Source organism: Lemur catta, chromosome 1 (assembly GCF_020740605.2).
Source record: "Lemur catta isolate mLemCat1 chromosome 1, mLemCat1.pri, whole genome shotgun sequence".
Classification (NCBI taxonomy): Eukaryota; Metazoa; Chordata; class Mammalia; order Primates; family Lemuridae; genus Lemur; species Lemur catta.
The window spans coordinates 190,033,848-190,105,936 of record NC_059128.1 but is presented as its reverse complement, the minus strand read 5'-3'; the positions used below and the strand labels follow the sequence as shown (position 1 = coordinate 190,105,936).

At 37.4% G+C, this 72,089-nt stretch overlaps 1 protein-coding gene across 2 annotated transcripts; it reads right to left on the bottom strand.

Moving 5' to 3' along the window:
- Nucleotides 1-37,397: 37,397 nt before the first annotated feature.
- On the bottom strand, nt 37,398-65,467 carry NMD3 (NMD3 ribosome export adaptor). Of its 2 annotated transcripts, none has more exons than XM_045539582.1 (16): nt 65,425-65,467; nt 64,785-64,829; nt 62,136-62,270; nt 60,088-60,184; nt 54,644-54,724; nt 53,543-53,671; nt 53,221-53,311; nt 48,544-48,622; nt 47,774-47,870; nt 45,718-45,835; nt 44,559-44,704; nt 42,226-42,338; nt 41,041-41,113; nt 39,715-39,821; nt 38,407-38,477; nt 37,398-37,946 (listed from the first exon to the last, which is right to left on the bottom strand). In XM_045539582.1, exons 2-16 carry the CDS (start codon nt 64,826-64,828, stop codon nt 37,816-37,818), a joined length of 1,512 nt encoding a protein of 503 aa, XP_045395538.1. In that variant the 5' UTR covers nt 64,829; nt 65,425-65,467; the 3' UTR covers nt 37,398-37,815. The 2 variants fall into 2 exon arrangements, with proteins under 2 accessions (XP_045395538.1, XP_045395539.1); XM_045539583.1 differs by lacking the exon at nt 65,425-65,467 and adding an exon at nt 65,242-65,370.
- Nucleotides 65,468-72,089: the final 6,622 nt, after the last annotated feature.

Sequence of the window (72,089 nt, the reverse complement as noted above, 5' to 3'; positions counted from 1 at the left end):
CTCCCAACACCGCCACAGTGAGGCCCAAATTTCAACATGAGTTTTGGTCAGGAAAAACTCAAATCATAGCATCGCTTCTGCCATATTCTTCATCAAGGAAGTCATGAAGGCCCACCCAGCATTAAGGAAAGTGACATAGACTACCCATCTTGATGGGAATAATATCAAAAAATTTGCAGACTTGTTTTAAAACCACCATATGGGGGAAGAGAGGCACCTACCCCTTCCAGCTCAAGGAGTTTGGTAGAAAGAGATGAGAGGTAGGGAAACCAGGTGTCAGATATGTATGTGCTATGGATCACCACCACACCTCTCCAGCCCATAATATCAGAGAGGCTGGTATCAGGCAGGACAAGGGTTAAGAGGAAAGCTCAGAGTAGAGGAGCTGTTGCCACTTCCGGTTTTACTCTGAGAAGATATCATCACTTAGAGCAGCAACAATGAATGGACACAGCAAAGTAAAAATAGGCAACACAGCACAGGTATGTAGTGACAGGGCCTGGTTCTCCTGTCCTCCTTGGCTCTTGGGTGTCATGGAAGAGACCTAGATGTTTCTGCCTGCCTCATGAAGGAGGTAAAAAGAAGATGATGCTTCTGCAAAGAGGCCACACAGCATTGGTGAGGTGACCCTGAAGAATCTTAACCTGAGAGTTCCAGGAGCTTAGGGAGAAGAAACAGTGGCACCAGAGAAGGGGGTGAGTCTCCAGGTAGGAGCTCCAGGCCAACTGAGCCCAGAGAATGGACTAAGAGTGCTCCAGAGGCAGGGCAGCAAAGCACTCCCTGGCTGGACTGCCAAGGAGCATGGCCATGGAGACAGGAGGGGCCAAGAGCAGTACAACTGGGCCTTTCTCTTCTCTGCCACCTGGAGGTCACTCGAGCCTCCCAATACCATCTTGGAGAGGAACAGGTGAAGAGAAGTAAAATCTGAAAGTGCTCTAAGGAAAAGAAGACCAAGCAGGGAAACTTGACCATGCCTAAGATCAGGTCATCTAAAGAACAACAGGTTGGGGAGAGTATGGGTGGGGTGAAGAATCATTTATTTAAAAAAAAAATAGGTATTGAGATCAGGAAAAACAGGAGTAGACCCATTCTGATAGAACATCAAATGAAGGCCTCACTCAGGAGTTGACATTTAAGGTGAGATCTGAAAAGTATGAAGAGACAGCGGACAACACTCAGGTCAATTGACCAATTTGTCCCTGTGAGTCACATTCTTTATTTGGTTCTTCAGTTGAACAGTTTATCCCTGGGTGTCAAATTCCTCAATTGTGATCAACCCCTGTGGGTCAAATTCAAATTTAATCATTTTAGTGGTTTTATTTTTGTGAAATTTTTCATTTCATTTTACCTCTCCAAATGGATAGATGTTTATTTCAAGATACACTGCTATCATTGTTAACACTTCTAACCTACTCCTATTTATGGGTCTGTGTATAATAACCTTCAACCTCTTCTTGGTTTCCAATATGCTCAGGTTAACTAATAATAATTCCAACTTCTGTTTTAGTCACATCTTAGAGTGTGTACCCAAAACATCAAATCCTATTAGAAAAAAATATAAAGCAAAGTACAAGACCATGAGAGGAGTTCATCATGATATGCTGGGCTCATATTTGGCTGCATTTATGTGGTGCAACCAATTTGTAAATAATACTTCCAATTCCCTTTTACTGCATATATCAGAACAATTTCCTATTAATGAATATCATGTTTTGACTTTGGTTTTAATACAAATATCCAGGGACAAATTCTTCAATTGAATACATCTGAGAGACAAATCGTTTCTTTGATCCGAATATTCCAGACAAAGGAAGCCATGGATGCAGACGGTGGAATCACCTGAAAGAGATAATTAATTGGCAGGTTTAAAGTCCTGGGTTCCTTCTTTCAGTCTCAACTCTTATGAGAAAAATCAGGTCAGTTAAAAACAAAAAAAACAAACAAACAAATTTCTTTCTGCATATCTAAGTTATAGCATGAAAATAGAAACTACTCCTTCGACTACCTCCCTCCCCACCCCCCAGCCATGAAGGCTCCCTTTGGTCCCTCGGACTTGCCATGCCATTTCCTCCCCTAGCCCTTTCCACTGCAGTTCCCTCCGTCTGGAATGTTCTCCCCTGGCTCTTCACATCTTTTAGATCTCACCTTAAATGTCAACCCCTAAGTGAGGCTTTCATGTACTGCCTGTCAAAACAAGTTGCTCCTCTTTTTTTCTGATTTCTGTTCAGCACCTATGTGTTTCTTCATGATCCCTAATCCCTCACCCTACCTGTGCTCTCTCTAACCTGCTCCTGTCAGGACTTTCTCGTCTCAGGAAATGGTCCTACATACTTACTCAAACCAAAAGCCTCAGCCTTCCAATCACTCTCTCATCTGCCCTCACCTCCACAGCCAGTCCACCCAGAATGTCTCCAAAGAGTTCTGTCTCCAGAATGTGTTCTAAATCCATTCGCTTCTCTCTCGCCCTGCCACCACCCTACTCTAGGCCATATCCTTCCTGCCTGGACTGGCTGTAGTGGCCCCATAACTAGCCTCTCTCTCTACACACCTTTCCACATTACATTCAACAAAACATTTAAAAAATATAAATCAGATCCCTCAACTCCTCTTTTTAAACCTGCGATGGCCTCAGAAGTCTTCACCTGGGCCCACAAGGCCTGCCAACCCCATACCTGTCTGCCCTCCTTCCTCCCTACACATTGGGCTGTGTTCTACTCTGAACCCACCAGTCACCTTCCTGCCTCGGAGCTTAGCTCTTCTTCTACCTGTGACAATATCCCCAATATCTTAATATCCTTTTCATCATTCAGGCCTGAGCCTAAATGTCACCTCCTTGAAAAAGTCCTCCCTGAATCACCCTCTCTCCCAACCAGAGAGTTCCCCTCAACAGTCTTTTCTTTAGGGCACTTGCCACTGTGATAAAATTGCCAGTTAATCTTAAAGTTTACTGTGTATTCTCTAGTCCCTACTCCACATACGCACAGTGTAAGCCCCCGGGAGCAGGTCCCAATATCCCCAGCACTCAGAGCAATATCTGGCTCACAGGTGCTCAGAAAGTATAGGACAAACGAATAAGCAAATAAATGAATGAACGACTTGGAAACCACTTACTCTCTGAAGAAGGTGCATTTTCTTCTGATCTCTGTTTCCTCACCTGTGAAATGAAGCTGTTGAATAAAGTAATCTCCAGAGCTCCTTTTAGCCTACACATCTGGGATTCTCGCTGTAATTGAATGTGCACTCTAATAGTTGGCTCAGTGGGGCATCTTTTCTCCACAGATTGTCTAAAGGGCTATTTCAATCTTCTCCTAGAGTATGAATTAGTGTCTTCAAAGATAGCGTCAAACTTCATTAATTAATAATACAGTTAATACTTGCCAATTAAGCAAGGCAGACCCAAGTAAAATATAAATCCCTCATTATAACAAATGTTAGAATAAATTGCCTGTGGTCAGGGTTTATTTATATCTGGCACTTAGCTTTCTTTGGATTTGGTTCCTCCGGGCTAGAGCCCAATAAGTAAATGCAAGAAAATACAGAATTAAAACTCTATTAACCACAAACAGTTTGTTGCATTCTTACCTGGGGCAATATTCTTTATTGTCAGCAGTACTTGGTTTTCAATTTCAATTTATTTTTCAAGTTCTTCCTGACAAAAAATTAAAAGGGTAGAAGAAATACCCTTATTTTGGCAGAGTTCCCAGCTATAGGACTTTAGTTTACTACCTCCCGGCAAATGGCAGTAGGACCCAGGACTTAAAGTAAAACTCTCCCATTACAAAGATATTTCCCTTTGAAGAACTATGAAGTGACTCTAAAATCTCTTTGAGCTTCAAAATAAGCACATTGCAAGCCAGTCTCCATGGTCCATTTTTAACCATACAGGCATTCCACAGAGATATTGGGGGTTTGGTTCCAAGCAACTGCAATAATGTGAATATCACAATAAAACAAGTCATGAAAATTTTTGGTTTCCAAGTGCATATAAAAGTTATGTTTATACTATATGGTAGTCTATTAAGTGTGTAATAGCACTATGTCTAAAAAATATCCCAAAGTATATACCTTAATTAAAGGATACTTTATTGCTAAAAAATGCTAACAATCACCTGAGCCTTCAGCCAGCCTGTAGTCATTTTTTTGCTGTTGAAGATCTTGCCTCTATGTTTACGACTGGTTGCTGGTCAGGGTGTTAGTTGCTGAAAGTTGAGGTGGCTGTGGCAATTTCTTAAAATATGACAACAGTGAAATTTGTCACATCAACTGATGCTTTCTTTCATGGAAGATTTCCCTGTAGCATGTGATGCTGTTTGACAGCATTTTACTCACAGGAGAGGCTCTTTCACAATTGGAGTCAATTCTCTTCAAACCTGCTGCTGCTCTATCAACTAAGTTTATGCACTATTCTAAATTCTTTGTTGTCACTTCAACAATGTTGACAGCATCTTCACAAAGAGTAGATTCCATCTCAAGAAACCACTTTCTTTGCTCATCTATAAGAAGCAACTCCTCATCTGCTAAAGTTTGAACATGAGATTGCAGCAATTCAGTCACATCTTCAGTCTCCACTTCTAATTCTAGTTCTCTTGCTATTTCCACCACATCTACAGTTACTTTGTTCATTGAAGCTTTGAACTCCTTGAAGTTAGAGTTGGAATCAGCTTCTTCCAAACTCCTGTTAATGCTGTTTTGACCTCCTTCCATGAGTCATGAATGTTCTTAATGGAATCTAGAATGGTGAATCCTTTCTAGAAGGTTTTCAATTGATTTTGCCCAGATCCATCAGAGGAATCACTATACTGCGGAAGCTATATAGCCTTTTCTAATTCTCAACATTCCAAGTATAGGCATACCTTATTTTATTGTGCCTTTTTTTTTTTTTTTTTTTACAAATTTCTGAAATAACAAAACTTAGAAGTCCAAATTACTCCTTGATGCATGGGCTGCTGGATGGATGTTGTGGTAGCAGACATGAAAACAACATTCATCACCTCGTACATCTCCATCAGAGCTCTTAGGTATCTAGGTGCATTGTTAAATAAGCAGTAATCTTTTGAAAGGAATATTTTTTTTGAGCAGATCTAAAAATTCAGTAAACCATGTTATATACAGAGTAGATTTAGCATAATTCTTAAGGACCCTAGGATTTTCAGAATGGTCAATGAGCATTGGCTTCAACTTAAGGACATCAGCTGCATTAGCTCCTAACAAGAGAGTCGGCCTGGCCCTTGCAGCTTTGCAGCCAGGCATTGACTTCTCCTCTTTAACAATGAAAGTTATAGATGGCATCTTCTTTCGATATAAGGTTGTTTTATCCACATTGGAAATCTGCTGTTTAGTGTAACTACCTTCATCAATTATCTTAGATAAATCATCTGAATAACTTGTTGCAGCTTCTACGTCAGCACTTGCTGCTTCACCTGGTACTTTTATGTTATGGAGAGGGCTTCTTTCTTTAAACCTCATGAACCTATCTCTACTAGCTTCCAACTTTTCTTACAATGTTTCTTCTGCACTTTCCTCCCCTCTCTCAGGAAAGAGAGTTAGAATCTCGCTTTGGATTAGCTTTAGCTTAAGGGAAGGTTGTGGCTGGTTTGATCTTGTATCTAGACCACTAAAACTTTCTCCATATCAACAAAAAACTCTTTCACTTTCTTATCATGCGTGTGTTCCCTGGAGTAGCTCTTTTAATTTTGTTCAGGAACTTTTTGTGCATTCACAACTTGGCTAAATGATTGGCACAGGTCTAACTTTTGGCTTATCTCAGCTTTCAACATGCCTCCCTCACTAAGCTTCACCATTTGTAGCTTTTGATTTAAAGTGAGAGACATGTGACTCTTTTTTTCACTTGAACACTTAGAGCCATTGTAGGGTTATTAATTGGCCCATTTTCAATATTGTTTTGTCTCAGGGAATAGGGACATCTGAAGTGAGAGAGAAAGATGAGAGAACAGCAGGTTGGTGGAACAGAACACACAAACATATTATTTAAGTTCACCTTCTTATATTGGCACTGTTTATGGCATCCCAAAAGAATTATAATAGTAACATGAAAGATCACTGATCACACGTCACCACAGTAGATATAATAACAATGAAAAAGTTTGAAATACCACAAGAATTAACAAAATGTGACATAGAGACATGAGGTGAGCACATACTGTTAGAAAAATTGTGCCAATAGACTTGCTTGATTCAGGATTGCCATAAACCTTCAACTACTAAAAAAAAAAAATTATAGTATCTGTGAAGGACAATAAAGTGAAGAACAATAAAACAAGGTAAGTCTGTACCTACATCTGTATAATTTTCTATGCATCAAACAATTTATATAATTCTAAAAAGTAAAGAAAAAGACATGTAAACAAATCTTGTAGCATTTAACAGATGAAATAATAATGAAAAAGTTTAAAATATTTTGAGAATTACCAAAATTTGACACAGAGACACAAACAGAGCACATGCTGTTGGAATAGTGGCACCGATATACTTGCTTAATGCAGGTTGGCCATAAACTTTCAATTTTTAAACAATGCCGTATCTGCAAGGTGAAGTAAAAAGACAGGCAGTAAAACAAGATATGTCTGTTACCGAAAGTTCAGCACTTGTCCCCAAGACTGCATCAGAAGAATGAGGACAAGTGGTTTAAGGAGAAGAAAAGAGGAGTTTATTAATTTGCCAGCAAATGAGGAAGTTGGCAGACTCCCAACTCAAAGTACCAATGCCCTCCTGAGCAAAAGTACAGAGCTCTTAAAGGTTCTGATTAATCCCACAGTCCCATCTTTAGCTAAAACATCTTTCGCTTGTGACCTCCACCTGGATTCATCCCATCTTCGCTTAAAAGGATCTCATGACCTCAGTCCAGATTAATCCCATCTTCTGTGGTACAAAGAACAAAGGACACTCCCCTGCTCCTCCCCACCGCTGGCCTGAGGCAGGGATGCAGGTCCCAGTTCTCCAAAAGGAGTGGGGGATGCTTTAGAGAGACATAAAACATTTCTGCTGTTTTTGCAAGCCATTTCTTCTGTTACATGTCTATACATAAGCACATCTAGCTTCAGAGGCTAAAGCCATGAAAGAATAAGCTTTGGGATAAAGTAGAAGTTTGATTAAGAAAATACTAACCAAGGCTGGGCGCGGTGGCTCATGCCTGTAATCCCAGCACTCTGGGAGGCCGAGGTGGGTGGATCGCTCGAGGTTAGGAGTTCGAGACCAGCCTGAGCGAGACCCTGTCTCTACTAAAAATAGAAATAAATTATCTAGACAACTAAAAATATATATAGAAAAAATTAGCCGGGCATGGTGGTGCATGCCTGTAGTCCCAGCTACTCGGGAGGCTGAGGCAGTAGGATCGCTGTAGGCAGTAGGCAGTAGTTTGAGGTTGCTGTGAGCTAGGCTGATGCCACGGCACTCAATCTAGCCCCAGCAACAAATTGAGACTGTGTCTCAAAAAAAAAAAAAGAAAAGAAAAGAAAATACTAACCAAAAAAATCTAATATGTCCACTGAAAACTTCCTTATTTTGTATCTTCAGACTCAAATCTATCTTTTAAGGGTCACTTCAGAAGTCACCTCCTCCAAGAAATTTTTTCCCAGCCACCCAGACCACTTTAAAATCTTCTTCCTTTAAATTCCTGCCTCACTTTGCTTGGAATTACTCAATTTTTTCAACTCAATGATTATAGATGGTTGTGCATATGTGCTCACTTCCCAGTAGACAATGTGCCACTTACTAAACTATCTTCCCCACTGCCCTTATGCACCTAGAGGGCAAGGACTTCCTCTTACTCACCTAGAATGTTCAGCAAAGCCTAATATAACACTTTTGTTTTTATGTTCAAAATCATTATTGCCTTCATTCAAATTATTAATAAAATACAGATATTTCTAAGTATTTTCATGAGCACTTTTATTCACCAATTAGTTCTTTTTAACTTTTTTATTTTGAAATAATTATAAATTCACAGGAAGTTGCAAAATAGTACGTAGAGTCATTGTACCCTTCCTCCCTGCTTCCCCCAGTGGTGACATTTTATATACAATATCAAAACAAGAAACTGACATTGGTATAATACTGTTAGGTAGACTACAGACCTTGTTCAATTTTCACTGGTTTTTACACATGTTCACTTATTTGTGTGTGTGTGTATGTGCAGTTTTATGCAATGTTATCCCATGTATGTATTTATGTGGTCATTACCACAGTCAAGATTTAGAACTGTCCCATCCCCACAAAGAAATCCCCTTATATTCTCCCTTTATATTCACACCCATTCCCCATGCCTGTCCCTGTCCCCTCACAGCCACTAATCTGCTCTCCATCTCTGTTGTTTTGTCATTTTGACAGTGTTATTGAAATGGAATTGTACAGAATGTAACCTTTTGAGATTGGCTTTTTTCACTCAGCATAATGCCCTTGGGATCCATCCAGGTTGTTGCATGTATCAATAGTTCCTTCCTTTTTACTGCTGAGTAGTATTCCATTGTATAGATGTATCAGAATTTGGCTGTTTCTAGTTTGGGACTATTGTAAATAAAGCTGCCATAAACATTTGTCTATAGATGTTTATGTGAACATAACTTTTCATTTCTCTAGGATAAATGCCCACCCAAGAGTGCAACTGCTGGGTCATTATGGTAAGTGCATGTTTCATTTTATAAGAAACTACCAAACTAGCTTTCCAGAGTGGCTGTGCCATTAGACATTCACACCAATATATGAAAAATCCAGTTTCTCTGCATTCTCTCTGGCATTTGATATCATCACTATTTTATCTCATCTGATAGGTGAGTAGTAGTATCTTGTCATGGTTTTAATATGCATTTTCCTAATGGCTAATGATGTTGAACTCTTTTTTATGTGCTTATTTGCCATCTATAATCTCCTGTTTGGTGAAATATCTGTTTTAGTCTTTTGCCCATTTTCTAATTGGACTGTTGGGTTTTTTTTTACTGTTGAGTTTGGGAGTTCTTTATACAGTCTACTTCTTTTTTTTTTTTTTTGAGACAGGGTCTCTCTCTGTTACCCAAGCTAGAGTGCAGTGGTGTCATCACAGCTCACTGGGCTCCAGTGATCCTGCTACTTTAGCCTCCTGGGTAGCTGGTGTTACCAGAAGTTTGGCACTTGTCGCTGAGGCCACATAAGAAGAACAAGGACAAATGGTTTGAGGAAAAGTAAAAGGAAGTTTATTAGTTTGCCAGCAAAGGAGGAGGATGGAGACAACTGTCTGAAAAATGCCATCATCCTCAAAATAAGAAGAAATACAGAGCTTTTAAAGGGTGGGTTCTCAGCTTCAGGCAATTATTGTTCAACTGCAGTTAATGATTCTAATTGTCCCACTGAAGACAATCCCATGACCTCCACCCAGGACCTCCCTCTGCCAGGTCTAAAGTGTTGAGCCATCTCCTGTAGCATCAAGAACAAAATATATTACCCTGCTCCTCCCAACCACTGGCCTGAGGCAGGAATACAGGTTTTAGTTCTCAAAAAGGAGTAGAGGATGTTTTAAAGAGACAGAAAATAGTTTTGCCATTCTTTTCAGGCCATTCCCTCTTTTACATATTCCCCATTCTCAGTTTTACGCTTCCATATCTATGGGAGGAGGGCGACTACTCTGTTACACTGGACACATCCCACCACACCTGGCTATTTTTTATTTTATTTTTTATTTTTCATAGAGACAGAGTCTCTCTATGTTGCCCAGGCTGGTCTCAAACTGCTGGCCTCAAGCAAACCTCCCAGCTCAGCCTCCCAAAAGGCTGGGATGACAGGCATAAGCCACCATACCCAGCCCTGTGTGTATTCTACATAAAAGACTTTTGTCAAATATGCAGTTTGCAAATGTTTTCTATGTACCTTGTCTTTTCATACTCTTAAAAGGTTCTTTTTCAGCACAGAAGTTTTAAATTTTGATGCATATCCCTTTATCCACTCTTCCTTTTATGGATACTACTTTTGGCGTCATGTCTAAGAACTGTTCACCTAGCCCTATGTCTAGAAGATTTTCTCCTATGTTTTCTTTTAGGAGTTTTTGTAGTTTTACATTTTATGTTTAAATTCATGATCCATTTTGGATTAATTTTAGTATGAGGTATCAGGATTAGGTCATGGTTTATTTTTTTGCCTATGGATGCCCAATTATTCCAGCACCATTTGATAAAAAAACAACAACTACCTTTTCTCCACTGAATTGCTTTGCTTCTTTGTCAAAAATCAGTTGGGCAGTATATACTGACAAGAATTGAAAACAGGTACTCAAACAAGCACATGCACACATATGTCCATAGCAGCACTATTCACAATAGTAGCCAAAAAAGTAGAAACAGCCCAACTGTCCATCAGTTGAATAGATAAACAAATTGTGGTATATACATATAATGCAATATTATTAAGTCATAAAAAGGAATGAAGTACTAATACGTGCTACAAGGTAGATGAACCTCAAAATCATTATGCTTAGAAGCCAGACAAAAAAGGTGACATATTATATGATTCCATTTATAAGAAATATCTAGAATAGGTAAATCCATAGTGATGAAATGAAGATTAATGGTTACCAAGGACAGGAGAGAGGGGGAATGGGAACAACTGCTTCATAGGTTAAGAATTTCCTTTGGGGTGATGAAACTGTTTGGAACTAGATAGACATGGCAGTTTACAACTTTGTGAATGCACTGAATGCCAGGATAATATAAACATGAATTAAAGAAAGCAAATTACAAAAAGTCTTTATACAATATGATTTCAGTTTTTAAAGGTTATATGAGAAGAACAGGGAATACACGAAAATGTTGAGTGGTTAATATTTGATTAAAAAAAAAATCTCAAAGCAATCAATACTTACCTGTCTTGTGCTCTGCTCTGTTCCCTCAGGGCCAATCTGAGAAACTGGGATAATGTGTTGAGGGACACTCCCAGTGAATGACTGCCTCTCCCTTGGAAGATGATTCTCTTGCAACAAAGCCTTCCTGACACCAGTGCCCAAAGTCCAAAGCACAGGGAAAAGCAAGGAGCACAGACATTTTCAGGGTAGGCAGGTAAGCTTTTCAGTTTCTCAGATCACACCAAGCAAGAACAGGGACTTTGGTTAGTGTTCACTTTGGTGCAAGGTCTTGTGCCAGTGCTTTACATAGGTGATCTCACTTAATCCCCCAACAGTCCCATGAGCTAGCCATCATTATTTCTCATTTTACAGATGGAGAAACTGAGACACAGAGAGGTTAAGTAATTTGCCCATTTTAATGCAAGACAGAAAAAATAGATAAATCCATCCTGTATGGCTCCCCATTTCAGAGACATCTGTTACAATGTGCTTGGTGCAGAGTTAGGCAACATACACTCAAACAGGAAAATTCTGAGTGGGGCCTGTAGGAGCCATCTGATGCTGGGCGTGGCACTTACTGGCTTTGCAACTTTGGGTAAGTCATACTCCACTTGAGCTTTCACTTTCTCAGGGTAAAAGGGAAATAATATCTGAGCTGCTGGCTTCCCAGGGTGGCTATAAGATCAAAGATAAAACACATCAAAGTCTTATGAAAACTGCCAAGTGGTAAAAGGTATTATTAGTCATAATATTAGCACGGAACTCTCAGAGTGTTAAGATCGGACACCAAATTGCTGAGAAGCTCTCCACGAGCCACTCAGTGTGCTTCCACAGACATCTGCTCCAGCCGTGGCCTGACACTAGTGATGTGCCACTGGGACAAGGTGTCCAGTTGGTGCCACTGTGCAACACACCACGTGGAAACTGCCCATGACAATGGACACTAACTGAGGTGAGCTGAATAACAGCATTCACACAACTCAAATCCATGCCTGGAAATCCATCCATAGAACCTAAGTCTGATATTCTGAAAATAAGGGCTTTCTAGATTCATGAGGGCAAACTTAGGTGAATGATGATGGTACCCATTACATACTACCACATGCTAGGGCCTTCATAAACATCTCTAAGCCTCACAGTATCCCTGCTATTACCCCATTTTTATTTATTTATTTGTTTGTTTGTTTGTTTATTTATTTATTTTGAGACAGAGTCTCACTCTGTTGCCCAGGCTAGAGTGCCGTGGCGTCAGCCTAGCTCACAGCAACTTCAAACTCCTGGGCTCAAGCGATCCTCCTGCCTCAGCCTCCTGAGTAGCTGGGACTACAGGCATGCACCACCATGCCAAGCTAATTTTTCTCTATATATATTTTTAGCTGTCCATATAATTTCTTTCTATTTTTAGTAGAGACGAAGTCTCGCTCTTGTTCAGGCTGGTCTCGAACTCCTGAGCTCAAACAATCCGCCCGCCTCGGCCTCCCAGAGTGCTAGGATTACAGGCATGAGCCACCGTGCCCGGCCTACCCCATTTTACAGTTGAGAAAAGCGAGGCTCAAGGAGGTTAAGAGGCTTTCCCACTAGGCAGCTAAGGTACAAAGACCAAATTAAGAGATGATAACACAATTTTGTTCCTCCATTTTTATTCTGATAAAGTCATCCAGTCCAAACTCTTTTGGGTTCAGTTCCTTCAGAATGACGATAATTAATAAATCATACTATTTTCTGGGTTTCTATTGACATGTTAAATGAGTAAAAAACTGAAATTGACTAAAAATATTTTATTTAAAAAGCAAAATATATCACTGTTTTGAGACCAACATATGACAGCCAAGCTTTATGAAAATCATATGAATTTAATAGGAAATAATCTTGTCTAATTTTTTCTCAATTAAGAGAAAAACATTTTTGATTTCTAATTAATAAAAATGAAAGGAATATTTACAACAAATATGACACTTTCTTAATGTCCATAATACATAAACAACTAAAGTAATTTTACATAATTGTTTAACACTTAAACAAATTGGCCCCCCAAATGAATAGACAATTCACAAAGGAAGAAATATAATTTTTATCAAGAAGCTCACTAATAACCAAGTAAACTCAAAGTAAAAAATGAGATCTCATATTTTACCTGTTGAATAAATAGAGGGGTTTTTTTGTTTGTTTTTGGTTTTTTTTGAGACAACTGTGGCCTGACACTAGTGATGTGCCATTGGGACAAGGTATCCAGGTATCTTACTCTGTTGCCCGGGCTAGAGTGCTGTGGTGTCAGCCTAGCTCACAGCAACCTCAAACTTCTGGCCTTAAGCAATCCTTCTGCCTCAGCCTCCCAAGTAGCTGGGACTACAGGCATGCACCACCATGCTGGGCTAATTTTTCTATTTTTAGTAGAGATGGGGGGGGTCTCACTCTTACTCAGGCTAGTCTCGAACTCCTGACCTCAAGCAATCGTTCTGCCTTGGCCTCCTAGAGTGCTAGTGTTACAGGCATGAGCTACCATGTCTGGCCATAAGTAGAGGTTTTTAGAAATTTTAATATTTAATGTGGGTGAATGTGATGATGGGCATTCTCAGCACAACCTTTCTGGAAAGCGATTTGGTGATGTATATAAAGACCCTCTAACAATCTGCTTTTTTTTTTTTTTTTTTGAGACAGAATCTCACTCTGTCGCCCTAGCTAGAGCACAGTGGCATCATCATAGCTCACTGCAACCTCAAACTCCCGGGCTCAGGAGATCCTCCTGCCTCAGCCTCCCGAGTAGCTGGGACTACAGGTGTGCACCATCAAGCCCAGCTAATTTTTTCTATTTTTAGTAGAGATGGGGGTCTCACTTTTGTTCATGCTGGTCTCAAACTCCTGATCTCAAAGGATCCTCCAGCCTCGGCCTCCCAGAGTGTTAGGATTACAGGCATGAACCACCGCTCCCGGCCCAACAATCTGTTCTTTAACTGTGGTAAATTCATCATGACCACAAATTCTTTGTCGCTTCTCCCAGAAAGAGGTGTAGCCTATTTTAACCACCCTCTGGAATTTGGCCTGTGAGTGCTTTGACCAGTAGAGCACGGTGGAAGAGACTGTGTGCCAGTTCTGTGCCTGGCCTTTAACAGGACTGGCAGTTTCCACTTCCTGCCTTCTGGAACCCAGGAGAGGAGCCCATCTGGCGGATACTCGAGGTCCCCAGCCAACAGCCAGCACTGATTTGTCAGCTGCGTCAGTGAGCAACCTTGGAAGTGGATCTCCAGCCCCAGTGAAGCTACCTCTGCTAACACCATGTGGAACAGAGACAAACTGTCCCCAAGGAACCCTTCCAAAATTGCAAAATTGTGAGCAAATGATCACTTTAAATCACTAAGTTTCAAGGTGGTTTGTTACACAGCAATAGGTGTCTGTAATTTTACTTCTAGGAATTTATCATCAGGTACTAATCAGAAATGCAGACAAAAGCTTATCTTCAAAACCATTTCTTGTGGAGAGATTTAGGAGAACTTTATTGTCTAAAGTAGGAAAATGATTATGTAGTTCCCAGTATATCCATTATGAAAGTAATTTACATATTAGCAGTATGGGAGAATACTTAGGATATGCTTTTAAGTTGTGAAAGTCATATAAAAAACTATGCATATCAAAGGGAAAAATTAAAATTTACTAGTGGTTATTTCTGGGCAATAGGATTATGAGTGATTTTATTCTGATCTTCACATTTTTGTGATAATTGCATAATCAGAAAAAAATACAATCTTAAAAGTGAGAAAATCATTAACTTATGAAATCTGTCCATAGATAAAGTAGACATTAAAAAAACAGCTTAATTTTAACTATAGCTTCAAACTCATTTTCATAAAACCATTTACCAAGGCATTCAGCAATATTGAGGTGAATCATCTGCTTTTCTCATAAGTGACATACTGATATGTAGTTATACTGCAATTTTAAAAGTCAGCAGGAGAGAGACCTGTTAGCAAAGAGTTTTGATAATCCATAAACTGGATATGAAAATTCTGAATAATTAAGCAGTTCTCATGATGTGGCAAAAACTGAAATAATTGAAGAAAAGGCTTCAAAATAATCAGACTAACATCACTGAAAGCCTATTCTGTGCTAGGAGCCTTCCCACATATCATGCCCTTCAATCCTCTCAACAGCCCTGGGAAGAAGGTGTGTCCTCATTTTACAGATGAGGAACCTGAGCCCTGACCGCAGTTTACACAGCCTGCAGCTGCACAGCTGTTTATCCAGCTGTTCATACAGCTGGGAGTCAGGCCGCACATTCTACCACACTACCTCTCACTACGTAGGTCAGTGGTTCGACATGTTTATAGGTTGAAAAAAAATTACCAAGTATGTGGGCTATTGGAAAAAGCCTTTCTTTTATTCTAACACAATTAATTAAAATATACTTCATTGGAGTTTTGAAGCCTCTTTAGCTAGATCGTTTTCTTCTTGAAGAACTTGAAACAATCCTTAAAAAGTAAATGACAATTTTCTGAGGTACCTAGACTATTCTTGAGCAAAACTGAAAGGCATTGGGCAGAAGGGGACCAGCTTCTAACATAGAAGTTCCTGACAGAGCTCCCTCCTCACCATCCTCTCTTCCCTGTGTCTCTGTGCAGCCCGTCCTTAGCATTACTGAGGTTTTTAGAAAGTTGAAACCTGGCTGTGGTTGTTGGTTTTATTCACTATTCATATTGGCTTTGTTTTATCTCTGTAGGCCATTTCGTTTGGGGAGCCAAAGCATCAGAGGTCAGCACCAGAGAGAGGTGCCACAGGGCATTTGACTGGAGATGACGACAAGCCAGATCTCAACCAAGCCCAGTGGTGTTTTTTTTTTTTAATTAAAGGGTGTGAAATAATAACAACAGCAGCCAAGATTTCCAGTGTTTATATGCATTAGTTCTATGCTATACAATTCACATGTGAACATTGTCCTACTTATTCCTCATGACTCTAGAGGTAGGCACTATTTTTTAATCTTCATTTTACAGATGAAGCTGAGGACTCAGACCCCAGATAGGTGATGGTCAGGGTATGAGCTGTTTGTCTGATCTCAGTCCATGCTGCTAACTGCCATGCTACATGGCCACAAGCATTGCTGCAGTCAGGTGTAGTCAGTGGTTTCAGGGAGAAGCCTGTTTCTCTCCTCTCCGCCCAGCTCCAGAGGAAACCCTGAGTATGAGAAAGCGGAGAAGGGCCGTGGCTGGGACAGTGGAGAAATGGGAGTTCTCATCCCGCAAGGCCAAGCTGGAGGGTGGCTTTTCCCAGAGCCAGGGCTGCTTGCTTCCCAGTTCCCAACTGCGAAGTATGCTGCACTCTCTTTTAAACTGTATTTTTATTTATTTATCCCTCCTTATTTCTAAGAGGATGAGGTAGTTAAAATGATATACAAAATACAACAACATGAAGTAAGAAAGAAAGAGAAATGAGTGGGCCTTTAAGTATCCAGCAGCCAACATAAAATCATGATCAGCAATCATTGTCACAGATCACAGTGTTCATTAGATTGAAATAAACCAGTGGCTCAAGACAAACACAACAAATGCCAATGCTAAGATCGGAAAAATATTCTCTCCTGAAAGTGAAGTGAGTGGCACAGGGCAACGTGGAGAGCAATGCCTTCCCCGTTGCCAAAAGATCAGGCACAGCAGCAGGGCAGTGGGGGTTAAGCCCGCAGGCTCGGGAGCCAGACTGACTGGGCTCCACCACTTTAGCCAAGTAGCCTTGGGCAAGTTATGTAACCTGTCTGTGCCTCAGTTTCTTCATCTGTAAATGGGAAATGGGGATTAACTGAGATAATAAATGTAAGGCCCTTAAAACAGTGTCTGGCACATACGAAGCGCTGTGTGTGTGCGTGCTAATGTCATCATCAGCCTGGTTTGCCACACACCAGCACCTCCTGCCTCAGGGCCTCGGTATCTACTGCTCCTTCTGCCTGGCACACTCGTCCCCGTGATACACACAGCTCACTCTTTCCCCTCCTTCAAGCCTTTGCTCTATGAAAGTTGTCAGAATCAAAATGGAGTCACTTGTGTTAAAGAAACAAACAAACAAAAAATAGAGCCGGGAAGGCCACGAAGAGAGGGATCTCATGCTTGTATGCCTGGTAACAAGAACCAACATGAAAGACTGAAAAACTGAAACCTGGCACAAAGACCATCACAACCTCACACAAAATATACTTCTGCACGAAGTATCTGCTTAGCAACTGCCTGTCCAACCTCAGACTGGGGTCACTCTAGTTATTGACCTTTGTACCCAAGGATAATTTACCTTAAAACAATTATGCTATCCTCCTCATTTTTTCTTTGGAAACTTTTGTCTTCCTTTACCTCCCTGAATGTGCACAGTTTACCATGGCAGGCAAATTCGCGCTGCAATGCCCTATTCCTGAATAAATATTTTATTTTAAAGAGGCTCTCTCTGTTTGTTATTTAGGTTGACAGCTCTAATGTCACTTTCTCAGTAAGGGCTTCCCAGATGACAATATTTAAAACTGAAGTGTTTTCCCTACTTTCTTGCCCAAACTACCAGCCTACACTCCCTTTTTCTGATTTATTTTTCTCCACAGCACTTCTCATGCTCAAATAGCCAATTACTCTATATCCTTTGATTTTTATCTTGCTCCACCAAATGAGAGCGGGTTTCTCTTTTATTCACTGCTCTATCCCAATAGCTAGAAGAGAGGATGATAGAATAGACACCCAATAAACATGTGTTGCATGAATGAATCAATCAATCAACAAACTCATCACTTTACAGACAATTGCAGGGTCTCCTCAAAACACCTGGTTTAAGGGTAAGTCAGTCAGCCAGTTAAAAGGAGAAACAGTAAGTTGTCTGGACTTTTTGACCTTCTGGTAAAAATTCAGAAAACACTTTGAAAGCCTTACAAAATTTTGTGGTGATAAAGGTAATTCCATTGAGATTTTAGCTGATGTGTACAGTTTTATACTCTTCAAGGGATTAGTGATTAACAGTCACTTATGGCAGGGGCACAGCCAGAAAGAATAGTCAAACTGCAGAGGAAGAGGTAAACCATTGCTGGAATCAAATCATCACTGTCAATTCTTAATGCAGCTGGTCCAAATAAATCACAAGTTTTATTAAGCAGCTCTGTCCTATGGCAAAACAAAAACAGGAAGGGTCAGTTACTGATGAGAACATTTTACTTCATGCCTTGGAGAAACTCAAAATTCCATGCTTCCTAACACAAATGCAAGCGTGAAATGTGCAGAACCTGGGGAGGTGTTTGCTCTGGGGGCAGATACCAGGAGACGCAGGGCTCCCATTTAGTGCCAAGAGATGCATGCCTGCACAGGTCTCAGTGGTGAGAGGTCATCTATTCAACCAGTACGAGGTAATCTAGCAGAACAGAAAACATGCCACAGAAAGGGCACTGGAGGCAGGCCCGCTGAGTCAGGCCCCAGGTGGAGCTAGGAAACTCGCCCAGTCCCAAAGGCAAATCCACTTGTGCCATCCAAACGTAGCGAAATGCCAACCTTGCATCTGCAGCGGCCATTCCTGTCCACCACTGCTTTGCCAAACAATACGGTTTGGGGAGCTCTTGGCTTTCTCATGTTCAAGTATGAGAGCTGGGAATATTTCCATGATAAATGAGATTGCTTCCCAAGGTATTCAGAGGGAGAAAGTTGAGTTGACTAAGGCTAAGGCTGCATTGTACTGAGCATTCTATTGTTGTCCCTTAACCTTTGTTCATGTTAATTGCGGCCTGAACACAGACTTTACTGTGGTTTCTGGTTTGGGAGGGGACAGACTTCACTGTGGTTTCTGGCATGGGAGGGGACTGTGTGACATGAATTGCTGGTTGTGAATAAGCCAGGATCTCTGAACCTTGCCTGTGCCCTGAGACCCAAAAAGCCTTCCCAAGCCTTTGCCTCACACCGACCCAACCTTTTCCACCTGTGCCTTTATCTAGTCCTCTAGTCCTTCATTAAATTCAATCTCATCTTAATCCATTCTTTTTTTAAACATGATTCTTCTCTCACAGCTAGGCTATAGGTTCCTTAAGGGCCAGAGACTACATTTTACAATTCTTTTTTTGAAACTATAAGAACCAGGAACCAGTGTCTGACCCAGCCCTGTACCTTTAAATAAGCCAAGCAATTCAAGAACAGAGAGCTCTGGACATCCCAAGTCTTTTCACTACAAAACTCCTGAATCCAATAACTACCTAATTCTTAACCTCCAACTTCATTCCTACAAACTTCAAGCTTCATCCCTGTCCAATATTGCCTCTAAACTTGGAAGTTCGTCCCTCATTGTCCATCCTATTGGGTCTGAAATGGCTTTGGCTTCTGTGATTTGAGCTCCCATTCCCCCTTGGCTCTATCCGTCCTGGGGTACCTACCCTAGGAGGTCAAGCCTAGGTTCTCAGGACCCAACCCGTCATTAGCCAGATGCACAAGGTCACCATCTAGGAGCTCATCTAGGGTTCCCGTTGGGGAGAACTGGGGAAACTGGATATGCTACAATCATCTTGAGTACAAGCAGAAGTAGGGCACAGTTCTCCCATCCTATCTGCTGCTTCTACCATCACGACCAGCAGCACCTTTCCACGGGTGTGCATTCACCTCTTGGGTAAGCAAAGAGGAAGGGTCTGGCTCAGCTCAACATCTCCTGAAGCAACACTAGATTTGTCAGGAACAGCATAAATGAATTGAAGAACCAAGGCATGAAAGTAGAAAATACTATAAGCGCCTTGAAGATAAGAACTATGTGTGTCTTATTCATAATTGCATATTTGGGGGATGCTGGTGTCTAACATGTTGGTACGTTCTCAGTAAATTTGTTGAAATAATTAGGAATACAGTAATTCTGTCTTTGATCTCCATCTTACTGACTTTTGAGGGAATTAAGTCAATAAACATGTATTATTCACACAGGCAGACATATTTTAGATGTTTGTGTGTTAAGTTTCACTAGAGATATGGATAAAAATGCTATGGCCCACAGATAGCACTTTATAGAGTAATTTATTCTGTTCAAGTTGGGAACCTAAAGGAAAAACATAGTGACATTTGTGCTGGGCCTTAAAATAGGAAGTAGTATTTCAAGGGAACTTACGAGGAGAATGAAATTGACTTCACAGTTAGAACTGTACCAGGAGAGCTGCTAGTGCCCCTCTGGCAGACGGAGCTAATTGCTGACAACAGTCCTCTGTCACAGAAGCTCCACCATACACCAGAGATGCCCCAGAAGAACCCCAGGGACACAGATGAGGAACAGATGGCTTATGATAATTGCAGCTTTCCCCCAAGGCCTGCTAATGGCTTGCGCAGCTCAGCCTGGAAGATGCCACCAGGCATTAGTCAGTTCTAGGGCTCCCTCAAGGAGTTCTGGGCTGCCCTGGGCAGGCCCTGGGGACCTAAGCCTGACTATGCGAGTCAGAACCCAGATGGAGAGGTCTGGTGCCTCAGAGAGGTCCTGGGACCACCTGAGCCTCTAGAGTGTGGCTGGCTTTCTGTGGTCACTCCAGGCAGGGATCTCCTGTGGCAAATTCCCCAGCTCCTGAGGCCACCAGAGTACAAGCTTCTCTGGAAATTCAGGCTGGTCTGCACACAGGAGTGTTGACATAAACTAGGGGACGCCCTCTTATCTGCAGCCACCTGTACAATCCATAGGATACAGGCTGGGACCCAGATGCTGATGCCATAAGGGAAGAAAAAGTCCACGAGTAATGAAGAAGCTATAGGAAGATACTCAAGTCAGGTCATCCCTCTTGACTATTTTGAAGAGAAACTGAACAAGAGGCCAGTTATGCAAAATTAAAGAGGAAGTGAGGCCCCAAGCAGCGCTGAATACAGGTGACCTGAAGACCCTGAAGAAGCACCCCAGGCTGTGAATCAGGTTGCCTGGGCTCCAGCAGCAGCAGTTACTTACCATTTGTCTGTGGACAAATCATGATGTTTTGGATAATTAAATAAATATTATTAATAGAATGTTGTCATAACAGAGGAAAGAATCCATTTGCTAAGAAAAAATGAGCCTCATTTAAACTCTTTGTATTATGAACCAGAATTAATTAGTAACTACAATAAAACCACACAGCAGTTTCCATTTTCAAGATATTTTACCATTCATCATTGTATATGATGTTCATAATCCCTGTTGAGACAGGTAAGACAGGTAAGGCAGAGAGGTTAACTGCATTCCCGGGTTTCACAGCAAAGCAGGAGGCAAGCCCAGGAAGGCTGAGTCCCAATCTTGTGGTTTTCTAACCCAGGTTGAGTATGGTCACTGGGGAAACCTCTGCAATCCACTAATTTTTTTTAGCCACCTCCAGATTTCATCTGTCGGGTACTTCCATCACAGTTTCTTTGGTAACAAACTCCTGTAACTGTTTTACATTGAAAGAACCTACCTTCTTACTATCTGCTACATACTTCATGAAAATGTTTTATGGAAGTGTTTGAAACAAATCACCCTCATTTTTTTTTCTTTATAATGCATGTTCCCTTTTGCATGTAGTAAGAGAAATGTAAAGCAAATTATCTTTATATCAAGCTGTTAAATGTTCAAAATCCCAATTTGGATAACTGTAGCAACAATTCATCACAACTGAGACTTTTAAAAAACTCTACATATTCCTTTATTTTAAAGAATCAAGAAGGATGCCATTGAAGTCCTTAACCTGTTCATGGTTGTCTGGAGAGTGCCCAGTGCCCAACCCTGGGCAGCAGGCCCTCTGCTGACGCACACCCCCTGGTCCCCAGTGTTTCCAGGCTGGTCTCACTGTACCTCACTTCTGTTCACCCACATGCTCATCACTATAAGACACGGTACGTGCCACACTTCCTTACCCACTGTTCTACTTGTGGCTTTGCCTCGCCCAAGTTCCAGCTCTGGTCTCTATTATTAATTAGCACAAGCTTGAAAAGAAGCATTGGCCCCCATGTTGGATGGGTAATAAATTTACACTAAAATCAGAGGGACAAATGAAAAGCCCAGCATATAACTTAATGAAACATGGCAGCAGGTATCAAATAAAAATGTTCTGTTGTCAAATACATTTAGCTGGATTAAGAAAATCCTCCAGATTTTTTTACTTAGGATGATAGTTCGCAGCCCGAACAGACCCAAAGTACTTTTTGTAAACATGTATCTTTGTAACAATTCCTTTACCAACCTGAAACAGAATTCATAGCTATGTCCTACATAAATAATTTCCAACAACATAATATGTAAATGCTTAGGCATGACTGAACTAAAAAACACAAGTAGTTAGATGTTTGCATCTATAAGGAGAATCATCAGGAATGTGACAGCTTGTAAACAGGCTACATAGTTGTGCTGTATCAGTGACTCAAAGACAACCAGTGGTGTTTGCTCATAAAGTGCCTTTCTAAAATAATGAACAATTTTTGGTAAAGCTCCAAACAAAACAAAATGCACCCAGATACTCAGAAGGCTGAGGCAGGAGGATCACTTGAGGCCAGGAGTTCAAGACTACAGTGCACTATGGTCGTGCCTGTGAATAACCACTGCACTCCAGCCTGGACAATATGGCAACACGCCATCTTTAAAAAAAATGCTTTTAAATATAATCTTCCCTTGATTTACATAGTCATTGTATTCCTAAGACATTCAAGTGTCTGTTATAAAATCTCAACTACTTTGTGTTGAGATGTAGAACAAAATTAATAGTAGGCTTAATTACATACAGATTTTTCAGCTACATGACTATCGGGACAACTTACAGTCCCAGGGGTTGACAGACTTTTGCTTTTATGGGCCTGTTGTGTGCACTGCATGCTACCTAGCACCCTTCCAAGGCTTCCTGGACAATGGGTACGACAACAAAAGCTACCACAGATTTATAAAATGTCCCCTAGGGGGTGGTACTGCTCCATTGAGAACCACTGTAGTAGGCAGGTTTCAGAGAATCTTTAACATGATAACACAAGCTGTCAAAAGAGAAACAAAGAACACTTTTTTTTTTTTCCCCAAGTACAGGTAGTTTCTTGAAGGACTATGGCTTTACTAATCATACTTTGGGAAATGCTAGTATTGATCACTTTTAAAAGTATCTTCAATAATGCATGCACACTGAGTATTCATCAAAAGTGAACAGCAATAAGAAGGTTCTTGAAATGTGTTTCCATGGATGGAAAGCCCGATATTTGGCTGAGTCTCTCAATGCACCAAAAATACAGAAAAGATTTCATCTCGAGGAACAGAGAAAGAACTGATAGAAACCTTTCTAGCATACTCAGACATTGCAGACACAGCCTGAGTCTCACTAGTGCCATTCAGGATAATTTTTTTTTTAAGTTTCATATTTGGAGTCCAGACTATTGCTTTGAAGTTAGATTTATGGTCCTTGGACATATTCATTCATAAATAAACTTATTTTTCAAGGGCCGTTAAATGTCTTTATGCCTGTTTCCCAAAAGGAAACGGGATTTGTAGGTCAGTCCAGTGAATGAGGTAGATAAGGTTGGCTATTTTTTCATTATCAATTCAATATATGAAATTTAAGCAATGAAATGTTTATTTCCATTATTTCCCTAACCCGTAATTTTATAAGCATTAAAAGATATGTTTAAATCAGAAAGTCTACATTTTAGATTTTACTTCTCCCAAATCTGGCTTTCACTCATAACTCAATGTTTCCTAGAAAAATAAATAGAAGCCATACTATTCAGGGCCTAGTGAGGCTGTAAATGTCCTGATCTCTACCTCCAGTGGAAGAAACAGACTCAAGTAAATAATTACAGAACAATCAGTAAGTGTTAGCAGCTACAGGATCACAGAGGAAAGACACTTCGTCCAACCTGGAGCCTAAAAAGTGTTTCTTGAGGACTAATTAGTAGGAAACCAGAATGATCTCCTTAATTATACTGTCAATACATTTTTTTCTTTTAACAGATTTTAACATAAGTGTGAAAATAAGGCTTCTGATTCTCAGAAATACTTTTCAGGCATTGGTGCCACCTGGTGGCCAGTTTAACTAAACCTAACACTGTTGAGACACCAGTTCCTTCCCACCCAGGCCTCTCAGTAGAGCAGTGCACAAAATGGTGGCTTGCTTCCTCCAGAGCAAGGGCTCCAAAAAGAGAAAGTGAGAAGTGGCAAGCAAGACAGAAGTCACAGTCTTTTTGTAACCTAATCTTGGAAGTGACATCCGTTTGTCATATTCTATTTGTTAGAAAAGAATCGCTAGAGCCAATCCACATTAAAAGGAAGGAGATAAACAAAGGCAGGAATATGAGGCAGGACCATTGGGAGCTGCCTACAACACAGGGTATATATATGTCCCAGAAACTCTCAAGAGATCCTCAAGATAACAGAGATGAGGCTGTTCATTGCAGCATTGTGCAAGATAGCTGCAGGCAACTTAGAGGTCCAGAAATACGAAAACAGATAAGAGAAAATGTGGTATATACATATGGTAGAACACTATGCAATGAGTGAACCAAATTTATATACAGCATCATGGATCCATCTCAGAAACCTAATGCTGTCAGTATAAAAAAGTAATAAAGAATAAAACTTTTAGTACAACACTATTTAAATTTAACCCATGAATAACACTGTATATCTTTTAATGTATCTATATAGAAGCGTGGGAGTTAGATAACCACGGCATGGGTCACAATGGGATAAAGGAATGGATGGGCATGATGACTTGGAAGGACCAAAATCAGTGTGCCATGAACTGAGAATAATCAATTCAAGTCTTATGGACCTAAAAGCCTTAAAAACAAAGCCCAAAATCCTAGGAGTAAAAGTAATACATCCCTCCACTGCTATGCTCCAGCTCCGAGTTCTCCCTCCTCGAGACACCCACAGTTACTGACTATAAAAGATATGTACATATGTATAAAGTCTTTCCACAGCTTATTTACCTGTTGTTTTTCAGCCCACCTACCCTTCTATACCCTACTCTGAACATCTGGGGCTGGGAGATATCAAACGACATTTCTAGGCTGTCTTGCCAGGTAGCTTCTTATTAGGCACTGAAGGAAACTGAGGAGGCTGAAGAAAGAGAAACTGGCTTCTGACTCCAAATGCATGACAGTTGCCTGCAGATACTCTTGCTGCTATGGGAATGAAGTGACTCCAGATGAGCAGCTGGGGCAGAGGCAGCACCCTTTGGCTAAGTGACATCTCTTCAGCAGATCCAGGCCTGACTCTGACACCTCGATAAGCAGCAGGTGGACTTATAGGCTGCAGCTCAGGGGCATCTGCAGTTTCTGATTTCTGGATATCACCCACTTGGTCTCCCTTTTCACTACTCCAGCCCCACTTGTCTGTCTTTTTCCACTTCCAGCCCTTTACTATCAGGCCATCTGAAAAATACTGCTTTTCTATTAACCTCAGAATAACTAACATTTTTAAACAATGAAATTCCTATTTTACAGATGAGACTGAGTCACAGAGAAGGCAAGAACTTGCCTGAGGGCCACAGCTGTTAAGCAGGAGCTGGGATTAGAACGGAGGACATCTGATTCCTGAGCCCATACATTTAACTATATTCTACACTTCCTTTCACACACACAAGTAAAGTAAAATTGCATTTCCACATAGTGCTATATTAAAAGAAAGAAATGTGACTGTATGGTAAACACAACTAAATAATGTCTGGGGGTCTTTTAAGTAAATATGTTTATTTTGTGTCCTCATTCCTTAGACAAAAGAAAATGTGAAAAAAATAGTTATACAATAAAGTGACATAAACTATCTCCCTTCCTGTTTGATAAATTCATTCAGATGCTTGGAGTAAAATGATATAAGGTTCCATGTGTCATTCCACAGATTCGCTGCTAAACCTTCCAAGGGTCAGTCAGTGGGGAGTGCTAGATTAGGTAAAGATATCACCAGACCTATCACCCATGTTAGATTGTCTCTCATCAGAAAGCATTTTGAAATACTAAAAGAAGTACTAAGGCCATATCACAACCTTTAAAATTCTCTATTTTTTAAAAGTATATCTCTTATTCTTGCTTACACTGGAAAGTCTCAAATCATAGAACCATGGGGAAAAGTATAGGACACTGGTGTTATCATCAATGAAACAGGTTAAAGTCCCAAACTAGGGGCTGTCAGATGATTTTATTCCCCAAGCTGGTAAGTCTCCTCCCAACTCTTACGAGTTGCAGCTTACTCCCAAATATCTGACAGCAAACAAGCATGTCATCATGAACAGTCATAGCTCTGAACAATCCTAATGAAAAGGGATTTTTTTATTTACTAACACAGAAGTCTTTCTGGATTGCCAAAACTGAAAATTGCTAGTCCTCTGTTAGTTGCCACCTCTCTGATAATAACCTCACAGAAAATGAGGATCTTCTCTTCCCTTTTCCCTTACCTAATAACCTCCTCTTCCTTTCTGCTAACATCAGCAATAATAACTAAGAAAAATGAGTCCTTTTGTGGAATTCTCCATTAATGGAACTGAATAAACACATATATATTGTTTTTACCACATTAACTTTTCTCTAAAGAACATCTCAGATATCAAGGATGAATAGATTGCTCAATAAAATATGTTAATATTTGCTCAAGTTTCTTTAAATAAGTCACTGGACAATAGCAAAAGAATTATTTCTTTTCCGCTAATATTAGCTATTATACATGGCAATGCTTTTAACTTCTTATTCCTAAATAACAGATTCACAGAAATTTTTTTTTGATGTACAGTTGATCCTTGTATAACACAGGAGTAAAGGGTACCCACCCCCTACACAGTTGAAAATCCATGTTTAACGTTTGACTCCCCCAAAACCTAACTAATAGCCTGCTGTTGACTGGGAAGCCTTACCAATAACATAAACAATTAACACATATTTTGTATGTTATATGTATTATATTCTGCATTCTTACAATAAAGCTAGAGAAAAGAAAGTTATTAAGAAAATCATAAGGACAACCTTACATTACTGTACTGTATTTATCAATACCATAAGTTTATGTCATCTGTTTACGAGATGTATCGTCTGTCTGAAATAGTGGAGGTCTGAAGTACCACAGACCTCAATCTATGGTACTTTTATCAAGCAATTCATATTTGAGGACCTAAGCATTGCACTGTATTTGTGTTGCCCTAAAGAAATACACAGTCTACTTGGAAAAAAGAAAAATACATATAAAATAGTAATGGTAACTCAGGAAACTTACAAACTAACCAAGCAGGATAAATGGTAACTGTTAAAGAAGTTCAACAAACAGACGACTATAGACTGGGCCTCACCTAAATTGAGCCTAGAAAACATTAAGGGAAAAGACAGAAGATGCCAAGCATCAAGAACAGTAAGATTATAAAAGGGACACTTTCATAAACTATACCACATGGTAGATACAATCTTTCTGGAAAAAAAAATTTATACTCTTATATGCTCTTTGATGCAGTAATTTCATTCCTAAGTATATATTCTGAGAAAATACTGACAAATATGGACAGATTTTTTTATAGGAAAATAAGGAAAAAAGAAAAAACACCCGGAAACGTCCAGCTTCAGAGATTGGTTAATTAAATGTTGGCATATCAGTCTATGAATTGTCTAACGCCACGACAATGCTGTGTATCAACCATAAACCCTCAGTGGTATGCAAGTTTATTGCTCATGTGTCTGGGGTCAGCTGGGGTTTGGTGAGGCAGCTCTGCTGGCCTTAGCTGGGCTTGCTCACATGTCTGAGGGTTGGCTGGCTTCAGCTAGGGCAACTGGGGCAACTTGGCTCCGTGTCACCTCTCTCTCTTCCTCTAACAGATTCAATTAAACATGTTCTCACAGCTATCACAGAGGTCCAAGAGGAAACATGCAAGCCCTCTTGAGATGTAGGCTCAGAACTTCCACCTCATTCTAATCCCTAAAGGCCAGAGTAAAAGTAAAAGGGCACTAAAAAGTTACATCAGGGTCAACAGGCCTGCTGCCTGTTTTTTATTAGAACACAGCTACTCCCTTTCATTTACATATGTCTATGGCCCTTTCATCCTATAACAGCAGACTTGAGTAGTTGTAATAGAGACCATTATGACCTGCAAAGCCTTAAATATTTGATCCCACTATGAGTTATATGATAAAGGGCATGGACATAGGGAAGAGTGAAGAATTTGGGCTATTTCTGTAATCTACCAGTGGAATATTGTTTTATTATTAAATGTTAAAGAATTTTTAATGGCTTTGAAAGGGCCTATGAAATAATGTTAATGAGTAAAAGGTACAAAAACTATATATACAGTATGATCTCACCTCTACATAATCATTTATAAGTAAATTATATACAATATATATAAATAATTCACCTACATAAATTATTTTCATATATATTTAAAAGCAAGACACAGATTAGGAGAAAATAATTGTAAAAAATATATATAATAAAGGACTGTCATCCAAAATATACAAGAAGTCTTAAAATTCAACAATAGGAAAACAACCCAATTTAAAAATGGGCCAAAGATCTGAACAGACACCTCACCAAGATATACAGATGGCAAACTTATGAAAAGATGCTCATCTTTGGTATATTATTGCTGTTTTCATTTGCCATCAGGAAATTGCAAATGAAAACAGCAATGATATACCACTACACACCTATTAGAATAGCTAAAATCTAAAAAACTGATACTAGCAAATGCTGCCAAGGATGCAGAGCAACAGAAACTCTCGTTCATTGCTGGTGGGAATGCAAAATGGTACAGCCACTTTGGAAGACAGTTTGGCAGGGTCCTCCAAAGCTAAACATAGTCTTACTATAAGATCCAGCAATCATGCTTCTAGGTGTTTATCCAACCGATTTAAAAATCTATGTTCATAGAAAAACCTGCACCTGAATGTTTAAAACAATGTTATTCATAATCACCAAAAGCTGGAAGTAACTAAGATGTCTTTCAGTAAGTGCATGGATAACAAACTGTAATACATCCATACTATGGATTCTAATTAGCTATAAAAAGAAATGAGCTAAGGAAAAACTATAGAGACAATAAAATGATTAGTGGTTGCTAAGAGTTTAGGGTTCAGGATGAGTAGGTGAAGCACAGGGGATTTTTACGCCAATAAAATTATTCTGTATAATACAGTAATGGTGGATGGATACAAGACATTACCTATTTGTCAAAACCCTAGAAATTTATAGCACAAAAAGTGAAACTTATTATGCAAATTTTTAAAATAATCATTTAGGAGGTCAGGTAATCCGAGGAAGGAATGTAGACTATGACAAGACTAACTGTATTACAAACATATGAAACAGCCTCACCAAAGGAGATGGAAGGAAAATGTGCTGACCTAAATATATCTGGAAATGAGTACAGTCAAAAGGAACTACACATAGTAGTTAATAAAGTTGTTTTTTATGGGGTGCAGATTAATAATTCTGATACTGCCATACTTATATACTGGAATTGAACAATTAAGTAAATGGATGGCAGATGGTAGAAACTAGGTTTTTCACTGTTGTAATTAGTAGAATGGTAGTTTAAAGATAACCACAGGGAAGAAGCTAGACTGATCCATATAGTAATGATTTAGAACTAGAAATATCAATATGAATTCGTGTTTATTTTAATGTAGATACAGATGTTACATATAGAAATATTTATAAATATATGTGCAATAAATACATAGGTTAGTAAAAAGTCAGCTGAGATGAACTAAATGAAATGACACCTCAGTAGCAGCAAGCATAACTAGCACCTAGATATTTGTTTCTAAAACCATTCTCCAATAAATGCAACCAGAGCTTCTTAGGAAAATGGCTGATTCTAAGGAAGGAAATACACAAGATGAGTCTGCAACACCTTGTAGTACCAGAATGTAAGGAAATAATCAAACACACACACATAAAACACACTGATGGCAGTATGTCAAGAGAGCACAGAGGACAATGAAAAGAGCTCCCAACAGCCAAAGCCAGAACAATTCTAACAATAAAATAATTAAAATAGTATCAGATTATAACACAAAATATATAATAAATATCCATGCATCCATACTGCTATAAATGATTGAAATAATTAGTGAATACTAAGAGACAAATCATCCATGCAGAAGAATTCCAAATAATTTATGTAGATATCCCACCCTCAAGGAGGAGCAGCATAACTCACTACCTCTTAGGTGTGGGCTGTGCACAGTAACTTCCTTCCAAAGAGTAAGGAAAGGAGGAAAAAAAGAGTAACTGACAAACACTACCTCAGTCAAGTGATCAAGGTCAACAGTGAAAAATCATGTTGACCATATGCACCCTTGAAATGATGCCATGAAAATGGCACTTTGCCTCTGTGGTCTTCCTCCCACTAACCTAAAACTCCAGTTTTATCATCAGAAAAACAACAAAGTACAATAGCAGGGCATCCTATAAAATATCTGACCAGTACTCCTCAAAACTAAGGTCATCAAAAAAAAGGGAAGTCTGAGAAACTGCCACTACCAAGAGGAGCATAAGGAAACATGACAACTAAGTAATGTGGTACCTTGGATGGGATCTTGGAAAAGAAAAAAGGACATTAGATGAATAAACTATGGACTTTAGTTAATAATAATGTATCAATATTGGCTCAATAATTTGTTAATTATAATAAATGTATCATACTGATATAAAATGTTAATGGGAGAAACTAGGTATGGCATACATGGGAATTCCTTTATCCTGTTCTCTTGATTTTTCTGTAAATCTAAAACTGTTAAAAAAAATAGTCTATTAAAAAAAAAATATACCAAAATGTTAGCAGTGATACTCTCCCTGTAAAGGGACTAAGGGTAAATTCTGTTTATGACTTTACAGTCCCCTGCACTATATACATTTTCTAGAACAAACTCTATGCTGCTCTAAAAGTATATGTATACAAGATGCAACAAGACACATGCTGTTTCTCAACTTGTTTAAATACTAAACACTAAAACTGTGGTTATAAATTTTAAAAGCAGATACTATTTATTGAACAATTAGAATTTGTTGCATACTATGCTAAGAATTTCAGTAATACTCTGTGTAGTGAATAATATTATTCCCTTTTAAAAAATGTACAAGTACATGTTCAGAAAGTTACAGTCATAGCTAATAAATGACAGGTAAGGTGACTCCAAAATGTTTTTATTTTCATATCATACAGCCTTCCAAGAATTACTTGTTTAGCACTTTATAAACTAGTGCTAGTACATACATTGTCTCAAACTACTTTACAACAATGCTGTGCAACAGGTTATAAAGACCCAGATTTATGTGAAACTGTGTCAGAAGGAAAATGTGACAGGCACCACCGCAATGCTGACTCCAACAAAACAAACTAAAATCTCCATCAGATAAAATACAAGCAGCATTGCTACAGAAACAATGGCTGCCCAACCTACTCCAATTAACTTTTAATTACTATAGAGATCTTGTTTTGTCAAAAGGCATCCCGAATCTTGCCTCTTCCCTAGGACATAAAGCAGTTCTTTCCAAATGTATCAAGTCAAAGAACTAAAATTGAATATTCTTTATCACACTATTTTGAAGTATGAAAAGATATCTAGACTGATTTCTTGCCTTCATCAAGGCTTACTACCCCAGTGATCAAGTTATTTCAACATGTGACAGAACTGATAAGCTAAGAATGAATAGCCCTGACATCTGTGTTATTTTTTATGAAACCATTTCATGATTCCTTAAATCACAGATTGACTCAACTGAGACTACCCTATTTTTAAGTATGTTGGTCTCTGATGAAGTAAAATAAGCCACAAGTAGATTTATATGTGGAGCCTGAATAAGGGAAATCCAAAACCTGCCCAAAGAGTTACATTACATCAGCATCCATAAATAAGATCAAATACATGAAGAGGAACCTATTAAAAGGACATTGAGGACCAAGCTTGAAGGAGTACCTACTGGCCAGCTCTGAAAAAACATAAACATCAAAATAAAAAATTAACTCAATAAGAAAACAACCAACCTGCCATGGAAAATATTTATGTCCCCTCTCTGCTCTGATTCATATGTTGAAACCCTAATCCCTACTGTGATGGCATTAGGAGGTGGGGCCTATAAGAGGTAATTAGGCTACAAGGGTATAGCCCTCATGATGGGATTAGTGATTTTATGAAGAGACAAGAGATACTAAAGAGCTTGCTTCCTCCTTCTGCTCTCTGCCACCCGAGAACACAGCCAGAAGACAGCCATGTGCAAACCAGGAAGGGGGCCCGCACCAGAACCTGACCATACTAGCACCCTGATCTCAGACTTCCCAGCCTCCAGAACTTTGAAAAATAAGTTTCTGTTGTTTAAGCCACCCAGTCTATGGTATTGTATTATAGCAGCTCAAACTAAGATACAACTCAAATGTTAAAAATACATGAAAGTGTTAAACAGCCACTTTACCAAAAAAGATGTACAGATAAATAAGCAAGCACATGAAAAGATGCTCAGCATTATTAGCCACTAGGGAAATGCAAATTAAAATCACAAAATGACACCAAAATGACACCAAATGACAAAATGATACCCATTAGGATGGCTTTTTTTAAAAAAACACTGACAACACCAAGCGATGACAAGGATGTAGAGTAACTGAAACTCATACACTACTGGTGGGAAAGAACAATGGCACAAGCCACTTTGGAAAACAGTCTGGCAGGTTTTTATAAGGTTAAATATATACTTAGTATAGGTTCCAACAATCTCATTCCTAGTGACTTACCCAAGTAAAATAAAAACCTGTACAGATCAATTAATACCAATTTGATGGTGAGTACATGTGGTGCTTGTTTTTCCATTCTTGGGATACTTCACTTAGTAGAATGGGTTCCAGCTCTATCCAAGATAATACAAGAGGTACTATATCACCATTGTTTTTTGTGGCTGAGTAGAACTCCATGGTATACATATACCGTATTTTATTAATCCATTCATGTGACACTTGGATTGTTTCCACAGTTTTGCAATTGTGAATTGTGCTGCTATAAACATTCGAGTGCAGAAGTCTTTTTTATAGAATGTCTTTTTTTCCTTTGGGTAGATGCTCAGTAATGGGATTGCTGGATCAAATGGTAGTCCTACTTTTAGCTCTTTGAGGTATCTCCATATTACTTTCCACAGAGGTTGCACTAGTTTGCAGTCCCACCAGCAGTGTATGAGTGTTCCTATCTCTCTGCATCCACGCCAACATTTACTGCTTTGGGACTTTTTGATAAAAGTCATTCTCACTGCAGTTAAGTGTATCTCATTGTGGTTTTGATTTGCATTTCCCTGATGATTAGAGATGTTGAGCATTTTTTCATGTTTGTTGGCCATTAGTCTGTCTTCTTTTGAAAAGTTTCTGTTCATGTCCTTTACCCACTTTTTAATGGGGTTGATTTTTTCTTGCTGATTTTCTTGAGTTCTATATAGATTCTAGTTATCAGCTCTTTATCAGATGTGTAGCACGGTAACATTCATCAGCTGTCAGGCAGGTGGAAGGGATGGGTATATTGACATCTAATGGGTGCAGTGTGCACCGTGTGGGGGATGCACAGAAGCTGACTCGGGCAGGGCAAAGGCAACATAGGTAACCTAAACATTTGTGTCCCCATAATATGCTGAAATTAAAAAAAAAAAGAAACCTGTACAGAAATGTTCAGAGCAGCTTTACTACTAATCATCAAGAACTGGAAACAACTCAAATGTGCCTCAACAGAGGAATGGATAAACTATACATACAATGCAACATTACTCAGAAATAAAAAGGAACCAACTCTTGATATATACAACACCTTAGATGAACCTCAAGTGTACCATGCTAAGTGAAAGAAACCACACTCTAATGCCTGTAGTCCCAGCTACTCGGGAGGCTGAGGCAGTAGGATTGCTTGAGCCCAGGAGTTTGAGGTTGCTGTGAGCTAGGCTGATGCCATGGCACTCTAGCCCGGGCAACAGAGTGAGACTCTGTCTCAAAAAAAAAAAAAAAAGAGAAACCAGACTCTAAAGGCTACATACTGTATGATTTCATTTATATGACATTTGGGAAAAAGCAAGCTATAGAAGTCAGAGAGCAGACCAGATGTTGCCAGCAGTTAAGGATTGGAAAATGGTTTTGGGGGGGAGCATGAGGGAATTTTTTGGGGGGGTATGATAGATTTTAAACTTTGTGGTAAATATCTATGTGTTAAAATTTATAGACCTGTAGATCAAAGAGCAAATATCACTATCTGTAAATTCAAAATGAATTTTTAAAATACCAAGTGAAAATAATAGCCAGCACAGTGGCTCATGCCTGTAATCCTAGCATTCTGGGAGACAGAGGTGAGAGGATCAATTGTGATCAGGAGTTTGGGACTAGCCTGAGCAAGAGCGAGAGCCTATCTCTATAAAAAATAGAAAAATTAGCTGGCTGTGGTAGTGGCGTGTGCCTGTAGTCCCAGCTGAGTTTGAGGCTGCAGTGAGCTATGATGATGCCATTGCACTGTAGCCCAGGCAACAAAGTGAGATTCTGTCTCAAAAAAAAAAAACAAAAGAAAAAAACAAGTGAAAATAAATCCTACTGAGTTAAAAATTCAAGAGTTCACACTGATAATAAATAAACAAGCAAATACATGAAAAAGGGAAATCTCTTCCTTACAACAGAAAAGACCACCTAATAACCCAAAGAAGTTTGGGAACATCTAGACTAATCAACAGCTCCTGTCTTCTGATACAACGCACTGAGAATTTGGCAATACTCCTGGGGTAGTCCTGCCAAAAGGACATAACCTAAAACTAACCACAAAAAAAACATGAGAGAAACCCAAATGGAGGTCAACTCTATAAAATAACTGGCTTAGACTCTTCAAAAATGTCAATTACATTCCCAGTCTGAGGAGGAAAAAAAAAAGAAGAAAAATGTCAACTATCTGAAACACACATTTAGGAACTGGTCCAGGTGAAAGAAGACTAAAGAAGAGGTATGAGAACATAATGCAACAAACATCTTAGATTTATTTTTCTGTAAAGGATTTTATTGGAATAACTGACAAACTCTCAGTATGCTCTTATCAATTAGATAACAGTTTTGTGTCAATGTTAAATATCTGATTTTGATCACTGCACCATGATTAGAGAATCCCTTGTTGGGGCGGGGCAGGGGGGGGCGGGAACACTGAAATATTTAGAAATCAAAGCATCATGTCTGTACCTTACTCTTAAATGGTTGGGAAAAAAATATTTAGTGAAAGAGGAAAGAAAGCAAACGAGAGAAAATGGTTACATTTGGCAAATCTGGGAAGGGTATCCAGAAATTCTTGCAATCTTTTTGTAAATTTGAAATTATGGCAAAATTGAAAATCAATTTTTTAAAAAAGTAAACGTCCCTTGGGCTAGAAATAACAGACTAAGTAAGCTAAAAATAACATACCAAGTTATCTAAGGATTGACTCAACATGAACACATTTACTAAAATTAAGAGTCTCGACTGAGTGTGGTGGCTCATGCCTGTAATCCTAGCACTTGGAGAGGCCAAGGTGGGAGTACTGCCTAAGGCCAGGAGTTTGCGGCTACTAATGGGCTATGACTGCAGCACTGCACTCCAGCCTGGGTGACAGAGCAAGACCCTATCTCTAGAAAAAATTTAAAAAAGAGTCTAGGGAAAACTCAGTACTGACCAGGGAGGTGTGTCTTGGCATACAGCCTGGAATTTCTGGGTTCTACTGTGGCAAGGAATTATTAATAGCGTGATGCTGTTAAACATCTCAACTATACAAACAACTCTCTCTCCTTCAACTCTTTCCCTGTTCATCAGTGACTTTTAATTAAAGAACAGCAGCTTTGGTCGTCTCCACACTCAGGGATAGACCCATCTCCTCTCCAGAGCTTTCTATGTCCAATAAATCTTGCTGTTTAGCTTGCTTTAAAAAAGCAAACAAACAAAAAAAAAATAGCAGCTTCAAGTGCAGATCTGGCTATAAAAAATAATGATCATATTTCTAAATTGGGTGACAAATAGGCTTCTTGCACACTTAATTAATATCAGCCTTCCCAACCCAGGTCAACTCTGATACATCAATTAGAGTACTGTGGGACCTAAAAGCTTCATGAGTATGGGAACCATACTCTAAAATGGTAGATTTATCAAGGTTGTTTAACTGTGCAAACTCTTGGATGACAGCTTTTTCTCTTAGGTACATGCCTTCGCCTTGTCACAGCCTTCTTTTAACCAACAGGTTTCAATACTCATAAAGATACAACATTAGTAGGAATAAGATTAAATCAAATAAGGCTACCAGAAAACTATATTTTTCAGTGGGAAAATCATACAAGTATTTAAGTAATATAATTCCACTTTGAAAAACTGAATGAGATACCCTCTCATATAAACATGACACTGAAGTGACCACTTCAAGGACACAAAAAAGGGCAAGAATGCTTTTGTTTTCATGTTTTTAAAATCTTGACATAACAGACGTAAACACAAACCACAAAAGAGAACTTGCTGTGGCCATGCTCACCTTTGAAGAACTAGGAACAAGCCATTCCTACTAGCCCACTACCTGGGATAGGATATGGTTTTTAGATCCACAATTTTAACTGAATATGCAGACAGAAAAGGAGCCACTATAGAAAGTGGCCTTTATTCATAATTTCAAAATTGTGGAGATCAATCTTAAAAAAAGAATGTCCCATGCAGCAGCACTTGCTCAATCTTTTTTTTTTTTTTTTTTTTGAGACAGAGCCGCACTCTGTTGCCCAGGCTGGAGTGCAGCATGATCACAGATCGCTGCAACCTCAAACTCCCGGGCTCAAGCAATCCTCCTGGCTCAACCTTTCGAGTAGCTCTGAATATAGGCATGCACAACCCTACCGGGCTAATTTTTGTATTTTTTGTAGAGACACGGTCTTGCTCTGTTGCCCAGGCTGGTCTCTAACTCTTGGCCTCACATGATCCTCCCAGCGAGGCCTCCCGAAGTGTGGGATTACAGGTGTGAGCCACAGTGCGCCCAGCCTAATCTCTTTACTTAATGGTATACATAGAATGAATGAATTAGCTCTTAGCTCTGGCACACTTATTAAGTTTGATCTTGCTTATAAAAAAGGATCTTAATACTTCATTCTCAGAAGACTTTAAAACCCAAGCCAAGGCTTTTCAAGGATGTGGAAGGCATTCTTCATCCAAATCTGATTCATGGTTTTAAAAAGCATGTACCTCACATTTATTACTTCATCTTCATGCTGTAACCTACTATTCTTTTTGGTGGAGATGTGCTCAATGATAGAAATTTACAGAGAGAAAATTCTTTCCTTCTCAATTTGTAAACCAAAATTTTAAAAGCAAAATCCTTGACATGATAGGAAGACATTTCTATGACATAAGCAGCTGTTGCCCTAAGCTGCTGGTACAGGCAAAAATAACAAAAGAACAAACCATTATTTAATCTTTAAATAACTAGTCTATATTTGCTACAAATCTACAAATATTTGAAATATATTTCTTTCTGCTATAATAAAAATTATGATAACCCTCAGTTTAATAGCTTTTAAAGATGTTAGTTTTATGAGGAAATAAAAAAGATTAACTTTCTTCATGTATGTCCAGTGATACGCTGAACCGTAATTTTTCTACCCCAAGGACATAAAAATGATCTAAAGTAGATGAAAGTGTGTAGCAAGTTAAAATTAAAACCGATTCTTCATATGCTCTTTTACTGAAGCAATCAATGAAAAAAGAATGTAAAAACATGTTTTATGCTTGAAGATTTAGTTAACATTCAAGGAATCACAACTTTTGAGCTTTTACATCCAGCACTACAGTAGGTGAAAATACTACAGTGCATCACATAAAAAAGCAGACTGATAAAATTCCATATGTAAAATGGACTATCAGTAATAATTACACTTTCCATAATCTTTTACTATCTAAAAGTTCAAAGCCATCCATCTTTTCCAGTGTTTCGAGTAAGCAATTAAAATAGTCATATTTATTCAGGCTTAAGACTAAATTTCTCTTGTCACAATACGGAGACATAGATGGAAGGGACAGTAACAGCTACTTTGTCCAACTTCCTGAGCCTACAAATGTGGAAACTGTCTACAACTTGATCTCATTATGTCATCATTGGTGCACCTTCTTCACCAGTGGCATCCTGGGAAATATGAAGGTCTTCAAGCATCTCAGCCAGACTAATTCGAGGTGCTCCTTCATCATCTGTGTCACTTTCCACAGGGATGGTTGAATCTAAGAAAAATACAAAGAGGATTCCCAACAAATACAAAGTATTTATATGTATACAAAGTATCATATATATATTTGAAAATCTACAACTACTTGCCTCCACTATCATTAGTATTATTTAACTATGTTGTATTAGAAGTTCTTGTATCTTATTTAGAGCAGGAATTACAATTATATTCATTGAATGAATCAACTGAATAAATGCATGAATAAATTTCCACCAGTGTAGGGATGAACAACTTGAGGGATCAACGTAGGATGAAGATGATACAAATGTGGTATAGCAAACAACATTTTAATAAGTTTCACTGTTCTACAAGTATTTTTTTGTAAAACTTTGACTAGAGTAGTTTAAAAAACAAAGTCATTTATGGGAGTCAAAGTTTAAGATACCAAAATATACTAGGTACTATATTTATATACAGAACATATGATTTAAATCAAACACTTCTAAAACACCAACCTCTGTAGATGTTGACATTCTTTCTAATTGCCTCATCTTCTTCAAGATCTTCAAGGAAATCTTGGTATTGTCTATAAGGTAAAGAAACATTCAAACATTTCATCTTCACCAAGAAAGTGAGAGAGAAGTCATTTTCAGTACTATAAGATAAATATGTTCCAAGTATTAAAATCTTAAAAAATAATATCTGAAGGCCAAATATGAGTATCAATTAAATACTCTGATAGGTATAAAAAAATCTTTCAAAATTACATGGTAAAAAAATAGCTTAATATAAGGTAATGTTGAATATAAGACAATGAAAAGACCCCTCCATTCTATCCTCCCCTCTTATGGTCAAGCTGAAATATATATACTTTCAAGACTACAGATGAAAAAGTCAAATATGTACTTATAATATTTAACACGTTATATATTTATACGTGTTTATTTTAAATTACATTATGAAATTATATTTTAGAAACACTGCAACTCACATTTCATGAAACAATTTTATATAAATTCAAAATTTTTTTAGACATTAGTGTCTTTACCATCATTAAGGCCACTTTTTGAATGATCCAATAAATTTATAGAACACATTATCTTCATTTCTGCTTAAGTTGTTTGAGAAATAACATATTTGACAACAATGAGTTGTTTTCTTTTTATCTTAGGTCATAAGCACTCATCTCCTATTTGTGATATCCACAATGTAATTTAGTTGTTATACAGTCATGTGCCACATAACAACATCTCAGTCAATTAAGAACTGCATATATAATGATCCCATAAGATTATAATACCATATTTTACTGTAACTTTCCTATTTTAGATATGTTTAGATATACAAATATTTGCCATTGTGTTACAACTGCCTACAGTATTCAGTACACTAACATGCTGTACAGTTTTGTAGCCCAGGAGAAAAAGGCTATACCATACAGCCTAGGTGGATAGTAGGTTTGCGTAAGTACACTCTATGATGTTTGCACAATAACAAAATCACCTAATGGTACATTCCTCAGAGGGTATCCCTGTCGTTAAGCTACATATCACTGTATTTAAACTCTCCGACTGAACTGTTTACATCAACACCACTATTATCAGGTTATACATAATCCAGGAAATAATTCCTGAATCTGTATTAAATGTCATTACATCCTCTCATACCAATTCCATCGATACCTTAATACATCCAAGAGTAACATCAAGTGCAAGGATCAATTGTATGATGCCTATTTCTTTACAACACAAAAATGATTTATCCTAAGGATTTCCTTTGAGACAACATATAAGATAAAGATAACTTGAAATGGAAAGTGGGACCTCTCGTCATCTGTATCCATGTTTTCTCTATCTTTTGCAAGCTCTTTCAGTTTCCAGTTTCTACGACGCTGACGTTTGGTACGGTCATAGCTCTTCTTGATTAATACCTGTAAGAAAAATATTTGGAAAGTTATAGAAAATGGAAACTATGCCATTGGGCCACAAAATCCAATAAAGATAAAAAGTGAAAGGTTATGGGAATGCCGGGGAAGTAACCAAACTAATGACAGTGCTTACACCTCAGGAGAAAGGAGTAGGGATAGAGTCAGCGTTAAGCAGACTTTTAAAATTTTTCTCCATGTATTTAACTTTTTGCAAGAATGCACTTGAGCATTATTTGTATAATTATTAAAATAACTAACTGAAATTTTCTAGTGACTGAATATTAAAAGTTTTCTTAATACTAAAAACTTCAGGTTTTTTTTTTAACTCAAACTTCAGTTTTCAGCTACCATTCACGTAAATCATTCTTATTATCACCGGCAGATACTTCTTCTTTCTTTTATTCCCACTATTAAGAATTTACAGAAATATAACTTCCACAACAATATATCTTAGAACACTGTTTAATAAATTGTGGAATAAATAAATGAAGATAATTTTACAAAACACAAAATCTTGTAAGATTGCCATGATCCCCTCCTTATGACCTTGCTAGAAATAACTATTTTGATTTACTCCCAAACCATGTTTCCATTTCCTAATTTATCAATTAATAAAAGCACAACTGGTGAGGGTGGGAGGGTGGCATTTCTTCTTTTACCATGACTTTATTTTTACCCACAGCTGAAGAAATCATTGTTTATTCTAAAAGATTAAGCAAGTAGGATATAGTCTTTTACACTGATTTCATTCACTTTTGCTCCTAATTCTTACACTCAGATTTTTCAAAGTAAATAGTCTTTCTCCAAGACTTGATCTGTGAAGATTATTCCTAACTGCAATTATATTCAACTTTGAATAATGGTCTTAACTCTAATAACTTCTTAACTAAACAATATACATGAAATAAGCTGAGACTAATAAGAATGAACCTGAACAAATTCTAAAGGTCATCATTATTGGCTATAAATTTGTTTTTGCTCTACAGATAGTATCAAATATTTGGACAGAGAAGGAAATTTGATTATAAGAGCAACAAAAAAACTCAATAAATCTTAGATTTACCCCACTAAGAAAAATGATTTAGAAAACTTGTACTATTATACCTTAACTGCAATTTCAAAGAAAACCTCTAAATTGATTTGTTACTTTCAAAAATGACCCATTAGAGTTACATCAATCCTCTTTAACATCGGAAAAAAGGGAAAAAATCTAAAGCCTTACCACATCTGGAACTCTGTCTGAGTTCATTTTGTTGACATGCTCATCATTTAAGTTACAGTTGGCCAAATCAAATCTGAAATATAAACAATGGAAATTTAATGACTACTTATCCTTTGTACGTAACTTTTTATTTTATAGATATCACGTAAAATTCCCTCTCAAGATGAAACATTTAGTATGCTTCCCACTTTAAAAGTTTTATAATTTATTACACAGTGAACATGCGTCTGCAGATCCTGGTAAAGATTATAAGGCTATTTCTGAGTTTCACATACTATTCATTATTGTCCACCTTATCATATATTTGTAAAAGAAGCAAAACAGATTTATATTATCAGTCTAACTTTAGGATTCAGTTGGATAGTTCCATCTAGTTTAAAAAAATAAAACAAAACAAAAAAAACCCCTCATTCTCTGGTAAAAGGAACTGAAACCCTAAGAGCAAAAATAATGTTTAAGGATTAAAGCACACTGATGAGGTCTGATTCAGAAAGAACGATTCTATACCTTTATAAATCCTTTGAATATATGGCTACCATATCTTTTTTTTTTTTTTTTAAATGACATAGGGTCTCACTCTGTTGCCTGGGCTAAGAGTGCAGTGGTGTAACCATAGCTCACTGCAACCTCAAACTCCTAGGCTCAAGTGATCCTCCTGCCTCGGCCCCCTGAGAAGCTGGGAATATAGGCACGCACCATCATGCCCAGCTAAATTTTTAATTTTTTGTAAAGACGGGTCTCACTATGTTACTCAAGTTGGTCTCAAACTCCTGGCCTCTAGCAATCCTCCTGCCTCAGCCTCCCAAAGTACTAGGATTACAGGTGTGAGCCACTGTGCCAGGCGTGGCTGCCACATCTTAAAAATGAAATCATATGCACAATAAAATACTACCCAGTCCTCACAAAAGCTGTAAATATGCATCTAACCATACAACTTCAGGGTTCAATTACCAAACTCTTAGAATAAATGACTCTTTAAGATGGTGGCAAAAATGGAATAACTATGGGCTTCTGTCCAATTCAAGTTCAATTTAGTTATAAATAATAAAAATGAATTATAAGGCTCCTAAGTACTTTTAAATCTTTTTGGAATTAACAACTTTAGTATTCAGGTAGCTTTGCTGGCTATCAAAAAAAATTTACAATGCTAATTGGCAGTTTAAAATACTATAAAATAATACAAACCCCAACACCAGGTCTCCAGGATTTAGAAGATGTCCCAAATGAGTGCGACAAAAATATTGTTTATCTGTATTCATTTCAGATGTTTTCTGTACCCAGACTTCCCCGAGGGTATGCTTAACAGGAAAGAAAATGTACTCTTCAATAATCTAAACATAACTCAAAAAGCATCTCACAGAAAAGTTAAATACAATAATGATTTCTGGTTTTCTGATTTATATTTTAAAGATGGAAATTGTTTTGTATTTTCTGGATCTCTGAAATACTGTCGAAATTAACAAATTACTGAATCATGAGTACAAAAAAAAGACACATAAGAAATTCATAAAAATAAATCATTGATTTTTGCTAAGATTTTATTTAAGACTTTTATAAAACATTAACAATGTCCCTAAAAATAGATATGTAGAATTTTCAAAAGAAATGTTTTCACAGGAAGATGGGCCAATGCAGATTGAGCAAATAAAATAACTGAAAAGGTAGGGAAATCTTTTTTTTTCCCTGAGACAGAGTCTTGCTCTGTTGCCCAGGCTAGAGTGAGTGCCATGGCATCAGCCTAGCTCACAGCAACCTCAAACTCCTGGGCTCAAGCAATCCTTCTGCCTCAGCCTCCCGAGGAGCTAGGACTACAGGCATGCACCACCATGCCCAACTAATTTTTTCCATATATTTTTAGTTGTCCAGCTAATTTCTTTCTATTTTTAGTAGAGACGGGGTCTCGCTCTTGCTCAGGCTGATCTCGAACTCCTGAGCTCAAACCATCCTCCCACCTTGGCCTCCCAGAGTGCTAGGATTACAGGAGTGAGCCACCGCGCCGGCTGAGGCAGGGAAATCTTTAAAGTCATAAAATATTCCAAGCAAACCCTTGTTAGACACAAGGGTTCAGAGAACCAGGGTTCAGACAAAACAGCCTAAAAATCCCAGTAGTAAACTACTAGAAAAGCCAAATCTTCATGAAATTAATTTCTTGGATATCTACTAGTTTGAAGTATAATCCTTTTTTTAAAAAAAAAACAACAAAAAAAACCTCTTTGTTGCAGAAACATCCCAAATTTGAATTTTTAAACTAGAAAACTGTTAACTCACTTTCCAACATATGATTTTACGAGCACTCATAACTGACATTTCAAACTTCCAGGGTGAATTAAGTGTAGCACATGCCAACACCTCTAACTAACAAAGACAGGCCAAGTAAAGTGAGATCAAGAGCAAAATACTAAGAGTTACAGGTAAAATAACTTCATCAAAATAAAGAGATAAAAAGAAGAGAAAGAAGTAAAAGAAAAACTAAAATAAAAGGTCTCAGGTTTACGAAAGAACTGAGAAAGTGAATTATCAGGAAGAGACTAAATTTTATCTAAGAAGATTTACTTTCTAGCTATTAGACTGCTTCTATTTATAAGAGACTTATGAACCTGTCTAATTATTTTTTTGAAAACAAAGAAAATATAATATCTAGTTTTATATCTGTCTGAGGAGATGTAATGTTCTACATTATAAATGAAAAGTTTGTTCTTAACTATATTAATTTATTCTAAATAAATATGTAGAAGACTTAAAAAGTACAATAGTCACAATAATGTGTAGTCTCCAATTGGGTACTAGTTTGAACAAAAGCATAGAAGACATTTTGGGGACAAACGGAGAAATAGAAATACAACAGTACTTATCCAGTGTTTCACTTTCCATGGTTTCATTTACCTGCAGTTAATCACTGTCCTAAAACAGGTGAGTACAGTACACATATCTTGAAAAACAGAGACTACATTCACTTAACTTTTATTACAGTATATTGTTATAATTGTTCTATTTTATTAGTTGTTGCTGTTAATCTCTTACTGTGCCTAATTTATAAATTTAAATTTATCGTAGGTATGTATGTAAAGGAAAAAACACAGTATATACACAGAGTTTGGTACTATCTGCAGTTTCAGGAATCCACCGCGGGTCTTGGAACACATCCCCCACGGATAAGGGGGAACTACCATACAAGACTATATAGTTTATACGTATGGTAACTCAAAAGGTTATTTGGTCCTTTGGTCCTCCTCTACAAAAATAAAAAAAGGAAATGCATTTTTATGATAATGGAATAAACCATTAAAACATTTTTTCCAACACAAGAGAGAATAAATTAACTTACCAGATAGTGTAAGGCAGATAATTTTCACAATGACCATGTCAAAAAAACAAAAAAAATGCATTTTTATCCTAATGTGGTGCTAGCTTTATTTGGATTCCACATTTTAGAATTATCAACAAATTTTTTTAAAAAGGTGGAACTGAAACAATAGTAAGTTGGAGGAAAAAAAGAAGGTAGACAGGATATAGCTTACCTTTTTTGATATCATTCCAGCACCTGCACTGCGTTTTAGGTCGTGGACTATGCTGTATTCCATCACAATAAACTCCTCTAGCTGTTTGGGATGGCATAAGCTATTAAAAGGGTGACTCCAGAAAGTGCTCCCATCAATATCTGCAACTAAGAATAAGCACAGAACACTATAAAGAACAAGAGAAATAATGTATTTCTGAAAGTCATCAAATGTGTTAACTAGGAAGAAGTTCATAAATACCAATTGTGAAGCATTGAGTCAACTAGAACTACAGTATCTACTCACTTTCTGGGGTCATCATTTATTCCTATAAATCAACCCCAAACTTCTCAAAGCACAAAAGAAATACCAGGTGTCAAATATATCTTAAATAGTTGCTATAAGAATGCCATAGTGCTAAGTTCCTTTTAAATAAGATCAGATCCAATCAGTTGTATAGTTGTTCCATGTCCTGGCATTTTATTTTAGACACATAGCAGTCATTTTAGCTACTGAGGTAAAGGGAAATAACACCTAGTTCTACCAGATAGATAAAGAATGTCCATCTCAATATTGCAAATAGGCCTTTAACTGATGAATTCTAGTTGAAAAGGATAATGAATGACTTTCTGGAAAATATCAAAATAAATGAGGATACTTACTTTATAGGAAATAAATGAAAATGATCAACAAGTAGGAGACACAGCCAAACACTAAGATACCTATCAAAATGTGGTCTTTAAAAATAATTTATTCTATAAAGGCAATGTTTAAAAATGATATATAATGATGAAATTAGTTAAAATTCACATTCAAACTAAATCATCCACTGGATCACAGAAAGTCCAATGTTCTAAAATTTAAAATAACTGCTAAACATCAAAATTTAGCAACAAACTTAAATAGTCACAAAAATTAAATGAGGTAAATAAGTCAATTTCACTAGAAATCAATGGAATAAACTAGTAAATCTGTACAAGTACACAGTCTTTAAGTAAAAAATAAAAGACTTTTGAAAAGCTTTGTAATTCCAGTGTTTTATAAGTATTAAACAATAGTACAAATTTTAACTATCCCTTCAAAACAATATCAAGAATGCTTGATAAAATTAACAACACGTATTATTACTGCTTGCCATACAACAAAAAAACTGTCAAGGCAAACAGTTTCCACAACTTACCTTGTAGGGTGTTTGGATCAATGAGGTGAATGGCACTGGTTACTCGAATACACACACAAATCTGGTTCATATTTCCCAGGCTTTGTGCCAGTTTTGGAGACAGACAGACAACATTATCCTAGACATGAGAACTACCATTTAGAATAAGGCAAATCCTAAAGAACAGTCCAATAAACACTCATCAAAGGAAACCCAATCCAACTGCACTTGCCCAAGTACAACATTATTTTTAATTCTATGTATCAACAAAGGGCCTAAAGAAAAGAATCAGACCTTAAAGAAACTGAAAATAAGCTATACCTTCTTAGGACAGGAATATTTATCTTAATAAAAATGCTTTAAAAATCTTCTAGGGCCTATTCACCAAGCTTTCATTAAGTTTAATTTTATTGCAGTGTGAATTCTTGCTTATCACTCTATATCTGAATATAGTATGCATTCTGAGCAAAGCATTATAAACATCAGGAGACTGATTTTCTAATCTACTTATGATTTTTTCCCTCTCCACGAAAAACAAATTTCAAGGGAACTACACGTTTCTCTTACATGGCTGCATGAACCAATATGTAACCAAAGATTTAATGCCCAAAAAAGTCACAGATGTCTATATGTATACTGGGAGATATTAACCAGCAGTGAAATTAGCTATTTTTAAACTGTACTAAAATACAAAAAGGATCTGAGTTATATTTCAAGGTGTATCTATTGACAATCATAGGCTTCTCCACTAAAGGGACATTCTGAATATAACAGCTCCTAGTTTAGTACTTGGTTTTCAACTCAAGAGTTTCCAAAGATAAATGAAAACACTTCTTTACATGGTGTACCTCCCCAGTTACACAATTAAGTTAGTCAAAGCATTTAATACACAAGATCTAAATATACCCTCACACTTAAATTCTTACTACTCAGGTTTTGTGCCAGGAAAATGTTGACTACTTTAAACCAGAGGTCAGTAAAATAGGACCCTCAGGACAAATTTGGCCCACGGCCTGTTATATAAATAAAGTTTTGCCAGAACACACCCCTGACCATTCACTTACACATTATCCATGCACAAAAGTTTTGTGCAACAATAGCAGAGCTCAGTAGTTGCAAAAGAGATTATATGGCCTGAAAGCTAAAAATATTTACCATCTGGCCCTCTACAGAAAAGGTCTGCCAACTCTGTTTTAAGCTATCATTTCATCCCTAGTACTGTACTAAGACCTGGGTGCAAATACTAGCCTCATCATTTTGTGGTTATGTTACTTTGGGCAAGTTGTCTAACCTCCCCAAACTTCAATTCCCTCATCTTCAAAATGATATCGCTTACTGCAGTTACTATGAGATGTGAATGAGGTAAAAAAGATACTAAAGTACCTAGGTATTAAATTTACATAGAATATAGTCACAATAAATTATGGCAGTTATCAGTTAGTGATTGAATATCAACATACAAGTTCCTACATGATAGAGACCTATAGCTATATGATCCTCAGTATACAGCCTTCTATACAGTAGATGCTCAATAACTACTTGTTGAATTTTAATTCATTTATACTTTTAAAATAGGGTTTTTTATCTTAGTATTATACAATTAATAAAATGGTAATCTATATTTTAAATGTTTTATTCAGATTTTGCTTTTAAATCATGATTTTATGATCTTATTTTCATAATATTGTTTAATTTACTCTTAGCAAAATTCTGTTTGCATGTTTCACAAGGTGGCTAGTATTGATTTTAGTGTCATTTCTTTTATTCAAAGTTTCATAGAACTGTCATATAGGTTCATAAGATCACAAATTTTAAGGAATATGGACTTTTAAAAACTGCAACCAGGTCTTTTCATTTTATTACCCTAAAATAAAAGGTATGTCAATTCATAATTACAAGCATAATTACTTTTTTAATATCTTTTTAACATAGCTGAATATGTTAGAAATCATTTTAAAAAGTTACTCTAGATTTTTAACCAACCCCAGAAGGAAACCAGGAGCTACAAATTACATATAAGACAATTAATTACCTGTACTCTTTTATAGACATAAATTAATTAAATGAAAAAAAGTACCTTGCATATTGGAACAATTTCCAAAGAAAAAGTGCTTTTGTAATTATATGTGTTGCTATGGATATCCTGAGAGATCAATCTTTGGGATGCTTTGTATCTATTAAGAAAAAAGTTAACAACAATATAAAGACAAAGGTCCTTAATTATATAGACTCAGGAATACAATTTTCAACAAATCAAATCATCACTGTCTGAGGTCTGAAACAGTTTCCTAATGTCTGCCTAATTTCTTCCACTTGCATTTCAAAACCTTCACCAGTCTGACTACGCCCTACCTATTTTCAACCTTATCGACTAAAACCCTCCAAAACATGCCCTTGGTTCAGACCAATCTACTATTATATAGCACCCATTAAAAGCCACATTAATGTCTACTGCCAAGTCGTAGTTCACACTAATCCCACCTTTCAAGATAAACTCCACCTATGAAAATTTCCCCTTCTTTGGAGCATAAGTACTACCTTCTCAATGAGCTTCTACCCAAAGTCCTATAATCCCTATCTTTCCTTTCTCTTATCATTTACGTTTGGTCAATGGTTCAGCACTACAGTACTTATTATCATGGGGTGTCTAGCTCCCTAAAGAGATTCTTAACATGCTCTTTGGCTAATATATCCCTTAAAGTGGCTGACCCCATAAACGTTCATGATTATGTAAGTATTCCTATTATCATTTTAACATAAAAGAAGCTGTCTAATCCTGGAGAATAGATGTGACCCCCATCCATCCCCAGGTCCTTGGACTTAGCCACATTTAGGTTCAGAACATACCTACAAGGAACTGTACATTGAAGGAATTCTACCATCTTCTGAGCATGTTGTTTTGAGGAATAATAGAAATCCAGGCCATCTTTTAAAAAAAAAAAAAGCCACATGAAAATCATTCTGCAAAATAAGATTTTTCTCTATTAATATGACCATATCACAAATTAAATCCATATTAAACAAATCAAATTATTAGAAGATATAGAAAATATATTAGGTGGGGCATGGTGGCTCACGCCTGTAATCCTAGCACTCTGTGAGGCTGAAGCCAGAGGATCGCTTGAGTTCAGGAGTTTGAGGTTGCTGTGAGCTAGGCTGATGACATGGGCAACAGAGCAACTCTGTCTCAAAAAAAAAAAAAAAAAAAAAAGGAAGGAAAAAGAAAATATAGATTTTCAGATTAAGGATATCACTTAAGATTAGTTTGGCAAAAGGACAGACAAAATAAATCAAACAAATAACAAAAGGAAACAGGATTCATAACTTCAGACCCAAAATAAAATTCAAGGCCAAGGGTGAGAGAAAAACAAAGAACAAAAGATATTTTATGTAATAAATGAAGCAATCTTCCAAGATATTAGGAATCCATCTGAGACACAGAAAACAAAAACTATTAAAAAAAAAAAAGAAAGAAAAAATTTAAAAATGTTAACACATGCATAATTCCTATGGGGGACTGGAATAAGATTCTCTCAAAACCAAAATGATCAAATTGACAAAAACACTAGGCAAACTTCCTCTTTTCAATGTCACTAACATAACTCACAGCAAGACTGGACAGAAGAGTGCTTAAGTATGCCTAAGTATGTATGCATATATATCAAATAGAAATCTCAACAAATATTATACTTATGGATGAATCATAAAAAGATAATAATGTTTGACATGCTACCACTCAATGCTATTCTCCACTTCTAACCAACGGGGGTGGGGAAAAGAAGGAAAATACTGCAAAGGAAGAAATAAAACTATCACTGTTTACAGATAATTGTTCACCTAGAAAATCAAGAATATCAACTGTAAACTATCAGTAATATTAAAAAATTTCAGAAAATCAATATATAAAATCAATAGCTTTCCTATATATTAGCAATAAACAATTAGAAAATGTAATAAAAAAAGTTGCCATCCACAATAGTATAAACTATTTAGCCAAAAGCCAACAAGAAACATTCAAAATCTTTATGAAAAATAACTATAAAACCTCAACAAAGAACTGAATAAATATGATTATGTGCTAATCAGGGTTCATAAATGCTTTATTCTGATTAGCTCATTTAATCCTCACAATAATGCTATTCGGTGAGTGCTATTATCATCCTCTCAATTTTACTGATAGAAAAACTGAAGCTCAGAGAAGTTAAATAACACACCCAAGATCATACAGCAAAAAACTGGCAGGACAGAGGATCAAACCAACAAAATTTGGTTCCACATCCATGCTTTTAAAAACATCAACCAAAAAAAATTTGTAAAACAAACTCGTGAAGCAGGCACATACTATAAAGTATAATAATTTACATGCTATGTAGAAGCAGTGGGATAAAATCAAGTCCAGAAGTGAGGTGTGTATATAAGAATTCACTGTATATAAGAAAAGAAATATTTCAGATCAGTGGAGAAAAGACTATTCAGTAGGTAGATATTGAGACAGTGAGTTTATCTTTTAGGCAAAACTCCTAGATTATGATTAAAGATCCAAAAGTAAAACACAAACCAAAGCACTACGCTTTAAAAATAATCTTGGGAGTACAGAAAACTTTTCCATATGAGACACAAAAGCCATAAGCTATAGCTATGTAACTAAAGAATGATAAAAAAAATGATGCACTGTCAAAAAGTATTTGCTCTCTCAGCCTCTCTCCCTCTCTTTCTCTCTCTCTATATATATGTATCTACATAATGAAACAGATATCCTGAATAAAAGATAAAAAATTAGGAAAACAGATATATGAATGAAAGAACAGACAATTCGCATTAGAGATAAACACAAATGCCTAATATACATATAAAAATATGTTAACCCTCATTAGTAATCAAGAAAATGCAAATTAAAACAAAATGTCATTATTTTGTCCATTACAACAGCAAAAATCAGAAAGGCCAATATAATTGTATCCAGCATTGGCAAGTTATGGACAAAACTCTTATAAGTGATGGGAATGTAAATTGGCATTGCTTTGGAAAACAATTAAGCAGTATGTATCAAAATTTAACATTTGCATACTCTAGTAATTTCAATTCTTTAAATCAGTCCCAAAGAAAAACCATTACATATGCACACAAACATATCTGTTACAGTGCTGTTTGTAGCTTTGTGGTATTATTATTGACTAATTATTGACCAATAATAATACCACAAAGCAATTAAAAATAATGAAATAAAACTATGTGTAATGTTGTGGAAAGGTTTCCAAATAAATTAAGATAGCAAGTCACAGAAGATTACAGAACAATCCCACATATGAGGGGCAATGACCACTATCACCAGAATTTACAAACAGAGCATATAATAATATTACATCATTTTAGTTTAAGTGGCTACCTCTGGGTATGACAGGTAGACAGTGATGAAGTAGAGGTCCTTTATTCATACATATTTCTATGTTTGAATTTTAATGATTATTATGATTTTTAAAATAAAGTTACAAATAAACAAACAAATAAATATTCATTTAAATCAAACCAAGAACTAGTAGGAAAAAAAAAAAACTGATTAATTCCTCTGGATAGAAGAAGGGGTGTTAAACCTACAACACTCTTGATTTTTAAAGAGATCGCAAAATGCATTCAAGTCTTTCACTACCCAAAAATTCTGCATGAGAATATTTCTACCAAGGTGCTTCCTTAGCTAGAATATTTGGGTCTCTTTATCTCCAAAAGAGTTAGAACAAAGTTACATAGAACAAAGGTGTATTTTTGTCCAACAGCTAGCCATAATAACCAGTTAAACAGGTAGTAAGGTACCTTATCCATAATAACCATTCACTAATTCACCAATTTAACTATTAATCCTGTGTCTAGTGGTTAATACGCTCTGGTCAGATGCAAAGCTTAAAAGATTTTCTCCAGGTGACATAACTGATACTAATTTTTCCCCCATTTAAAGACCAGAGATCACACTTTTAAAAGCAGTTTTCTCAACACAAACAAGATAAATGAGTAACAGACCAGTAACAGTAGCACTCACAGTTTTAAAATAAGAAGCATAATTTAAGAACGTGGTCATTTCCCTCAAGAATAACTATCACTAAACTTATATTATACTTTAAGAAAAGGAGTGATATCCAGAATCTACAAGAACTCAAACAAATCAGCAAGAACAAAACAAACAAAAAAAAGACACCTGCACTTGAATGTTTATCGCAGCACAGTTCACAATTGTAAAAATGTGGAATCAACCTAAGTGCTCTTCAATTTATGAGTGGATAAAGAAAATGTGGTATGTGTATGTACATATATGTACACTACTCAGCCATAAAAAAGAATGAAATAGTGTCGTTTGCAGTAATGTGGAAGGAACTGGAGACCATTATCCTAAGTGAAGTATCTCAGGAATGGAAAACCAAACACTATTATGTTCTCTCTAATAAGTGGGAGCTAAACAATGGGTACAGGGGCATAAAACAACATAAAGGACATGAGAAATCAAGACGGGGGAAGGGTGGCAGGGTGGGTGTGGTATAAAAACTTACCTAATTGGGTACAATGAGCACTAATCTGGTGATGGGCACACCAAAAGCCCTGACTTAAGCATTATACAAGGTATCCATGTAACAAAAACACGTGTACCCCTTAATTAATATTTCAAAATTTTAAAAAAAGAGACTAGGAAAACAATTCATCTAGCAGTAGCAAGCACCATGCAAAAACATCATCCTTTAGCAAGAGACTTTTGAGTTTACAAAAAAACACTTATATTTTATATTATTAATTCCAGAAATATGCAAAAGTTTTAAAATTCCATCTTTAAGAAATCTAATTATATTATTTGTATATCACTGTTATTACAAGTTTAGGCCTTTGAATTAATTAATCCATCACAAATACCTCTCTCAGCAAACATAAAAACATTACAAAAAAATCTTACAGATTTCAAAAATAATTATCTTCCAATCACAAACTGATCTTTCCACATAAAATAAGTTTTTGATGAATTTTCTATGACAGCACTTTACACTCTATTAATGCAATTTACTAAATCTGGTTTACTCATCTGGTAGCAAGATGAAATAATCTACTGAGGGCAGGAATTAATATTAATTCACCTTTATGTTTTAAGAACCCAGAATAGCATCTATCACAAACTAGATGCTTAATAAATGCCTTGAATTGAGGATGGAGAATATGAAAGGAAAAAAACCTTAGTTCTAGATACATGCCATCCAACAGAGTAGCCACTAGGCACACGTGGCTATATTTCACGTGAATTTAAATTAAAATAGAAGAAAATCAAAAATTCAGTTCTTCAGCTGCACTAGCCATATTTTAAGTACTCAACAGCCACATGTGGCTAGTGACTACTATACTGGACAGTACAGATAGAGAACTAAGATTTTTTTTCTTCCTAACAGAAAGTTCTTTTGTACAGTACTAACCCAGATATTATCAGCAAGGAGATTACTTAGGTAAGTTGAAATAAAATTTTGACATCATTTCAAATGCTTTTAAATTTTAACTCACCATGAATCTCTTTGATGCGAAGTGTATTCTGATGCATTCCGTATTTCAGAATCAACTGCTCCAGATAGTAGAAAGTTTTTTTGTGCAGAGTCTAAATATAAATGCATTATTAGATCACTAAATGCCCAAAACAAGCCATTTATAGGCATAGTACACACATACCATCTATAAATATAGCACACTGATTTTCTAAACAAAGCGTCTTTAAAGATTACCTAAAATGTAATAATGACCTATTTCCAAAGGAGAATGCTCTCATGTTTGTAATTGACAAATATGAGATACAAGATGTAGGACTCACTCATCATCTTTCTCTCATTACCTTTTGTCTGACTTGAATCACAGCCTTCCAGAAATCCTTAGCTTCTACTCTATGGCAATCTCCACACATTTGGGACTGAACAACATAATCCACCACAAACACTTGCTGAAGGATAGCACCATTCATCACCTAATAAAGAAAACAATTATACTCCTTCATTCTTATGGTTCTGTTTAATAACAAATACTTTTCTTTAAAAAAGATGCTTTAATATTTAGCTTTAAACCTTTTTCCATGAATGCCTTGAGGACATTAATTAGTCAAATTTAAAGTCGTAAGTAATAGTGTTTCAAGAAAGGTATACAGGTTTAATTCCTAAGATTTAGTGAATTAAAGTTTCAAATTACTGTTGAAATGGTTGTGAGGATATTCTTTGAAGAACTTACGTGTGTGCGTGTGTGTGTGTATATAAATATACAGAATTCATCCTTAGAATAAAAACATTAGGAAAATTCTCAAAAAGAAAATATTACTTAATGTAATGGTTCCCAAACATAGCTGATCAGAAACCATGTGGGAAGCTTTTTAAATATAGGGTGAGTGTCTCAAATCCAAAAATGTGAAATCTGAAATTTCATCTCCAAAATCCAAAACTTTTTGAGCAGTATTATGACACTAAAAGGAAATGGTTCATTAGAGCATTTCAGATTAGGGATGTTCAACAGTATGGATAATGCAAATATTCCAAAATTCAAAAAAATCCAAAGTCTGAAACACTTCTGGTCCCAAGCATTTCAGATAAGGGATATTCAACCTATATAAAGATTCCTGGGCCTCACATCCAGAGATTTTGACTTCATTACTATAAGTCATTATAACCATCAGCCAAGTTTGAGAAATAATGCCTTAGCCCATGTTTTCACTTTAATCCTTTTCCTAATAAAAATAACTTTGGAAAAGATACTTAGCCTACTAATCATGGGCAATGGCTGCTCTTACTAGTGACCTAATTACTTGTACAGATGATCAAAGAAAACAAAAGACTAAAATTAAGAGTGTATTCTTTCCTTTAAGTTGTTCAAGCCATAAATGACTTACCTCTAGGCCCTCATTCTCACTACCCACACTTTAACCATGCTGAGAAAACTGTGTACAACTTACCTCTTTCTGAATAGTCAGTTTAACTTTAAGTCTCTTAGAATGGGGCTCAGTCCAAATAAAGCTTGCATCTACAAGCCTAACCTTCAATAAAACATAAACAAAAAGAAATATAAGTTCTTACCTGAGGAGGAAAAAAAAAGATGAAAGAACTCCTTAATAAACCGATTTCAAAAGACGCTTAAGGAATCTGTGATTAGCATCACTATATACCATCACCACACAAAAAAAAGATTTATCATCAGAAGTATGGCAACAATAGCAGCAAATAAAAGGATAATCCAATGACTATATTAATGCAACCGATATAAGTCAAGCAAAAATTAAAGTATTTGCATAGTAAAAAAAAAATCATTTTCCCTAAAGAAAGTTTACTGTTCTTTGAAAGGAAATTGTATTTTCTGGAAGAAAATAAAGACCTGGTGACAAAAGTTTCCGCTTGGATTATTCTCTATATATTAAGCCTGTGGCTTTTTTTTTTTTAAGAATAGATATTCATTAGAGGAAGTTTCATGCACTGAATACTAAGCCCACAATCAACTCACTGCTAAATCTGCAGCATCTGCACAGGTCAAAACCTATTTGCTATTAATATATGTGAGGAAATGAATATGACTCAATATGGCCAGAATAGGTGGTTAGGGACAATGGTTGGGGTCAGGTGGGAGAATAAAACTGAAAGCTGATGTAATAATGTGGGCAGGAGTTGAGAGGCACTGGAAATAACAGAAGCAGATCCAAGAGCTATTTAGGAGATAAAGTTTGTAAGATTTAATGACAACTAGATATGGGAAGGAGGAGGAGAATAGACTTTAGAATGAAGCTCAAGTGTCCGGCTTGGGTAACCAAGTAGTACAATTTTTCTGACATAAATAACAGATTAAATAGATGTTACATTTGGTTTCAGACATTTAAGAAGGTATCTACGAGATATCCAAGTAGACTTATTCAGTGAATAGTGAGATATTAACACACAATGGTCTAGAGATCTATGAAGAAATGTGGGCTGTTAGGTAACAGATTTGGGAGGTATCTGCAAGCAGATTATAATTTTACCAAGTATCGTCTGGTGAAAACTAGACTAGCTAATGTATATGCAGCACTCCAGAGTAAAACCCTCCTCATATAACTGGTCCCCCTAAAGCAAAGCCTAACAAGCCACACCATGTACTGAGTGTGACAGGCAGATTCTGATTCCCTCAATCTCCATCCTTTCCTTCAGGCTCCAATCTTCATCTGCAGGAATGGAGAGAGGGTCCCTCAACATCCACCTCAACATTCCCCAGCACAACCTCACCACACTATTTGTCCACAGACAATCACAACTAATCAACCTTATTGGGCTCTTTATCCTTCTTTACTATAGTCCCAGACACCTCAGACACCCTTCATCTTCCACACTCCAATTTCCATATGGTTCCACATGTTCTCCATTCTGTTCCCATCTATCACTCCTCCCCCAATCCCAAAAACTTTACTGTGCCCTCTGGAACACAACAGTCAGTAACAACAAAACCTCCTAAATGCTCAACCTCTTTGCTGAACATGCCCTTCACCTTCTAGCTCTCCCGATTATACTGATCCCTGCAGCTATTTAAAGCAATGACTGATTTTTCTCTCATTTCCTTCCTATCACAGGACCAGGCACCAGATAGGTATCCTTGCTTTTCATTGCTAATTCCAGACCATTCTCCCTGCCTCCTCCTTAAATACATACACCCAGCCTTGAGTCTAAAGTCAGCAGACACTACCACCTACTATTAACTACTCTTTGTTATAGTCATCTGTTCATCTTTGTATCCCTTGCTCTCATTTCTCAAAGATTTTAGCTCCTGGCTCACTGTCATTCTTTCCAACAATATTAATACTTAGCAATTTCAATATTTACACAGATGATCCCCAAAATATCCAGACCTTTCCATTCTTTGAGTTCTTCTTCCCCCAAGATCTTGTCCTCCTTTCTCTCTCAGCCACTCAAATCCTTTTATTACCAATAACTGCAACTGCTTCAAAATCTCAATAACAAACATCCTACTCCCTGACTACCACCTAACTTTCTAGTTTATTTCCTCTAGTTCCTAGGCATCAAAAATTCTTCAATCTAATGCAACAGACGATCCATCCATCCTACCACTTTTTCAGTATCCCTCATTCCTCTTCATCTACTTGTTCCATCCTATCCCAGTTAATTTCAAAACTCAATCATCAAAATTATTCCCATGCACACATTCTCCATTCCCTTGGTCCCTCTCTCACTTTACCTTAGTCACTAGGCTAAATCATAAACTTGGTTAAACCCAATGTTCTGCCTACTCTGTGCCTTATCTATGTAGCTGATGGGGCTAGAGAAATAAATGCATGCCATGCTGACTAGTCTTTAAATGTATAACAGTAAGGCTTAGCACTGCCCAGCACCCACACAACATTGTTCTGGTGCGTTCCTTCTCCCACTCTATCAGGACTATTTCATAACATCCCCTCTCTCCTCAAACCTATAACAGCTCTCCTCTCATAGCTACTGCCCATGTTTATCTCTTCTCCCAAAAAAAGAAGAAATCAGAAGACAATCTCCAGAAGTTCCCATTTAACACCTTTCCTCCTATTACCACAGATGAACTATCCACACTCCTGTCAAGACCAACCTCTAGAATGCCCCATTACAGCCAGAGATCTTTATCTTGTTCCATGAAATATTCCAGCCTCCCAAAATGGTGCCTGACAAAGTAAGTGCTGAATACTTGAATGAATGAATGAAGAAATGTATTCTTCTACTATGTGCTATAACCTCTCTTCCACTCCTCAAGGACATCCCCCAGCCAATCATTCTGCCTTCCTGCAGTTTCACAAAATTTTCCATCTGTACCCACTCTATCAATCCCAGAGCTTACAAATACAGTTGTATCTCCCATGTTAAGGAATGTGTCTCTTCCTGAATTTCCCCTCCAGTCACTGCCCCATTTCTTTGTTTTCCTTTGCAGCAAATTTCAAAAGAATTATCTATACTTCCTGTCTTCCATTCCTTTTTACACTCTCTCGTTTCCACTCAAATCATGTCTTTACCATCACCACCAAACAGAAACTGGTTGTCAGTGTTACTAATGATGCCCACATTGCTAAAGCTACAGAACTCATTACTTGACCCAGCAGCTGCAAATCACATAGCCACTCACTCCCTTTTTGAAAAAATTCCCTTGCCTTCCAGGACATCACACTCATCTAATTTTCCTCCTACCTCCTTAGCAGCTCCTTTCAGTCTCCTTTGTTGGTTCCTCATCAACCCAAACTTTTATCATTAAAAGATTCCAGAATTCAGTCCTCTACTTTGACCCTTCTCCATTTAGACTCCCTAGGTAACCTCATCCAATTCAGGACTTTCAATATCATCTATATCCCAAATTCATTACTTCTAATCTGGACCACTCCCCTACTTATTGATCCACTCGCCTACTCAGTATTTCTACATACATGTCTAGTGGATACCTAAGAACCAGTTAGAGATGAGCTCTGATCTCTCCCATCCTAACCTGCTCCTCTTGAAGCCTTAACTCTCTAATGGCAACTCCCTCCTTCTGGCTGCTGAGGTCAAGTACAGTGGATGTCATCCTTAAATCTCTGTCTCTTACAGACACATCTAACTACATCAGTAGATGCCACTGAGTACTTTCAAAAGAAATCCTGAATCTGTCCACTTCTCACCACCTCCACTGCTGAAAACCATCATTTCTCATGATTATTACAATCGCTTCAAACTTTATCCCCTTCACATCTATTTTAAACACAACAGCCAAAGGGATCCTGATAAATTGTATCATCTCACTACTCTGCTCTTCACCCTCTACATGCACAACACTCAGAGTAAAAACCAGTTCTTACAATGGTCTACAAGGCCAGACATACTCTGACCTTCATGTCTTCTCCGATTTTATCCCCAACCACTTTTCCCTCACTACTCCATTCTAACCACACAGGTGTGCTTTTGTTTCTGGTCTCTACACTTCTTGGTTTCTTTTACCCATAATGTTCTTCCTCCAGATTTCTCAACACCTTCCTCCATTACCAACTTTAATGCTTACTCAAGTCACTTTATGAGTGAGGCCTCCCCTAAACACCCTTATTTTAAATTACAACTCTTCCCTGCACAGTTCTTTTACCCTTCTGAGCTTCTTTCTGCACGGAATTTATACCTTTTTTAAAGACAGGGTCTCACTATATTACCCAGGCTGGACTCCAACTCCTGGGCTCAAGTGATCCTCCCGCCTCAGCCTCCCGAGTACCTTTAATATACCATATAACATATCTACCTGTTTTGCTCATTACCTACTCTACCCCTCTCCACCCAAACCAGAATATAAGCTTTTTAAGATAGGGATTGTCTCTCTTATCACCAACACCAAAAGTAGTTTGGCACAAAGCTGGTACTTAATAAACATCGGATGAATGAATTAATGAATTAAGACTCACCAGATATTTGACAAAAGCCTGAAGTATAAAACCAAAAAACCAAGATACACAAAAAAAAAGCCTCTAGGAAAAAACCAGAGAGAAATCAGAGAACAGAAAGAAAACTTAAAAAAAAAAAAAAAAAAAAATCCTATTATCAGTATCTTCAGAAAAATTCAAGGATAGAATGCATCAAGAATATGAAACACTCTAGAACTTAAAAATATTCCTAGTGGAAAAACAAATCAATAGAAAGATTGGAAAATAAAGCAAAGGAAATCACCAAGAACATAAGGAGAAAAAGACAAAAAGATTTTAAAAAATAAGAAAGGAAAAAGAAAGAAAGTTTTAGGCCAGGAAGGCCAACATTTGACTAATAGAAATTCCAGGGGATGGGGACCAGCAGGAAAACAAAGGAAGAAATTTCAAAGAACTATTACACGAAATTTTATCAGAGCTTTAGGAGAACTGGAAAAGTCTTCAAACTGAAAGAGTCCATTTCAATTAGAAACTTACATGGAAGTGAGTCATAAAGTTTAAGATAAAGAAAATTGAAAGTGCTTATATCAAGAAATAAACTGGACTGTAAACAATTTGTTTTTTGTAGACATTTATGCACTGACTTTAAGTGACAGGCACAAACATTTTCTTTCCAGAGCAATAACAAAAAGAAACCAAATAACACAGCCCTAATATTAAAATCTCCTCAATTATGTTTAGTGATGGTTTTATATAAACATTTCCAGAAAAAAAATATTATGCATAAGAGGTCCTCAATAAATAATAAAAAAAATCTAAGTCTTTTAAAACAAAGATATTTTCATTTCTCATAAAAAAGAATATATCAAAACTTTAAAAATTAAAACAGCATTTGCAGTGGGGTGCTATTGGTAACAACGGTAAAATTTAACAGTTATTTTTGAAAAACCTACTCACAAGAACTTTCTGAAAATGAGAGCTTTAATGAAAACATACTCATAAACACTGATTTTAGCTGTTTGACCTACCTTATTCAGAGGGGTTTTGATTTTTTTCAAACACAAAGCAAGAAGTTCCCTAGATTCTAAAGCACACTGTATCCAAGTTCCTGGTGGCTGGAAATATCTGAGAGAAAAGATACATGTTGAAATCCAACATCTCTCAGGAAAAATAGAAATTTCCATCTGAATATACAAATATAACACTGACAATTAATCAGGCATAATAATATCCAAGGTTGACCTAAAGCACTTAACACAAATGTATTTTAGTTGTTCCAGAAAACTTTCAATTTAACCAGCAGCTTTAGTTAAAAATGTAAAAGTCTGACTGAGAAAGCCAATTTGAAATAACCTATGAAAGTGGTCGTATTACTTTAATCACTGGTAAAAATTCTAGTGAGGATGAAACTCCCAAGAGTTTCTTGAAGCTATGCTCTAAAAAACAGGTAAGAATCATTTCAAAATGGCATTAAAACAATTTATTATGTACTTCTTAAATGCTTGAGAACTGCTTATTTCTCACAAAAATGGTAAATTAGTACCTCACAACACTATGTATCAGCAATAGGTCAGACTATACATCTGTATTTTAAGTCTTTTCAAATTTCAAAATGTAAATTATAAAACTCAAGTTTTAAAATCTTAGGTAAAAACTGACTAAATTAAAATTTAAATCCCTTATGCATGTGCTTTAAGTTTTTTAGCCCAGCCTACCCAGGACTTAGTACAGTACCTGGAACATGCTGTAGTAGATGCTCAATAAATGTTAACAAACAAATATATAATACTTCCAAATGTCTTATGTGAATGCCTTTTGCCATACTTGTTAAGTAACTGAAAGTTCTGATTTCCACTTTTCGAGGTTCAATCAAAAATGTTACACAGGCCCCCCCCTTTGCTTACAAGCACACTTTTGGAGTTAGGAAGTGTTTCACACATCATCTAATAAAACCCCTTCCTTCTTTCTGAGGAGGAAACTGAGACTCAGAGATGATAAATGGCTAGAGTTTCAAAAAGCTAGTTTGTGAGAAATCTAAGACAAACTAGGTCTCCTGATTCTTTGTCTAGTACTTTTTTTAACTCCACTATGGTTTTAAGAATAGCAAATATTTATACTAGATTAATCCTCATACTTGTTAAGCTTGCAAACTGTAAATTCCCTGAAACAGTACACAAAGTTTTATGTGTTTGTATATACGTACACGTAAGTCCACATTCAAAAAGTAAAGTACTAGAGTCTCAACCCATTTGGGAAATCACAGGTATATAATTTTACACTCATTGGGCAGTTTTGTGTTAGTCAGTGGCCTAATACATATAACCTGTTTATGCCAACAACTAAAGAAAATAAACAGGAATGAAACACTAACTTTCAATAAAAGCCTTCTGCCTTCAAATCCAATCTTAATTTCACATCATTCCAGGTACAATTTACAAAGCTTCCTTTCCATCAACTATATTCATTTTAGTTACATACTAGCATAAATATAGGTTTTTTTATTTGTATAGATTTAGGGGGTACACATACAGTTTTGTTACATGTATATCTTGCATGAAGTCTGGGCATTTGGTGCAGCCATCACCCAAATAGCTTACACTGTACCCATTAAGTAATTTCTCCTCCATCAGCCCTCTCCCACCCTGGCAGATATAGTTTTCAAAACAAAATACATAGTTTTTTAAATACATTGATAAATTATTTGAAACATAAGGTGCTTTTTATAATACACAGCTCCTAACAACTAGAGAAAAACTAATGATAATAGTAATATGTCCTTAATAATCTGTTCTCACCTCTACAAACATCAACTCCATCTATTAACTATATACATCAAACTTTATCCTTTGACACGAAAAAAACAGATTCAAATACCTTTACACTATCTTTACCAGATTAGCAGGGCAAACCAGAAAAGTACACTAGAATGTTGCAAATTCTAAAGTCTTTGGCAACACCAAAATAAATAAAAAAATCTCAACTGCATATGCTTTACTCTATACATCTTTGCATATCCTGTTGGCGCTCTAAATATGAATTCCAACTTTAAGTAGGGTAAAATAGTACCACACCGTACCTTTGACATTGTTTGCAGAAAGAAATTGAGACTTGTTTCGGAATACCTTGGCTGATGTCTACTTTACTTCGCAAACAGGCCACACAAATATTGGCAGGATTTGGACTAATCGGAACACCACACTCACAGCACAAGCTTGGATAAATAAAGGATACATTTTTCAAATTAGATTTTATAAATATACTAGTTAGATTTTTTAAAAATACCAAACAAAAGCCTTCAAGTTAAGACACAATATTACTGCCCTTTAAAAAAAAATAACTTAGAAACAAAGCAATCTTCAAAGATGTAATAAACAACAGCCTGGGAATACTGGGGCAAAAGACCAAGGATGGCCACAATTCCAAAAATCCTCAAAATAAGGCTAATGTCCTAGTGGTCTAGAGAGTCAGCACTGTCCAACAGAACTTCATGGCGATGAAAGAAATGTTCTATTTCTGGTCTGTCTAATAAGGTAGCCACTAGTTACATGTGACAACTGGGCCACTGAAAGTGACTACAGTACAACTTAAGAACTCCATTTTTATTTAATTTAAATTTACATTTTAATAGCCAGCAAAGGTCAAAATAAAACTTTTCTATTAAAACAAATCAAAATATATTGTTACACTAAAATGAATGGAGATGTACTGATTTTAAAGCTTATAGTATTTTCAATTTTGAATACTTAAATACAATAAAAAAATGTTAAAGCTCTCTTTACCACACCCAACCAAGACCATCCACAGAGATAACTATTATTAACTATTTGTATATATCTTTCCAGACATTTTCTGAGCAGACAAACATCCACATTAATATTTACCAATAAACAGATTTAAAATAAATTTCCCAACTGCAAATGTAATAGAAAACAAGGGGAAAATGTGAGAAACAATGTTATTCATCATTCCTTTCTTAACATTGGAAAACTAAGAAGAGATTAACATGGCAAATGTGTGTCAATGGCAAAAACTAGAAGGAAAATTCCATGTCAAGAGTATGTAAGATCATTTTGTCTCGTTTTAATTCAACAACCTCATCTCTAAATACTAAGTCTTTAAAAATGCAGCTATTTAGTTGATGTCTCGTTTGTACTGACCAGTATCTCCAGTGCTGCATTGAGAACTTAGTTGATTTACTCAGGGCCTACCTACAGAGGACCACAGCTTAGGCAAGAGTATGGTAACAAAGCTAAAAAGACTACAACTACCTACCCATCTCTTTCTGATAAACATCACTTAAAGTATTTCTGGAAAATGTATAAACCTCTGGACTACAATAGAAACTTATTTCCAAATCATTTCGAATAGTCATTAGACAGCAATATACTCCAAAGGCAATTAAAAAAAAAAAAAAAGCACAGGGACTGCCAAAATATAATCATTAACCCAGAGTAGAATTTTTTTAACAGGATAGGAAGTATATTAACATCTAGTGATTCAGTATGAATTGCGGGAATATCATAATTCTAAGCGTATTGTGGGAAGGAAAGGTTTGAGAACCATCGATATAGAAAAATATCCAAAAGAAAAGTTTGGTAATTTTCTGTGTCCAATGGTAGCCACTAGCCACATGTGGCTACTTAGTACTTGAAATGTGGCCAGTACAACACAGCAACCAAGTGCTTAAATGTATCCCATTTAAACTAATTTAGGAAACTTCCCAGCTCTAACTGCTTGGGGTTACACCACCAGGATGGTGCTGCTGGACAGTGAGCAGCTCCTGACGGAGCTCACCAGGCTCTCCCAGAAGTGCCTGTTACTAGGCAGCAGGCAGAGGGTGTTCATCATTTTGAAGTATGACAGTTAAACTAAACCCATTTGAAGGAAATGTTCTGCGTAGGGCTTTGATCCCTCAGACAAGAAGTGTCTGTTAAGAGCTACTGATGGAAAAAAGAAGCTCAGCACCGTGACGAGCTCCAAAGAACTAACTTTCAGATGGCTTATTCAAACCTATCGAAAGCTAACATGGATGGGCTGAAGAAAACGGACAAAACAAACATGAGTAAGAAGAGCAAAACAGCACAGTTAAGGACACTGAATGTCCTGCTTTCACCAACTAACCACTGAACTGCTATTTTTCCTTTGTTTTTTTTTTCTTTCGGCCGCATAGCTAGGTTTCTGGTTTCCCCATATTAACTGTTTCATGTGAGATTAAAGACATTTGAAAGAGAAGGGCTGTAATGTGTACAGGCTGGTTGTGGTAAGAGGCCTTGGTCTGTGCTGCATGATTGCACATTTCAGGATTATAGTTTAAAAGTAGTCATTGTCTATTTGATCAGCAAAAAAAAAGGTAATTTAAATTTAAAAACAATAACTTAAAAAATAATTTAAACATTTAAATAAATTTTAAAAATTAAAATTTTAAAATTATATAATAACTAACAAAAAATAAATTTAAATAGCCACATGTGGATAACGGCTACACATTAGTGCCGATCTAGAGGGATGCACAGTGAATATTTGAATCCTTTTAAAGCATGTATTTACAAGGAAAAAACGTTATAACTAAAAATGAATTCGATTTTCTACAAAAATAACTTTCATTTTTCCCCTTTATGACAAAAGAACACCCCTCCCCCATATATTCCCCATAATTAGAAAGTTTCACAGATTCATTTAAGATCTTCAAATGTAAATAAGACAGCGAAGAAGGGCAGCAACTCACATGTGTCCAGGTTTGCGGTCGGCGGGTTCTGTCATATACTCCATCCTTAAAAAAAGAAAATGACAACTGTGGGACTTAAATCATTCCTTTCACTTCACATAAAGCAGGAAAGAAGGAAAACCAACTCCACTCGAAAACTTCGGAAAAAGTAACTGCTTTAGGACCAGGACCAAGGGATTTCCAGAGTTTCCCGCCTGCAAGACCCTCGAGCCACCAAGCTCTGCAGCCCTCAATCTCGCCCGGGTGCCAACCAGGGCGGACCCGGGGCGCGGGCGGCGAGGGCAACGCGGGCCGCGGACGCACGGGCTCCCCCTCTCCACCTGCCCCTGGGTCCCTGCCGACCCGGTCGGCTGTCCCTCGAAACCGCGCCACAGGAATCCCCGGACTGCGTCACTGCGCCCACGGGTCCCCCGCCCGACCCCGACCCGGACCCACAACCCCGCGGGCCGGGTCTCACACAGGGTCCGGGCCGACGGCTCACACGCAGCGCGCACGCGGACCGAGGCCGGCCCCAGCCGGGAGCCCACCCGACTCGCTCCTCAGGGACACAGCGCACGGAGCACCCGGTTCTCGGGTCCCGGAAGCTACTTAGCGCCTCCGGCCCGGACTGGATTTGCGGAAAGCCCGCAACAATACGCACCTCCACACCCAGCCGGCAGCCACCGCAGGCGGCTAGCTACAAGGAAGATCTCGCGAGAGAAGGGCTAGAAATCCCGCGGCCAGTGACGCGAGCGAACGGGACCGGTGGGGACGGAGAAAGGGGCGGGCACAGACCCACGGGAGAGAGCGGAGGGATGTGGCTGACGCGCCTGCGCCTGTCCGGGCTGCTTTGGAGTTACCTTCCTGGTTTTCCTCGCCTGAATTCACTCCGAGTCAACCTCGTTCCTTATTTTATTTATTTATTTATTTATTTTGAGACAGAGGCTCACTCTGTTGCCACGGGTAGAGTGCAGTGGCGTCATCATAGCTCACTGTAACCTCAAACTCCTGGGCTCAAGCGGCCCTCCTGCCTCAGCCTCCCGCGTAGCTGGGGCCACAGACGGACGTTGGCCGCGGCTCCCGGCTGAAATTAGTAGCGAAGGGGTCTGGCTCTTGCCCAGGCTGGTCTCCAACTACTAAGCCCAAACAATCCTCCCGCCTAGGCCTCCCAGGGTGCTAGGATTACAGGCGTGAGACACCGCACTCCGGGCCTTCTTGTCCTTGTATAAAGCTCTCAGTTCAGAGCTTGCTTCTTGATTAAATAATTATTGTATATAAAAGTTACCTGTAAACAGTACAGCATCACACAAAGAAATTAAACTCCATCGAGGGCAGTGCTTTTGTCTGTTTTGTTCACCATTATATGTCTGATGCCTGCCGCATCCTAACTGCTCTAATGGTTATTTGTTGAATTGATGAAAGAATGACAATAATTATCTGTGAAGAAGTCTATGTCATTTTTAGACTAATTAGAATGTGCTTCCTGATAGTGCATTTAATATTTCCTTATGACATTATCCCTTGATCTTACAGAAACACAGACCATGTCTAATTGCTCTTTCTCATTGACAGCATTTCAAATATTTGAAGAGCACAACTATTTTTTCTAAATCTTCTCCCCCTCCTCCCAAATTTCAAGTAATAAGCAAGAGCAGAGCATTTTATAGAGAGTGATCAGAGAATGTCACTCATAGTTTCTTGCCCAGGATATTTAAGTAGTCTCCCATCCGTTCTCCGTACTTGCAGACTCTAATCCACCCTTCTAAAATGCAATTCTGATTTTGTCACTCTCCTAATTTTAATCCTTCAATGGTCTCTGATCACTTTCAGGATTATTTCCAATTTCTTGCCATGGGAAAAAGACCTTTCAGGAACTGATCTCCACATGCCCTGTTACACTCTCAAACCCACAGCCATGCAGATCAAGGGCAGGTCCTCACAGAAAATAATCTATGCTTAGGGTACTCTGCCTTAAAGATGAAGGCTGTATTAGCTTCCTATTGTTGCTCTAACGAATTACCACAAATTTAGTTGGCATAAAAAAAAAACAAATTTATTGTCTTACAGTTCTAGGGGTCACAAGTCTAAAACGGGTTGGCAAGGCTGATTCCTTCTGGAGGTTCTAGGAGAGAATTCATTCCCTTGCTTTTTCCAGCTTCTAGAGGCTGCCTACATTCCTTGGCTTGTGGCCCCACATCTTCTTGCTGTCAAATCTCCTTCTCTGACTCTCCTGCCTCTCCCTTACAATGACACTTGTGATTTCATCAGGCCCATCCAGATAATCCAGAATAATCGCCCCATGTCAAAGATCCTTAATTTAATCACATCTGCAAAGTCCCTTTTACAAAGTAAGATAATAAATTCATGGATTTCAGGGAATAGAATGTGGACATCAGTGGGGAGCCATTATTCTTTCCATCACATCCCCTCCTCTTCTGACGCCTTCCTTCCCTAAGAACTAGAGGATTTAGATGCTCCTCGTTTATGTGTAGTCCTTTTATGACACCTTTATAGGAGGTGTATGCCTCTAAAATGGGCATTGAATTGGATTGGATTATGAAATGTCTACTCTGCCCCACAGTTTCAAACCCCTGGAGAGCAATTTGAGTCTTATTCTTCTCAGTATCACCTGCACCTAGCACAGTGCCTGGCACAAAACAGACCCCAATATACGTTGGTAAATTACCCACTTGTTACCCACAACAACTCTGAAGTGACACTTTTTTCTTCCCATTTTTTCCATTCACATTGTCTATGCCCTCAACCAAATACCACTAGAAATACAGCAATACTTAAATAGGTTGTGTTTATTACTTATTGAAGTGAGCACAAACACACACCATGGGGAATCATAGGATGTCTCAGTAACAGGGTGTTAGAACAAGCCTATCATAGGATCTGGGCTTTGGATGGATGATTTGGGAGGGCCTAAGGAAGTAGGGGTTTGCTCTGGAATGAATTCTCTCAGAAAGCAGGGAAAATTCTATGGTTAGATATCTCAATAAATTGTATTTATTTGAAGGGAGGTAGGAGGATAAAGCTGAAATTGGCAAAGCAGTAGCAGTCATTCATTTTGTTGAAGGGAGGGAATGTATGGTATTTTGTAGGTGGCAAAGTGAACTTACTTTTGTCTGTGCTTAGATAAAATTATGAAGTGGCTTTGCTTCGTCTCATTGTATTATAGCTTCATAGTAACCTTGGCTGAGGTTGATATTGTGTGAAATTATTTAATTGTTTATGTCTAATAGGAGAATAACATGGCCTAGCTGTGAGTGTCAGAACAGCTTCTAAATGTCAAAAGCTGTTCTTTTTTCTTTCTTAATACATTCCTCCAACAATTATTTGATTTGGCTCTGAATGCTGCAATGCCAGGCTTATTAAGCACTTCATATACAACGGTAAACAACGCAGGCATGGCCGCTGCCCTCATGGAGCTTACCTTTACAGATGAGGCTAGTACTTCATGAGATGAAGTAATTTTTTCAAAGTCCTGTAGCAAATGAGTGGCAGAACTGGGACATGAGCTACAGTTTGTCTAACTCTGTACCCATGCCCTCACCATAGCAGCCTGCTTGCCCTTCTGAGACTCAACCTGTCTTTTCTTATCCACAAGCCTTTTGATAAATGAAATATTTATGCAGCAGAAAGTACCTCTGTTTTTCCCTCCATCTTCCAGCCCCCAGTGCTAGGATCTCTAGATGTCAGAATTAAGCACGTGATTTCAACTATCTCTGCCACAAGCCTAGGATGAACTTGCTAGGATTAGTCTCAGAGTAGAACAATATTGGCAAATTATACCTGAGAGAAACTCATTTTGTACTTTTTATGTAATCCTCAAATCTCACTTGAAAAAATGAGTTCTCCTATCCTATAGTCCTTACGTTCAGGTTATCTATCCTTATTCAAATCTAAGGTTTAGTGTATTTTTACAAACTTAGATTCGATATGTTTTACCTTGATACTAAAATGAAATTCCAAAAGGATGAGATGACTGTGGCCTCCTAGCAATCTACAGGTTCATTTCCCAAATTTATCATCCATGAATTCACCAAAAAATGTTTTAGATCAGAATCCATAAAATCTCTTTCTTAACCCATTAGGGTTAATATAAATATGGATTTTTATCTCTTTTGTTTTAGATTACAACATAACTCCCTTGGAGACATTGAGTAAATGTTTTAAAAGAAGTAGAGTTTTATTCATTTTAAGTATCTTTAATACCTGGTAAGTAATAAATGATCAATTAATACCTGCTAATCAGTGAAATTCTAGACAGAACTTTCAAATGCATAGTGTGATATTTTTCACACTTTCAGATGTAATAGCACATTTGATGATATCAAGATGATATTTTTGTTTAGAGCAGGGGAGGTTTATTGGGGTGTACTCTTAGAATCAACAACCATGGCAGAGAAGGGAAAGAAGCACAATGGGGCAAAGAGAGGAGTTGTGCTGCCACACCTCAGCTAGTTCCAACCCTACCAGAAGCTCCAAAGCTGAGATGACCATTCAGAGTTTTCCAGAGGAGGGCTGGCCTTTGCTCAATAATGGGTCATCTATCAACCGGGCGCGGTGGCTCATGCCTGTAATCTTAGCACTCTGGGAGGCAGAGGTGGGAGGATCACTTGAGGTCAGGACTTTGAGACAAGCCTGAGCAAGAGTGAGACCCCAGCTCTGCTAAAAATAGAAAGAAATTAGCTGGACAACTAAAAATATATAGAAAAAATTAGCCGGGCATGGTGGGTGCATGCCTATACTCCCAGCTACTCAGGAGGCTGAGGCAGGAGGATCACTTAAGCCCAGGAGTTTGAAGCTGCTGTGAGCTAGGCTGACGCCATGGCACTCTCTAGCCCAGGCAACAGAGTGAGACTCTGTCTCCAAAGAAAATAAAAATAAAAAATAATGAGTCATTGTATGTGACTGCCCCAGGAAAGGAACATGATGACGTTGGGTGCTGTTTCTCCCTTCAGCCAAGGCAGTCCTACAAGTGGATGAAACTGAGGGCTTTTTGCCGGCAGCACTCTCTGCAGTAGAGAAATAAGTCCTTCCTTCCTGAAGGGGGATCTGGGCAGTATCTCACAGCAGGCACCCTTAGAAAGCACTGTGCCTAGTAGAACTTATATAAGGCTGGGACTCTGGCATCCTTGTTTCAAGTCTGAGATTTGTAACTGATAGACTCTGTGGCCTTAAGTGGTTGCTTTACCACGCTGAGCCTTTCTGAAGGCTCCCTTCCTCCTTTCTAAAACTATACAATAATCCCAACCTCATAAAATTGTTATGAGAATTGATTGAGATAAAGTACATAGTTCTTAGTACATAGTACTTAGTAAACTGCAAAAAACTGTTATGAATAAAGGCATTCTTATTCTCAGGTAAAGATTTTTAACAGGAGTCAAATTAAATAATAAGAAATTGTATTTGACAAATCCAGTGTGTAGAATTTTAAAAATTCTTTCAAGATGTAACATGTAATCCGTGAATATGTACAATTATTATGTATCAATAAAAAATAAAATAAAATAAAAATAAAAAAATTATATGTGCAACTCTACTTCACTCTTAATTTACCATATAAAGAAAACATTTAGTAAACAAAACAAAATTTGAGTATTCACTTTGTGAAATTCGTTCAGCTATGACTTTTGACTTGTGTATATTTCTGCATGTGTATATACTTCACCAAAATTTTTAAAAATGCAAATAAAATCTTCCATAGAATCCCAGGGAATAAAACAGAAAATAAGAAAATTCTAATAGTAATAGGTAAGCAAATTCTCCATTATTACAAATTCCAAGATATTAGAGATTGAATTTATAATGTTTTACTGCAGCATTTAAAAGCTACAATCACTGAATGACCTCTAACTTTTATGGGCCCAGCATGATTCCGCTGCGCAACTCTGCTATCTGACCTCTAACTTTTAGATGTTAGTGATGGGGAAGGACAATACTATAGTACAGATTGAATATCCCTAATCCAAAAATTCAAAATCTGCAATGCTCCAAAAGCCAAAACTTTTTGAGAGTCAACATGACACTAAAAGAAAATGCTCATTGGAAAATTTCAGATTTTTGATTTTCAGATTTGAGATTCTCAACCAGTAAGTATAATGCAAATAATTCAAAATCCAAAAAAATCCAAAATCCAAAACACTTATGATCCCAGGCATTTCAGATGAGGTATATTCAACCCCTAGTAGATGAGGAAATATCTGGAAAAATTTCCTGGGTATCTTAGAAGGTGAACAGAGGAAAAAAACATAAATAAACAACTTTAAATGAACCAAAATAACTTTTAACACTAAAACTTTATATACTCTGGGTCCCAAAGAACTAAGAATCAGAGATATGAAACTGACATTTTGGCTCTGATCTTTCTTTTCCACAATTGCTACCTCGTCAGGGTCTCATTGGTGCTGAAATCCTCCCCACCCCTTCCTCTCAGATGATCTCAAAGATGACTGGTGCTCTATTTTCTCATTCTACTTCTGTAGCAAGAATGGAGAAAGACATCAAACCTATGCTTGTAAAGACCAGCTACTCTGAAAGTGGTGGAGAGAATTTACATCTCAATACTGTTTAGAAATGAATGTAATTTGGTATGTGGATATTTTATATTATCTGAAGTTGGGTTTTAGGGAAGATTCAAAGGATGTACAAAGGGTATAACTAAGCAATTTTGGATGTCAGAAAAAGATGCTTTCTAAAATGCCTAGGTGTGTAGCTGATTTATTTTAGGATACTTCTCAGTTAGTTGAACCATGGCCTCCCAGTTACTCTCCCAGCCAAATAAAGACACTGCCACACACCAAGGTCACCTGCAATTATAGTCATCCCTAAGTATTTGTGGAGGGCCAATTCCAGGACCTCCCCACACTACCCCTCCTCACCACCACCACCGCTTCATGATACCAAAATCCTCAGGGTCTCAAATTCATTACATAAAATGGCGATATTTGCATATAACCTACACACATCTTCTTGTGTACTCTAAATCATCTCTAGATTACTTATAATTACTAATACAATGTAATGCTATGTAAATAATTGCTATACTGGCCAGGCGTGGTGGCTCATGCCTGTAATCCTAGCACTCTGGGAGGCCAAGGCAGGAGGATTGCTTGAGCTCAGGAGTTCAAGACCAGCCTGAGCAAGACCGAGACCCCACTCTACTAAAAAAAATATAGAAAGAAATCAGCTGGACAACTAAAAATATATATAGAGAGAAAAAAATTAGCTGGGCATGGTGGCGCATGCCTGTAGTCCCAGCTACTCGGGAGGCTGAGGCAGTAGGATTGCTTGAGCCCAGGAGTTTGAGGTTGCTGT

Excerpts from the sequence above, each read along its gene's own strand:
- NMD3 (XM_045539582.1), bottom strand. The coding sequence starts at position 64,828 with ATGGAGTATATGACAGAACCCGCCGACCGCAAACCTGGACACAT. Across the intron at positions 41,114-42,225 it reads CCTGGAGACCTGGTGTTGGG|ATTTGATTTGGCCAACTGTA; the intron begins GTTTGTATTATT and ends TTTATATTTCAG. Across the intron at positions 39,822-41,040 it reads CAGACAGAGTTCCAGATGTG|GTATTAATCAAGAAGAGCTA; the intron begins GTAAGGCTTTAG and ends TTTTTCTTACAG.